The sequence below is a fragment of the Borostomias antarcticus genome (assembly GCF_949987555.1).
Source record: "Borostomias antarcticus genome assembly, chromosome: 34".
Taxonomy (NCBI): Eukaryota; Metazoa; Chordata; class Actinopteri; order Stomiiformes; family Stomiidae; genus Borostomias; species Borostomias antarcticus.
The window spans coordinates 3,336,171-3,403,670 of record NC_140267.1 but is presented as its reverse complement, the minus strand read 5'-3'; the positions used below and the strand labels follow the sequence as shown (position 1 = coordinate 3,403,670).

At 45.1% G+C, this 67,500-nt stretch overlaps 3 protein-coding genes across 3 annotated transcripts in view; 1 reads left to right on the top strand and 2 right to left on the bottom strand.

Moving 5' to 3' along the window:
• pdzd8 (PDZ domain containing 8) overlaps nucleotides 1-8,544 on the bottom strand; it is a gene marked incomplete at its 5' end in the record, with an annotated part of 35,624 nt that extends 27,080 nt beyond the window's left edge. The window contains 2 exons of the mRNA XM_084460835.1: nucleotides 27-152; nucleotides 7,664-8,544. Of these exons, the coding sequence (XP_084316961.1) occupies nucleotides 27-152; nucleotides 7,664-8,544 (1,007 nt within the window). The remainder of the gene's footprint in view (nucleotides 1-26; nucleotides 153-7,663) is intronic.
• A 5,669-nt stretch (nucleotides 8,545-14,213) lies between these two features.
• On the top strand, nucleotides 14,214-21,684 carry edaradd (EDAR-associated death domain; the record flags this gene model as incomplete). The annotated part of the gene is made up of 6 exons (XM_084460830.1): nucleotides 14,214-14,271; nucleotides 19,765-19,823; nucleotides 20,554-20,596; nucleotides 20,707-20,777; nucleotides 21,090-21,138; nucleotides 21,296-21,684. 6 exons carry the CDS (start codon nucleotides 14,214-14,216, stop codon nucleotides 21,682-21,684), a joined length of 669 nt encoding a protein of 222 aa, XP_084316956.1.
• A 17,263-nt stretch (nucleotides 21,685-38,947) lies between these two features.
• On the bottom strand, nucleotides 38,948-52,816 carry exo1 (exonuclease 1). The gene is made up of 14 exons (XM_084460905.1): nucleotides 52,706-52,816; nucleotides 52,077-52,283; nucleotides 51,247-51,366; nucleotides 50,335-50,458; nucleotides 49,795-49,932; nucleotides 48,554-48,766; nucleotides 47,462-47,649; nucleotides 46,593-46,695; nucleotides 46,276-46,504; nucleotides 44,769-45,003; nucleotides 43,745-44,255; nucleotides 43,479-43,568; nucleotides 42,594-42,787; nucleotides 38,948-39,091 (listed from the first exon to the last, which is right to left on the bottom strand). The coding sequence occupies exons 2-14, from the start codon at nucleotides 52,235-52,237 to the stop codon at nucleotides 39,013-39,015; spliced, it is 2,385 nt and encodes a 794-aa protein (XP_084317031.1). The 5' UTR covers nucleotides 52,238-52,283; nucleotides 52,706-52,816; the 3' UTR covers nucleotides 38,948-39,012.
• Nucleotides 52,817-67,500: the final 14,684 nt, after the last annotated feature.

Below are 67,500 nucleotides of genomic sequence, written 5' to 3'. Positions count from 1 at the left end.
CATGACAAAGAGACCTTCTACCGTACCTGCTACATTCAATGAGGGTGACTCTAAGACGGCCCTCCACCAATCTGGCATCCTGCATGGAGAAGTCCAAATCACAGCACGACCCCAGCGGAGGTTGGACTTGGAACGGGAAGAAAGGTTTGTATCTGCAGAGAGGGGAAAAAATAACAAAATACAATGCAATTAGTGTCATTACAGGGCAAGAGGGGAATCTCCTGGAACGACGGCAATTACTGAAATTACAAAATTTGCTAAATGCAAAGTGTATTATTAATTATGAAATGGATTTCTAATTTCAGTATAGGACTGCAAAGGGGGGGATACATACAAATATGCAGCGATGATGACAGAATCAGTCCCAAACACAACACTGCTGTATGAGGAACCAGCACAGACGGACCCAACATGTGACTTCCATTCCCCCACAGAAAAATACAAGTTGATTCAGCAGATAAGCATACAGCTTCAAAACAGTTGGCAAGTTCTGTTTTTCTGCCGTTTGACAAGTTAAGAAGGCCCATCCCACAGGACATCCGGTGCTAACTCTCTAACGTCTCAGATATGAATCTGTGTTAGTCAGTGACCGTCACTAGCATACCTATTCCCTCTCACAAACACATCTTCTGAATTACTTTATATGCATTGTTCAGACACAGGTCAGGTGGATAGGCGAAACACAAATCATAATTAATGTCTCAATGTTTTTATTTTTCACACTTTCACACAGTATAGGAACATACATCTCAAGGGACTTAGCTAAAATGCCAACTTGCGATTACAAAGGAAATTGTAAGGAACAATTGTCTGCAGAGTCATTCCAGAGGTTCCAACTAATGAGTTCAACTAACTAACTAATGTTCTCCCATGTCTTTCACAAAAGTACTTCTTACCGATCAGTTTCATGCCCAGTAATCCCTCATAGACAGGTATACAATGTATTTATTGTTCAGGTTTGATGAGATTAGGCCTACATCCATTATAAATCATATAAACTTAATTTCTATAACATACTGTACCAACGGTTGGCTTCCAATAGACCTACAACCCATAACTTCAAGAATAGTCCAAGTGAAAAGACTGTAAAAGAGATTCCAAGCCATTGAAAGTCTGGGCCATGAGTCCTTTGTCATTGTAAAAGTTCACATTCTGTGACTTCCTGTATCGGGTGTGACTCCCGGCTAAAAGCAGTCCGGCTTGGCTAAGAATGACCCCTAATGAATGGGCCCGATTGGAATAATTATGTACATTGTTCGAGAACACATACCTATGTCTCCAGTATTTCCTAATGCTATATTTATGTTGAAACAAGTGCACAGTAAACATGTCAAGTCCCACCAATGATGCTTCGCCCCTTTGTGTCAATGAGGAAACAAGAAAAGCCAAAAAACACAGACATACTTATGAAGTTACCCTAAACCTTAAAGGAACGATTCACCCATATTAGTTTCATACAGCTGAGGGTGTACTCACATGTACGGCAGTAAAATACACCCACTAAATCACTTTGTCTGGTAGTGTGGTAATTGCCCACTAAATCCCTTTGTCTGGTAGTGTGGTAATTGCCCTTCTTCCTCAAGATGGCGCAGTTCTGTCTGGTCCAGTTTGACTGAATTGTCTGAAGCCATCTGAAAATGTTGAACGCTCATTGAATGAGAGAGTTTAACATGTTTTTGAAAGATTTTTCAAGGTGCCCTCCAACATCCATTGTATGACCAAAACGGTGGTAGAGCAATTATCAGACTTTCTCGAAAGTGCTAGTTTTGTCAACGTTTTAAACTGAACCATTGTATATGATCATAAGTAACCTTAAAACAGGGCTAGACATGCATTTTCGCTTTACTACTCCTTTAAGATGTCAAAAACTTGACACCTACAGTATCAAAAGAGTAATTCTATGAAAGCGAGATCCCATCACGGTAACGCAGGCAAACTATACAAATACTTTTTTGGCCTAGCATCACACAAATAATAGTTTAACGTGCAGAATAGGAGCCACAGAGCACGAATCTAAGCAGTATAGTTTCATATCCTTTAATACAGTACGTGCTTTTTGATCAGGCTCGACATGGGTGTGCCGTAAAGCCTGGATTAGCTCCAGGACCCCCTCCTCTCTCAGAGGTCGGCCATCTGTGCCATTCGGCAAATCCAAACGTCCACTCTGCCCTGTCCTCAAAGGCTGTTCCCCATTACATCACTGCATCACACTCGCCCACACTGGGCCATCCTCACGCACACACACACACACACACACACACACACACACACACACACACACAGACTTGAATGCACGCAAGCATGGAGAGCATGCATGCCATGCGCAGTGACCACACTCACTACACCCCATTTGAAGAAACTCCCATAGACTGGGTGTATTTTACAGTTTGCTTTCCTCCCACTCTTGATTCAAACTGCCTAATATTGGGCATGTCCATGTAAGCCCATGGAAAAGCATCATAATCAAATCAAACTATTTGTATGGCGCATTTCATACACAGAGGCAACAGAATGCACCTTACAGAGAGCAAAGGGGGGGGGGGGGGTTGGACATATATCTTACCCCCGCATTTTCCAGAAGGAAGCAAAAAAAAACAGTTCACCGGAGGGCCGAATAAGTGAGTTGTAAAAATTCTCGATCGAGCAAGCTCCAGGAAAATGTTTAAAGGAGTAGTAAAGGGAAAATGCATGTTTAGCCCTGTTTTAAGGTTACTTATGATCATATGCAATGGTTCAGATCAAAACGTTGACAAAACTAGCACTTTTGAGAAAGTCTGATAATTGCTCTACCACCGTTTCGGTCATACAATGGATGTGGGTGGGCAACGTGAAAAAACATTCAAAAAACATGTTAAACTCTCAATTTCAAAGACAAGAAACTCCCGAGGTGTTAGTTGGCATTCTGACATATAATTCACCATAAAGTAAGATTCTAGTTCATCTGGAAAGGCTTTTTTAAATATTTAGCGTATAACTATTTAGTCGCAGCACATACGTGTGTAAACTTCCGCAAACTAGGTAGCCTAGCAACATAACAATGGCTACCGTAAGTAGTTCCGCTTCCTGAATCCCCTCTGCGGATTGATCTACACATCTACAACGGTCGCGTCAATACAAGTCAATGGATTTCATAAAATGATCAATAAAACCCTACAGGATTCATACTTTGCGGAGAATTTGATGTCAGAACACCAACGGACACCAATTACCCCCTCGGTGAGCTTCTTGTCTTTGAAATCGAGAGTTTAACATGTTTTTGAAAGATTTTTCACGGTACCCACCCACATCCATTGTATGACCAAAACGGTGGTAGAGCAATTATCAGACTTTCTCAAAAGTGCTAGTTTTGTCAACGTTTTGATCTGAACCATTGTATATGATCATAAGTAACCTTAAAACAGGGCTAAACATGCATTTTCCCTTTACTACTCCTTTAAGTCTATTGGCGAAGAACATTTGCAGAGCAATAAACATATTTGGGCGATATTCACAAGAAGATACATGAGAATTCACACTGGAGGATCAACCTTTTAGATCAGTTTGTGGAAAATGGTTGGCCTTGCCATTTACTAGCATACTGTCGGACCCCACTGTCAGGAAGAAAGGTGACCAAAACATGGACCTGACATCAGACCAGTGGAATCTGGCACAGGATGCTGCCACTGTGTCGGAGCCGTTTATATTACCCTCACCCAACTGCCATCACAGGAAGAGAGTGTCACTGTCATCTGTCGTGCCAACGCTGCACAACGTCAAAAGACGTCACCTGACACCACTGGAATCTGAAAGCCCTGCAATCAAGACACTGAAGAGCATCCTAGTCAATCAATCAATCAATCAATCAATCATAGATAAATAGTCACCCTAGTCAACGAGATTGACACCAGATGGAAGCTGTCAAGAGTTGGAGCCAAACAGTGTGTACCTCTTTTCTGTAGCACCTGATCCACATTTCAAACACCTCAAGTTCCTTGATGACAAAAAAAAAAGTATCTTTTGTACACCGAAGTCCTTTTGGCCGGACATTTGTTACCTGACGGATCAGATGGTTTGCTTCGTATAACCATCTGGGAACTCTCCCTCCACGCTAACATCAACCGCTCCTCGCTGTCATAAACCCACCCAGCGTACAGTAGCTGTTTGTATTTCAAATTCCTCAGAACCAACACTGATTGGCAAGATCGTTTTCCGATCAGGCTCAAAATTGTCTCTATCGCGAGTATCCAGACTGATTTGCCAGTAACAATGTGAGCTCGCGAAATAAGGATGGTTTCATGAGGCTAGGATATTTGTATTGCATTGGAAGCATTGGAACTGATGTGTCCAGGCGACAAGACCCATCTCAATTTATCAGGCTTTATTTCATCAATCAATCAATCAAAGCTTTATTTGTACAGCGCATTTCATACCCAGAGGCAACACAATGCACTTTACAGAGAACAAGGGAGGTGGGCAGACATCCCACCCCTACATATTCCAGAGGGAAGCAAAAAAACAGTATCACCCGGGGGCCAGATAAGTGAGCTGTAAACATTCTTCCCTGACCCCTCTCAACAAGGCGATCGAGCAAGCTCCTGGAGTATGTTTGTCTAACGGCTAAGAACATTTATAAAGCAATACATTTACATTAAATTACATTTTCAGAGTAAGAGAGGCTAAAAACATCATAGGAGAGACATGGCAAACACTGGTGTATGTCTGTGTGTGTCATGTCATTTCAATTCACTGCCATTTCAGTGGCATGACTAGCTTCCGTCCTACCATTCCTGAACAGAAACAAGCCAGCCCCGCACATAAGCCAGGCTTGACCTGGCCTGGTTGCTCCCCACTTGACCTCGCTTGATCCAACAGAGTAGGCTACGGGTCAGGAAACCTCACCCCATTGCTAAGGGTTAGCTTATTAGCATAAACCAACCTATCTTCTACTCGCAAACCGTTAAAGTACTCGGAGAAGGCATTCGTATTATACATATTCCCATTAAGTTTGTAGCAAAATTGACAAAACTAACACCGCTTTAAATTGACACCACTAACTCTACTTGTCACTTCCTGCCACCAGTTCTGCTCCGCCCACAAAATACGAAATCTCTGTTTACAAACACCAAATCGGTCTATAGGTCAGATCCTGTCCCAACCCCAACCCTTATTCTAACCCCAACCCACACTAGGGACTGGAAGAAGGACACCAAAACCAACCCGCCGATCTCCACTGCACAAGTAGAGTAGTGGTCAGAGCATTGGACTCCCACCCGGGAGACCGGGGTTCAAGACCCGGTGGGGATGACTTTATGGGACTATACCCCAAACCTCCACATGTTCATCCTTTCACTCCAACCTTTTATCCCTTACCTAAATTCCACAAGTAGAGTAGTCAGAGCATTGGATTGTAGAAATAGTAGAAATAACAATTGTTGAAATTGGTATTCTACCTTCTTGATTTTGCTCTCCAAGTGCACCAGATTGATGAATTTGAATTAAAAATGTACAAAATGTTCTTTTTTCGGAGGTCCACCCCTCATAGTCTCACAAAATCCTGTGGGAAGCACTGAATCGTTTAGGCTCACTCAATTAAAATATGCAATAATGAGGATCAGTGTATATGATGGAATGGTGACATTAGAATGTGCCAGAGGTCACCAGATTTGGACTTTTATGGCCAAGATTTTTCTGCGGTGGGCATACCCCCAGAACCCCTAGCTGGCTACGCCTTATCCTTGTGGAAATGGTAAATGGTAAATGGACTGCACTTATATAGCGCTTTTCCACCTTAGCGGCACTCAAAGCGCTTTACAATGGCCTCTCATTCACCCATTCACACACACATTCACACACCAATGGCGGTAGCTGCCATGCAAGGTGCTAACCTGCTCATTGGGAGCAATTTGGGGTTAGGTGTCTTGCTCAAGGACACTTCGACATGTGAACAGTCGGAGCTGGGATTCGAACCACTGACCCTTCGATCACTGAACGACCCGCTCTACCAACTGAGCTACAGCCGCCCAGGGAAAGCCCTGTGTAGCTATGTGACCCTTCCAAACATGACACCAACAAGCTAGGTCATAGGTCAGTGTCATGTCAATTACATTTGGGGCATGGCTCCTGAGCTAGTAAGTGCTCTCACAGCATTTGTGACAAGCTGACAGTGCATAGAGGCACTAAGGAGAAGGATTCCCTTAGCAAATTTTGTAAGTGATACTTGAAAAATACCTCTTTGATGAAGCTCGCTTAAAATAAAGACTAGTTTAGAGCAGCCATCGCCAACAGGCGGAACGCGGTCCAGATCCGGACCCAGAAGCCGTCCAATCCGGACCGCGTCTATAGCCGGTCATCCTAAACATGCCGTGCGCTAAAATAAGAAAAATAGATGTTGAAAATAGGGCGTTCCATCAAGAATGGACCGAGTTGTATATATTCATTCTCACCGCGGGTAGCTCTAAACCTGTTCGTCTCATATATTTCAAAAGCTACCTTGTTTTTAAATGTAGACCTCATTTTACTCAAGTTGATAGTAGCCTACTTTTTATTTATAATCCCTCCTAGATGTGAAATCCCTCCTAAATGGAAAGTGTCAATGAACAGGTTGAAATATTGTTGTAAGCTGGTGACCATGCAACTGAAGTGAAAAATATTTTAACTTCCATGCGTATTTCACAGTAACATATTTGCTGCTATACAATAATTTGATAGGAATATGCAAGGAAACAAATCTGTGTTGATGGCATAAAAAACGCACGCCACCGGACCCTGGCTTGAGGTCACTTTGTCAAAATGGACCTCTTAGAACTTTACTTGACTACCCAGAGGCTTGGACAAGGTAAACAACGTTTGTTACAGGTCTAGGAGGTTCAATTTCCTTATGTATAATTTGATTATTTCTATTGTACAACATTATGTGTAAAAACTTCACATGACCCATTGAAGTTCACATAGTAGCCAGCGTAGGACCACACAGTGAACCATTGTATGAGCAAACATATAGTGTTGGTGGACTCTATTTACATAAATGAAATATCCACAATCTACATATTTTGCTGTGCATATTCTATAAATAAGATAATCAGGAAAACACAGGCCATAACTGATAAGACTCAGCTTCTCTGACTAGTAGCCTAGTTCATATCACCAAGACATAATAATGTAGGCTAGCCTACTACTAATCTACAAAGTGAAAGTTGAGAACAAAGGAAAAGAAAGAATGCATAAGTTGAATGTAGCCCAACAAAGGCTTTCTTCTTTCGGCTGTTTGCAAATTTGGGAAGCGTACAAATATGATACCCATTTGTGGTCGTTTACTTTCTCGGTGTGACAATGTACCCCTCTGTCTCAGATCTTCTCCTTTCAGAGTTCTGCATACTAAGGATCAACAAATTGCTTATTTTGTGTCAGGTCAGGTCCAAACCCAAGATATGTTGAAAAAGATAGTGCCACATGTTATCTTTGACCCATTTAACCTCAACTCCTCGTTGGTTACTAGGCTATAATTTGAAGGGATCACAGAGATCCACAATAACCTAGGCCTACTAGATCTTTAGATGGTCAAAATAAAGTTAGGCCTCCTCGCTCCATCACTGTACCAACCTATGCAATCTTAAATAGTGATTTTGCGTCTGATATAATGATGAATAACAAACAACCACCACACTTTTAAAATCAAAGTTTTTACCTGATTTTGTAATTTGGCAAGGTGTGTTTCTTCTTGACCACCCGCTTCAACTGGTTCACAATGATGGAGGTGAGCTGGGGAAGGGGTCTCCCCTCAAACTGGGACTTGACCTCGAAGTCGATCAGGGGGTCCTCCAGGAACGAGAATGACCAGTGGGAGAAAGGCATGCGCGTAAACTGCAGCTTCAGCCTCCCCACAACCCGGGTCATCTTCACAAACAGGTAGGCGGACTTCCCAAAAACCAGATCCACGTCAATCGCCAGATGGAAACCTCCATTGTATTCGAGGTCCACCTCGAAGTTGAGGTCCTCTGGCATCCCGTCCTCGTCTAGATTGACCGGCTTTATAAGTTTGGCCGTGTTAAAGACAGGTAGGGAATTACCCAGGGAGATGTCCCTTAAACTGAGTCCCTCCAACAACCGACCGGCCGTCTTGGTCTGGAGCAGCTCCTCAAACTCCACCTTGATCTTCTTGGTCAACCAGTGTCTGACCACTGGGGTGTCTCGCAGCTCCCTGAACAAAAACAAAAAGATAGCATTTAGAAAATTGCAGGTTTCTGGCTTGGAGGTGTGGAGGGGCGCGCTTTGGGAAGGCGGCGGCCCCTGTTGTTTGGGGCCACTGCAGGGGCCAGCCGCTTCCTGTCTCGGAGGAATGCCCTCTTGCTGTTTGGATGCAGCAGATGGTGTGTTGTCTTGTTGCTGCTGGCCTGATTCGTCGTGTTGGTTGTTTAGGTAATCCTTCAATGCGTGATCAGGAACTGCTTTGACATACTGCACTGTCCTGGAAATAGGCTCCGGGCTCCTCCGGTATATCAACAAGAACTGTAATATCAATGTGATGAGTGCTCCGGAAAAGGCGGAGATCAATATTAAGTAGATCATTTCGAGGCAATGCCCTGCCGACGCCACCGATGTTAAAATGTTGTCATGTTCAGAGGTTTAACCGTATTAACAAAGCAAGTTCCACCTGGACGCGCAGAAAGCTGCCATATCATCTGCCCTCCTCTTTCCTGCGCTGCGAGCGTAACAGCTGATTGGGCGAGCGTGCGACGTGCTGTGCGTGATGACGTAATGGGAGTACAGTATCCTATGCATGTCCACAATGCATCCGTGCCACAGAAGCAGAACTAGACCAAGATTATTTGCTTTTGTGGTTCAAAGTCACTTACCATTTTTTAAAGGACGTTTTGCCCTTTTTATTCAAAGTCACTTACCACTGTTTCATGGACGTTTTGCCCTTTTTATTCAATTCAATGTGCAATTTATTCATGTAGCCTATTTTGAAAATGCATTGAAACATGCATTTTCAAAATGCATTCAAAATGCATGTAACAATAGGTAATTCAATATTCAAAGTGGCAATGAAAAAAAAATGTAATGAAAGCTCAGTTACATAGGAATATAGAGAATAATCAGATTAACATAATCAGAGTGTGGCAGGAAGTCTTCAGGTGAAGGAAGTTGCGCCTCATTCCTGAATCCTAGGAACCAGGATTGTACCTCAGGTCTCCCTCTCAATGTTTCACTTGTGGCATGACAACGGTTCAGTACCTCAGTATCCCCTAGAAAACCCTGCTTTCCTCCAGATCCACCACGTTGTTAGATCTAAGAGTTTATCCCTGTACAATGATGTCGAGGTTCCTTATTGTTTGAAAAGGTATTGAACATTTTATTGCACTGCTATACTCTCTCAGCCCAGGTGATAAGCGTCTCACAGAAGTGAGAGATTTTGACACAGAGTATATTGAGGATGATTTAAGAAGGCCATTAAAGTGTTTAGGTCCACATTACATGACATTACATACAGTACATCTGGCGTGCGGAGTGGGAGGCAAACAACCTCCAGACTCCCTGATTTCATCCCGGCCACCGGCCCTTCCCGAATGGACACCAGACCGGAGTGGGTGCGGCTTATTCGCCTCCGGACCGGCGTCAGACGCTTCCACTCATCGATGCACAGATGGGGCTTGGTATCCTGTGTGGCGTGCGAGTGTGGCGCCGAGGAACAAACCGCAGGCCATGTCATCCAGGACTGTCTGACATTCCGGACACCCAACGGAATGCGTGGCCTGACGGTTTTGGATGGAGACCTGGATATATAACCCGGGTGACCCCTCACCTAGGCTCGGCGTGGTAAAAGGATAGCCCCTTGGCCCCAAGCCTGGGGGGAGAGGACAATAACAACTAACCCAAACGACGAAGAAGAAGACATAACGTTTATTATACTAATGATGTAATTTGCGCAGGTAGGGTAGATAGTTGTGCACTATATTGCAACTCTACTTTTTAAAAGCGTTGACTTTCGTCGTCTTTTATCATTGTCCTTATTCAGCTCCGAGTTGTGTTTTGATTTCAATAAAAGACAGCCCCCAATCTCAATCAATCAATCAATCAATCAATCAATCAAAGCTTTATTTGTATAGCGCATTTCATACCCAGAGGCAACACAATGCGCTTTACAGAGAACAAGCGAGGTGGGCATACGACCCACTCTCTACATATTCCAGAGGGAAGCAAAAAAACAGTAATCACCCGGGGTCCAGATAAGTGAGCTGTAAAAATTCTTCCCTGCTCAAGGAGTATGTTTGTTTATCGGCTAAGAACATTTATAAAGCAATACATTACATTAAATTACATTTCAGAGTAAGAGAGGCTAAAAAAGCATCATAGGAGAGACATGGCAAATACTGGTGTGTGTGTATCTCACACAATTCCACACAGTCCAGTGTCCCTTGGTTCTTATGGTTCGAGGGCGTTCCACCCCCCTTCTTCCCCGATCAGACGGGTCTGGACTGGTCGGGTCTCGCCTGCAGCTCTGGTCTTGTGGAATCAAGATAAGCTACGCCGCCTCGGCGCCCAACTCTAACTCTAACCACAACAATTGCTGTTTGGCACAGAATGGACCAGCCCTAAGAATGTCATCTTTATCTCGTAAGTCTATGGAAGAGAGACACCGTTTCTTACAGAAAACTCCAGCCGACAGCTATACTCAGGGTTCAATCATCACAATCAGAAATAGTTCACAGGATCAGATTAAAAGACATTTCTCTGAAAATCAGCCAAATTCATCAAAAGTATAATTTTGCTCTAATCGGGATAAAGCTATAACAGGATGAACTGAGCGCATCGCTAAGGGACAGCTTGCGATGGGTTCAGACCGCCCTTAAAGGAATAGTAAAGGGAAAATGCATGTTTAGCCCTGTTTTAGGGTTACTAGCATTTTCGAGAAAGTTGATAATTGCTCTACCACCATTTTGGTCATCCAATGGATGTGGATGGGCATCTTGGTGTGCTGGGACTACTGCCTCTTGTGGTGCCAACAGAGAATTGCAGGTCAACACAACGGAGGGAGGGAGGGAGGGAGTGATAACCGGACAAATGCTATCCCAGGTGCCCTGGCTTACAGCCACGCACAAAAAAACAACCAACAATTTTCAGTCAAAGCAGAATGTAGCCTAGCTATGCATTTGCTCTCAGTAATAACTTAAGAATCACAGTCTATTCATCCTGCAAAGGTCCTGCCCCTTGTGAGCGTTAGCTACAGTTATTGGAAGTTAAATAAATGTGGGTGGGACACCTTGAAGGTAGGTGTGGGGGTCCTCCCCCAGAAAAAAATTTGCAAGAAGATGCCATTTCCTGCATTCTGGTGCATTTTTACATGTGGTTTGATACCTGTATGTGGCTATAGTAAGAGAAGAAATATGGGTACATTTCATTCAGAGGTTGGTATCATGAAAATATTAAATATTATTATGCGGGACATGCCTTCAGCATCCTAGGGGAAATAAATGTTGCTTCGGGTAATCCAAATGCCTGCTAGCTAGCTGGCTAACGTTAACTAGCAAGCTAACGCGTTAGCACAAGAAAACAAGACTATGTTACTAGGCTAGTCAATCCATATTTCAGTACCTAAAAATGATACTGTGTGTGTGTGTGTGGTGGTGGACATGGGGGGGTAGAAAATTATGTTAAAAGTGGGTGGGTCCAATATTACTAAACTGATACTTTTATAAACTGACACTTTTATGAATCAGACACTTTTATAAATGGAAACTTGTATAAATGGACACTTATATATATATAGTCTATCAATTTTTCATCCTGAAAAGAGATACCTGCCTCCCTGTGAGCCTTGGCTACAGCAGATGGCAGCAAACAGACACTAGTGAATTGGAAGGTGGCCTACAGGTCCCTCCACCTCCACAAGTGCTTTATTTGCCGACGGTCTTTTTATTTTATTGATCAAAAGCGCTTTACAACGGCAGCAGCTGCCATGCAAGGTGCTAGCCTGTGCATTGGGAGCAATTTGGGGTTAAGTGTCTTGCCCAAGGACACTGACATGTGGACAGGAGGAGCCGGGATTCGAACCACCAACCCTACCTCCTCAGCCCCAGCGGCCCAAACAAACACTTTTACACATGTGTATTAAACGTTTTATTTATACAAATCACTCAAACGGAACACACTCAATCAAACGGAACACACTTCCCAGCTGCCTCCTTCTTTACAGCAGCAGCTTTTTAAAGACACACTTTTCCACTTTCACAGAAAAAGCAGGAGATGTCTTAAAACCTGGACAAATAAAACCAAAACAACCTGCATCAAGAGATAACACTAGAAGATAAGTGGAAATTCTTATTTTTGTCTTTGATCTATCCATAACAGTCAAATAACATAAATAATAAATAATAAATAAATAAAATGACAAAGTGCAAAAACAGCAGCATCCAATAGTTTTAGTTGTATCTATCAACTAACAACTATCTATTTATCAGCTACTGTACCTACAGTCTTGTATTAATTTACAAAAAAAATAATCGGTCCCATCGTATCGTTCGCGACTGACCCATCACTAATTGGCTGCAACCTGCCCTCCATCTGTAGGTTGATAACGGCCGCCGGCCTCCAGGTGGCCGCTAGGCTAACTGACCCAGCAAACACGCAACGTCAGGGAGACGTTCAGATCATGTCTTAATAACGTCCGTCGGTCCTGAACCCCGTTTGTACGTCTGCTGGACCCCTCAATATTCAAACGTCTGGCTTGGACCCCTCTTAGACGTCTGTGGACGTGCAGAACAGGTTCAATATCTGAACGTTAAAAAAAACACATTAATTCTGGCTCCTAATTGGATGTCTTTGGACGTCCGAAAAAGACAAAAAAGACATCTAAAAGACGTCTAAAAGACGTGTCTTTGCTCAGTGGTGACCTGGCCCACGGTAAACACCCCCCACCCCCTTTTCTTTCCCGTCCCAGCACGTCCCTGCCTCCGGACCTGCACCCCTCCAGAGCCCTGACGCGCGGGACTTATTGGAAAAGTGGGCGGAGGGTCTCAAGCCCCTCTAGTTATGCTTTTACATGAAAATATGTAGGCTATGATTAGAAAGATTTAAACTTCTAGGCTATATAATAATGAGCAAATCATCGTATGTTATTATTTAATGACAAATAGTTGTAAAAGTTGCTTATTTGTGCTGGGGACATGACACAAACGAACATGTGTAGGCTACTAAATAAAATAAAATAAAAAAATTATTTTTATTATTATTATTTTTTATTATTATTTAATAATAATAATATAATTAAATATTTTAATAATTAAATATTTTAATACAAAGTGGTTAAAACGCAAAATAGTAGGCTATCTTTAAGACCCTATTTGTTATTAATATTTATAACAAAGAAGAACAGAATCTATAATTGAAGACTTTTAGAATAAGCATTTTAAACATTTTACATCAAATAGCCTATGAAGTAGGATATCCTTGGGACATTAATAGGCATGATTGACACCACAATCAAATCTGTAGGCTATTTAATGGAAATCACACTCATAGGCGATCGATTAACTGGTCTGATATTGTAGAGACAGACCGTAGGAGTTGACTAAAATTAAAAAAATATTTAAAAATATTTTATATTAGTATAAATAATAAAAAAATTATTTTATATTTAAAAAATGAAATCACACTCATTAGGCGATCGATTAACTGGTCTGATATTGTAGAAGACAGACCGTAGGAGTTGACTAAAATTAAAAAAATATTTAAAAATATTTTATATTACTATAAATAATAAAAAAAATATTTTATATTTAAAAAATGAAATCACACTCATTAGGCGATCGATTAACTGGTCTGATATTGCAGAAGACAGACCGTAGGAGTTGACTAAAATTAAAAAAAATATTTAAAAATATTTAATATTAGTATAAATAATAAAAACAATATTTTATATTTAAAAAATGAAATCACACTCATTAGGCGATCGATTAACTGGTCTGATATTGCAGCGACAGACCGTAGGACAGACCTAAAATAGATTTCAGAGGAGGTGTGCACAGGACGGGCAGGGACTCGTCTAGTCCTCAACTTTAACCACAGAGAGGGAAGTTCTAAGCAACTGAACTTCTAACTTTTTTCCTCCACCGAGCACACAAACCTACACCCGTTCAACATCCGCTTCTCTACAGTCTCAGGTCCGACGGTCTCAGGTCCGACCGTCTCATCACCGCATAGGCAGCAAGACCGGGTTTTTCATGACTTGTCCTCATATGTGCGACTTTATCGGTGTCCAAATGACTAGTTTGAAGGCGTTTCAGGAGCCATTTGGTAAGTTTGCCACTTTATTATACTGTTTGATCATGTTTTTATCCGGATTGTTTGCTGTTAAAGAAGTGTATTGTCTTAAAGCCGAGGGCCATCAAAAGAAAATCGCAAACTAGATAAATAAAATAGATAAGTCAAAATACATACACATTCAAGTAGATATGTACAGAATATATAGAAGGTCGTGTATCTCTAAATATCTTACCATCAACAGAAATTATTAATTTCTGTATGGAAGCCTACTTGCCTGTACAATGTCTAGGATGTAGGCCTGACGGACAATTCGGTGATAAAAACCCTTGTGGCCCTCTCTTATAACTGGTAGACATAGACAATTCCATGGTAGCCATATGCTTACACTCCCAACATGTTGCCATGTTGAGGCACATGGTCTTTCACTGTGTATCAGTTGTGTCACTGCATTCAATGGTGATTTGTATAAAGGTTTTGTGTGGGAGGTCGGCTATGCAGATTGTGTTTTGAGGTCATCCATATGAATCAATCAATCAAAGCTTTATTTGATTGAATATCCTCTAGTCCCAGGCTTAGAGTGTGTTTAATTTGACTGTCCTACAAAAACACCTGTGCCAAGCAGTGCCTATTCGATTTCGCTGCGTGTAGTGTGGTTTTGGAGTCATACTGAGTCATTGTTGCCTCCTATCTCCTATCTCCTATTCTACATGGAAAGCTGATGATCATAATGCATAAAGCCCATGCACTGTCCTCTCCTGTACTGTAGCTTACTGTTACCTAACCATATCTTGCTGGTTTTACTGGAAGATGCACAAATAATACACCACACACGGCACGCATGCGCACACACAGACAAGATCGGCTACAGAATGTGATTTAGGTGTGGGTGGCTCTGTGGATTGAGTTGGGTATTAAGCACGCCATTCAGCTCACGCCATGTGTGGTAAAAACATGCTTTAGATGCTGCTAAACAAATGCACCGTTGCACAGTCTGTTGCACGGCTTTGAAACTGTAGTTATCCTTTCATTCAAGGTATGGGTGGTCAAAGAAGGAGAAGATCTTGGTTCATCAGTGTGGAATCGTGGCCCTGAGCAATGTATTATGATGTGGTTTCTATCTCATCTCGTGAATTGTATCTCGAACGAGCAGGTACATGCCCCTACATTCCCTGTCAGCGAGAAAACAATACCCAACTGATCTGGCGGCTCCGTCGCCTTCCACTGGATGATTAGATGACTTATATCCGTCGAGATATGTTCGGGCCTGATACGTACTGTAGCCTGTGTCTTGAGAGTTACGTCCGTAAGCGGTGTGAGGTGGAATTATGTGGAGGAAAGCTCCAGAATTATGTGGAGGAAAGCTCCAGAGATCAGCACACTAGTTCCACGCGAGAGGAACACAGGAGGACATTGCTTCTGCACCTTTGTCGAGATACAGGAAACACAACAGAGTAGTGTAGCTCCCACTAGCTGTCTTAAATCTTGTGTAAAGTTACCATAGATAACCCGTGCAATGTTGTAACACGGTTACTGGAAAGCAAAATCATTTCTCCTTCTCACTAATTAAAGATAAGTGCTCTATTCTCAATACTAGCAGTACTAGCCTATTTAATTACACAGCAATAAACATAGTGTTATGCACATAACCCAACGCAACAGTGGAATACAATAAGCTAATTACAGTTGTTGGCATAATTACAGCTTTACTGCACAGATTGAGTGTGAATCAAAATTAATGTAGCACCTAGTGCTTTAGTTAAAAGGAGAAAGAGTATACAAGGAGAGTGTAGGAGTGACATGTTCAATAAATACATCCTGCCAATGAGTCATGTGACAAGAGGCCAAAGGTTACTGTGGTGAAATGTGTTGATATATTTTGAGCTTTGAATGGTTAAGTTAGAAGCCTACAATCAAAATTGCACTGTTACTGTTTAATGATGATATTAAAGAACATTTAACCTATTTTCTTTAAGTGGACAGAGAGAGAGAAAGATGACGTTACCTAGGTAATATTACTATAAAAAAGATTATAACGCTCGTTTCCCTTCACGCCCACCTAAGTGATGAAAACGCGGAGAGTGCATTCCCCACGAGTGACAGTTGACCAGTGGGGACAGGCCCTTAGCCTACATTAGCTAACTAGCTAACGACACAATAAGATAACATCAAAACTCATGAGGGAGAGAGAAAGAGACTTATAGGGCTAGCACTAGCAAAAGGTAATCAATATATCAATATAAAGCGAAAATGAAATTGCTTACTAATGTTAGCCAGTGGCCACATACCTGTAATATGTCTGTGTCTGCCTCAAAAAGATATACTCGACTGACTGACTCTCATGACTATCGAGTGCCTATCGTGCATTGGTTTCGCTCACAGTACGCGCGCTGCAGTAGCTAGGAAAACGAGAGAGTAGGGCATCACCTTGGAGTGACAAATTATTTTCCAGCCTGATGCAATCAAAATCTGTTAGGCCGGGCAGGCACGCAGAAAAACGGCCCTTAGGCGAATAAGGCAGGGTCCCTCGGCCCTGTGAGGTCTATGAGTGCACGTGCCTGCCAGAATGTATCACCAGTGTGCACTACTAAATTCACAATGGGGTTCAATGTCAACTGAAAATTAGTATCTCAAATGCCACACCTGAATTGACAGGTTCTGCCAGTGTGGTAGAGCCGAACCAAGAATAACATGGTTTTAGTTAACCGGATGGTGTACAGATAGTAGGATAAAAGGTTTTTAGTTAATGGTGGTTTACAGATCGCACAGGATTTAAATGGCGTTGGATGAACGATCGGACTCAGTGTAGGGCTTAAGCATGAACCCTGTTGTATCCTATACATCTAAGTGCGTGGTAGAAGGTTGTAAAAGGAGAAACCTTGTAAGGTTTTGGCAGACTAAACCTAAACCCAAATGGCCAAACAGGATCTGTAATCTGAGTCCAGGTGAAGGGTCAGATGAGTTCAAGGTCAAGGTCAACTTTATTTATAAAGCACATTTAAAATCAACCGAAGTTGCACCAAAGTGCTGTAAAATATATAAAATAAACTAAAACAGAAAACTGTATAAAGTGCACATAATCACAGAATAATAAAAGGACAGGACACAAAACAGGACAGGGGATGTAGGCTACCAGGCCTCAAAAGCCAGTGAAAACAAGTGCGTTTTGAGCTGAGACTTAAAGAGCCCTAAGTTCTGTGCGTGTCTAATGTGTGGAGGGAGGCTGTTCCAGAGCTTTGGGCCAGCCACCGCAAAAGCTCGGTCACCCTTGGTCTTACGGGCTGCTCACACGCTTCCGTTTGATGCGTCAACATTGACGGATGCCATTCACTTTCGATGGCTGCAGCCGAATGGCATTCTGGTTCCGTCGTTGTCCCGGTGCGTTGAGTTGCCTGCGTTGCTAGCGTCGAAAGTTGAGCAATGTTCAACTTTCAGATGCGTTGCCGGAGCTGCCGACCAATCAGATGTCTTGACGGAGAAAGACGTCATCGCAAGGCTGGATTTGGTTGTTGTTGCGTGCAGCGGACACGCCTTCCGCCATACGTTGACGGAACGGAAGCGTGTGAGCAGCCTGTTAAGTCTCGATCTAGGGACTGTTAAAAGAGTCTCGGAGGAGGACATCAGGGTTCTAGACGTCGCACGAACTTGAATCAGTTCAGCCAGATAGTGGGGGGCCAAACCATGTAGAGCCTTAAAAATAAACATTACGATTTTAAAATCAATCATGAAGCGAACAGGAAGCCAGTGGAGGGAGGCCAGCACCGGTGTGATGTGGTCCCGCTTCCTGGTTCCAGTCAGGAGGCGCGCAGCAGCATTCTGGACCAATTGCAGGCGCCTCAGTGACCGCTGGTCAAGGCCCACATACAAGGCATTACAGTAGTCCAATCTTGAAGAAATAAAAGCATGGATGACTGTCTCCAGGTCCTTAGGAGAGAGGTACGGTTTCAGTTTGGATAAGAGCCTCGTTTATTTTAATCCACTTATTACATATTATACCTTTAAATCATATAATTATTCATTCGTACACTGCACTGTGTACTTATTTTAATCCACTTATTACATATTATACCTTTAAATCATATAATTATTCATTTGTACACTGCACTGTAACCTTTATTCTTGTATTTTATTTTTCCTGCATTTTGTTTTAAATGTGCTTTCATAATGTGTTTTTTCTTGCATTTCATTTGATATGACCTTTTATAATGTGTATCTTACACTTTGTCTTGATGCTTTTAATGTCTCATGTAATTCACATTTAATTGCCTTGTTGCTGAAATGTGCTATACAAATAAACTTGCCTTGCCTTCCTGTGGTGTCATACCCTTATAAGGGGTTGCAGGGTGGTGTATAATTCAGGTGAATGAGAACCCACTTTCCATTTACGAATCAGTCGTTTTTTGCTTGGGTCCTGGCAACGTGAAGCAGATGCAGGCATGCTTATATATATATACAGCTAAATAAAAGGATTCAGTGTAGTATGATACAGTATATATGCAGCTTCTGACCACTGGGTTTCCTTCACCCTGTTTCTTGTTCTGAGAGACCCTTTGTTCTGCATAGAGTGAAATGTTAAAAGCAAATTCTCAGCTAATGATTGTGGATCTCCAGAGCATCCAGGAGCTACGAGGAGCTTGGCTTCAGAGCGCCCGCACTATTAAGAGATCCTCACTGCACCTGAAGCACAAGCCTCGAAGTGCACAGAATTCAGGGAAGAATTTTTACAGCTCACTTATCTGGCCCCCGGGTGATTACTGTTTTTTTTGCTTCCCTCTGGAATATGTAGAGAGTGGGTCGTATGCCCACCTCCCTTGTTCTCTGTAAAGCGCATTGTGTTGCCTCTGGGTATGAAATGCGCTATACAAATGAAGCTTTGATTGATTGATTGATTGATTGATAGCCAATCACTGATCACAGACGTAGAGAGTGCAGATCTGCATTCTACGACCAAATCGAACAGACTCCCCACCTAATGGCATGGCTAACTTTATATGACCTAGCCATACTCTATCTCTGATCTATCCTACGTGATTGAACTACCTAAAAAGAGTCATGCTGGCATTGACTGATGGAGACCTGTGTGGCATTGCACAGGTATTGTATAGAGTTGAAAAGGGATTGTACTTGTCTTGCAAGCAGGAACACTAGGAGGACAGGTCAACACGCATGAGACAGCGAATGGACAAAGAGACAGGGATCTGAGCTGAGTTTCCCAGAGGCATCGTAGCGCGACATTCATCGTAAGCTATGGCGTTCATCGTAGCGCTACGATGCCTCTGGGAAACTCAGCCCTGGGCTGGAGGAGGTGCAGGTAGGGTAGGGAGACTGAGGAGGGTTCGAGGTGCAGGTGGGGACATAGAACATAGGGGAAAACCAAGAGTCCATGTGGGGAAAACACACAAGTCTGCGGCCATCTTGTGGACGGGTGGGGACAGGGGCAGACGACCCTAACAAATTGCATTTATTTGTACGCATTGAGGTTTTCAGCATTGTAATGTCCCTATTGTATCTGTTGTGTCTTGACAGATAGAATCTCCTCGGAACCAGTGGAAGACATTGATACCAGCAGTTTTATGGCAGAAATGGTGAGGCCCTTAAATGATATCCATCTGACTAAAAGATTGACGTCGGACATATAAGTTAGATGTCTTTCCGTGTCAAATCATGTAGCATGCAGTTCTTCAAAAGTTGCGTACAGTTCTTCAAAAGGACGTGCTTAAGGACTAGTTTAGTATTTATTTAGTTTAGTGTTTATAAGCCCTGTTATAAAGTTATTTACATGACATACAACAGTCCATATCAACATTTTGACAGACTTTGTATTCTTGAGATATTAGTGCTCACTGCTCAAGTCACAGCCAAGTACACAATGGATCTCTATTGGCAAAGAGATCCATTGTGTACTTAGCTGTGACACTGGCACTCATATCACAATGCACAATTTCGTAATAAATTGTATATGGACCATTGTACATGATCGTAAATAACCTTATATAACGGGGTTTGTGATTCTAAATACCAAACTAGTTCTTTAAGGAGGACATGTAAAACCTTCGAGGGGGCCCAGGTAAAGCCATTGAAACATTGCTGAGCACAAGGGGCTGTGATTTCTAGGCCTAGGGACATGTTTCAGCAAGCAGCTCCTCTGGAGCCAAATACACTGGTGTGTAATTTTCCTACTAGGTTACCAGCTCATTGAATGCCTTCCTTTTCATGAGATTTCCATGTGCATTACTGGAATAGAGAATATTGCGTAATGTAGACACCAAAAAAGATATGTTTTTTGTATTTATATCTATATTTGTTCTCTTTTAGTCCTTGGAGTCCAACTATCCAGTTCAAGTCACAGAACCTCAAGGTAGACTACCAGAGATAAACATATCCATTCACAGCATGTGTTTATTTTATATATTTATATATTTTTGTGTTGGAAGAGTATGCCCTCATACGGTTAACTGTCCCCTCCAGATACGGTGACGCTGCAGCTCAGATCCATGCCTCCTGGATACCTCACACCTCCCTCAGACAGGATAAGACAGGTGAACAACGCGGCCTCCTTAAATGTTTTCTCTTTTAAGTTGTGACAACATTGGAATCGGTTCCGACTACTGTTTTAGAACTTAAACCAATCGCATCAGAATTTCTAATATTGTCTGGATACATGTTTTTAGCCTGTTTACGGTAAATAGTTGAAACCACAAGACTGTTACCATGGTGGCAAGTGACTATATTTTCCCAATGGACAAGTACATTCTATGTATACAGTGTGGTGGTTCAGAAAGGTTATCCTGTTTGAGGACTGACAGAATCATATTTAAACACTGATATGATGTATATCCCTTCCCTTGCAGCCAGTGGAAGATGGTGTAGAATGTATCTGCACAGCTTCCATTTCACCAGGTAAATCAATAAAGATCTAACTCCATGTTTAAATAGGCCAAAACAATAACCTTTTACATGTCAAACCTGTAATAGAAGGTTGCTATACCATTTTATGTGCTCATGTACTACATGCAGTATACACAGTCTGAGATGCTTGTAATTCCCCTCGGCACAGACTTCCCCAAGGAATTACAGTTCCTCAACCCCCCCTGTGAGAAGTGCTGCTGCCCCGCCCCGCCTCCTAAGATAAGTGACCTGATGGATGACAAGGACTTGCTGGACGTACTTCGTCTGAAACTGGACCCCAACCACTGCACGGTCAAGAACTGGAAGAACTTTGCCAGCCGCTGGGGGATGAGCTACGACGAGCTGACCATGCTGGAGCACCGGACCCAGGGATCCATGTACCACAGCCCCACACTGGAGTTCCTGCTGCGCTACAACCAGAAAACCGTCACCGAACTCTCCGAACTTTGCCGGCACTACCAACGCATCGACGTGCTGCAGCTCCTCCAGCGCTGGATGAAGATAGACTGGCCGTCACGCTGGCAACAGGCTCATTAAAGCGATTCGCTCCCTTCATGCCTACTTCATGTCCTTGCGTGATTTTGGATCTGTGTATACATTAGTTGGTCAAAACACACGTCGAGACCAGACAGAAAAGTACACTTTTCTTGTTTTTCTCTCCACTTTATTGAATTAGCATTAACAGAGGGACGTAGACCTGCGGTTGTCAGATGTTCATGTAATAATCAGCGGTTTACAGAATCGGGTTATGTTTGTATGGAGATGAAAGATGGACGCCATGTTATGACTCCTGCGGAGTTCAGTAAAGCAGGAGAAAGCCGAGTGGGATGGATTGCAGTGGGATTTTTACCTGTTTGTTTTCATTCTCTCAACCACTAGATTATGTAGTCCTTTCAGAAGTCCTTGAAGCTTTTTTGTAACTTCAAGTGTAGGTGCTCTCTCAAGAAAGGACCGACGCAACACAACTTTAATGTTACTTAACGTTCGGTGAATGTCCAAAGACATGGTACATGACATAACCATGGCTAGGTGGGAAAGAAACAAATAATTGATGTCATGAACCAGTGATGTTCATGAACCAGTGATGTTTTTACTTCATGTTCAATGGAACCAACGTTGATTGAATCAAATCAGAGGGGGTATATAGTTGCATATCATCTTGTTCTCAAAATATCCCAGTACAAATAACGCAGTTGCCACTCTTTGCTTTATAGAACATTGACTTTTGGAATGACAGACAATTTGATGTTACTTTAGTTACTTTAGATATGAAAAAGGTGAATGTTTCGATTTTGTTTTTATAGTATCATTAAAAGATAGATGTTCCCTAACTATTGTATTTTATTCATAGTAAATAATATATGAGCTATTTTAGCATTGAATGCTTTTTTGTATTGAGACCTGGGGCCTCATTTATCATTGTGCATACACCCTTTTTCATTTACACTTGATTTTTGTACTTGCTTTTCTCCGCAAAGAATGTGATGTATCATGCCAAAACTCAATGGGAAATATTGTGAGATATATACACAATATTTCCCATCGAGTTTTGTCATGATACATCACATTATTTGCGAAGAAAAGCAAGTAAAAAAATCAAATGTAAATGAAAAAGGGTGTATGCACAATGATAAATGAAGCCCCTGATATCAGTTATGAACACCCAGAATATGATTACTAATAGTAACGGTACACTCCCATAATAAATATGACATTATTTAGTCTTGAAATGATATGGAGACAAAATTAAGTATTAATAGAATACTTTATTTAACAGAAAGTTAATTAAGTGAATAGTTTAATTACAATACACTGTATACAATACAACATTTGTCATCACATAAGATATAAAGATGATATATTCCACTCAGACTGCATTTAAAGAAAAACACTTCTGAACTGTATCATAGCAAATACTGAGGTTAAAAAAGTACACTTCCAGAAGAGATTTTAACATAATTTAAATATTCGCTTGAGTACACGCATATGTCATGAACATATTGTCCTTCCTGTCTAAACTCAGATGCTGCATAAGAAAGACAATACACAAAGATATGTGAGGTAAATGTACATACAAATATATTATACTACTGTGTTATTTTAAATAGTAAAAAAACAGTGGCGTGCACAGACATTCTGGGGGGTCAGGTGCTCAGTGAAAAATGAGGGCACCTTGCGTGGCGAGATGTGGAGGGGGGGGGCTGACAGATAATTTGTATTTTGATCGTTGCGCGAGTTGTTGAGTGGGGGGGGGGGGCGTGAGACTTGGTTAAGATTGCTACATAATACTAAATATTCAGCTTAAGTATACTGATAGCTACATGCTAACATGCTGTACCAACAACACATTCTACCGAGATTGGTCGTGTGGTGGTCATAATAACGTTAAATCCATTAATTGATTATGACTAGCGTCTAGCTCGTTAAGCAGGTGGGCAGTCGGCTAATTTATGCTCAGCTGTTTGCCGCTGTATGAGACTTACTTCACAACAGAGACAAATAAATGCAAGTTAGTTGCCAAAATTACAACGCATTTTGGGGCATTATTATTACACGCTTTTAATCGAGAATTGATATACAGTAGGCCTACACTATAAAAAATTAAAAAAAACTTTTAAAAGGGCACTTGCCTTGTCCAGAGGGCAAAGGGCATGTGCTCTAGCACCACCTCGTGTCTATCTGTGCACATCCCTGGTAAAAAACAAACAAACCACATCCTCAAGAGGAATTTATCCCTCAAACACAAGACTTTGGGTAACGCTAGACTACAGTGTCACTTGTGTAGTGTAAGGTAAAAGTGCATAGTTCCATTTTACTTACAGTATATGTACTTAAGTTACACACTATAATTACATATTTGTAATGGTAAATACTTGTTACAAATGTTCATGTTTTCACTATAATCACCAAGTTTGTGTTGCATTTAGCTCAGCTGCCTCCAGCTTACTAATAGCAGTAACAAATGTTGGAAACTAGTCGTCTCAAAGTGATACCTACTGTATATAAGATGGACTTAGGTCTAGCAGGGCACATTCTGTACTGCTAGATCATTGGATTATTTTTAACCTCCTGGGCAGCTGTGCATAAAAGCCAGTGATTATAGTTGAACGTTGAACATTTGTAACAAGCGTTGTAGCAAGCATCCACTATTACATATATGTAATTGCATTGTGTAATTACAAACTGTTCCATATTCAAAGTACACTGTAACTATGTGTTGTTGCAGCCTTTTACAGCCCACTGTACTAAGCGCCAATGTAATTACACTGTACAAAGGGCACTGTAATGTAAAGTGTTAACAGACTTGGCAATGGCGGTTTGGAATGGCGAATTGATGTATTTACAAACAAGTTACACTGAAAAAGTTCATAAGACTCTCAAAGTTTGGAACTAGCAGGAATCAGTTATCTGGGTCTTTGATATTTAGACCAAGCATATTTGAGAGGCTTATTGACATCTTATCGTTTTCATCTGATGAGTTTACTACAGGAGGATTCACTTCAGGTGGTGAAACATTACCTGATGCTGTTTTTGCCTTAAAAATTCTTAGTCGCTCCATTACGTCAATACGACCTGAGGCTGTTGTACTCTTCTCTCCCTCTTTTGGTGATACGCATACTTTTGGCAAAGTGACCCCTGTATTCATTTTAATGCCTTCAATATTTGGTGTGTTAGTGTCTGTATTTAAGGTCCTCATGGCGTCTTGTAGGTGTTCTATACTGTTAGTTGGAAGCCTGTGGAATTTGAATATGGGAACCTCCACCTCAACATCTGACAAATCACCTCCTGTTTCATCTTCACTTGCGTTTTCTTCATCTGAGGCAGAATCTTTATCTTTTGTGCCAAAAGGCCACTTAAGGCGCCATCTTCGCTTGCTTTTTGGTGAATCTGGCTTGTCAAGGCTGGCCACAACATTGGGAGCAATTGGGTCAGAATCTGCCTCTCCCTCAACTTTGGGGACAGAAACTTCTAGATCAGGTGTTGTTAAGTCAACACTGGCACCAATCTCAGTTTCTTTCAGTATGTCAGAGGGAGCCTCAATATCGACATTTGGAGCATTGAGATGAACCTCGGGGCCTGTAATGTCAGCTTGGGGCACTCTCAAGTCGATGTCTGGAATATTTGGGATTGAGAAGTCAGGTGAAGTCACATTCACACCAGAGGGATCAGTCTTGAGGTCTAATTTAGGAGCTTCAAGACGATTCTCAAGTGAAGGAGCTAAAACTTTCAGGTCTGGTGCATCAACATGAAGTTTGGGGCCCTCCGCCTCAGGGCTTGAGAGGCCAAACTTTGGAAGCTTATAATGAGGCAGTTTGAATTTGGGGATATCAATGTCTACATCTGGAGCTTTTAGATCTACCTCAGGTTCTTGGATGTTGGCTTCGGGCACACTGATATCTAGTGGTGGTGCCTTCACTTCACCCTCAAGTGTGGGGGCATCAGGGGCTGTGAGATCAGCTGCAGGCAAACTGATGTTAACATCTGAAGGAGATATGTCTCCTTCAAACTTGGGGGTAGAAATGTTTGTTTCAGTTTTTAGCTCAACATCAGGGGCTTTGAGGTCCAATGTGGGCACACTGAGATCTGGAGCAATGATTTCTCCTACAATTTTTGGAGCAGAAAGGTTGGAGTCTGGGACATTAAGGTTGACATCAGGTCCTTTGAGGTCCACTTTGGGAAAATGAATGTCTACATCTGAAGGAGCTTCTGGTATTTTCACATCAACCCCAGGCACTGAAATGTCAACATCTGGTGCTTTAAGATCAGCATTGACATCAAGGTCTGGTCCTTTCACCTTGGGTCCTGACAAGTTGAATTTGGGTAATTTTAATGATGGGAATTTAAGTTTTCCAGAAGGAGCATCAATGTCCAAATCAGGGGCTTTCAAGTCTATTTCAGGTCCTTTGATGTCTGCTTTTGGCAAATTCAGATCTACATTTGGAGCAGTGATGTCCAGTTCTGGGGTTTTCAGCTCTACTTCGGGGGCTTTCACTTCAGCTGTTGGCAAATTGACATCTACATCAGGGACAGAGACATCTGCCTTGAGATCAGCATCCACATCAAGGTCTGGTGCTTTGACTTTTGCCCCCGATAAACCAAATTTCGGCAGTTTTATCTTAGGCAACTTGAATGTTCCAGAGGGAGCATCTAGATCAACACCTGAGGCTTGGAGATCAACATCTGGTCCTTTCAGGTCTGCTTTGGGCAAACTGATATCTACATCTGGTACAGAGATGTCTCCATCAATCTCAGAAAGGTTCAGCTCTGGTGTTTTCACATCAACCCCAGGCACTGAAATGTCAACATCTGGTGCTTTAAGATCAGCATTGACATCAAGGTCTGGTCCTTTCACCTTGGGTCCTGACAAGTTGAATTTGGGTAAATTTAATGATGGGAATTTAAGTTTTCCAGAAGGAGCATCAATGTCCAAATCAGGGGCTTTCAAGTCTATTTCAGGTCCTTTGATGTCTGCTTTTGGCAAATTCAGATCTACATTTGGAGCAGTGATGTCCAGTTCTGGGGTTTTCAGCTCTACTTCAGGGGCTTTCACTTCAGCTGTTGGCAAATTGACATCTACATCAGGGACAGAGACATCTGCCTTGAGATCAGCATCCACATCAAGGTCTACTGCTTTGACTTTTGCCCCCGATAAACCAAATTTCGGCAGTTTTATCTTAGGCAACTTGAATGTTCCAGAGGGAGCATCTAGATCAACACCTGAGGCTTGGAGATCCACATCTGGTCCTTTCAGGTCTGCTTTGGGCAAACTGATATCTACATCTGGTACAGAGATGTCTCCATCAATCTCAGAAAGGTTCAGCTCTGGTGTTTTCACATCAACCCCAGGCACTGAAAGGTCAACATCTGGTGCTTTAAGATCAGCATTGTCATCAAGGTCTGGTCCCTTCACGTTGCGTCCTGACAAGTTGAATTTGGGTAATTTAAATGATGGGAATTTAAGTTTTCCAGAAGGAGCATCAATGTCCAAATCAGGGGCTTTCAAGTCTATTTCAGGTCCTTTGATGTCTGCTTTTGGCAAATTCAGATCTACATTTGGAGCAGTGATGTCCAGTTCTGGGGTTTTCAGCTCTACTTCAGGGGCTTTCACTTCAGCTGTTGGCAAATTGACATCTACATCAGGGACATCAAGGTCTGGTCCCTTCACCTTGGGTCCAGAAAAGTTGAATTTGGGTAATTTGAATGATGGGAATTTAAGTTTTCCAGAAGGAGCATCAATGTCCAAATCAGGGGCTTTCAAGTCTATTTCAGGGGCTTTCACTTCAGCTGTTGGCAAATTGACATCTACATCAGGGACAGAGACATCTGCCTTGAGATCAGCATCCACATCAAGGTCTGGTGCTTTGATCTTTGCCCCAAACGTTGGCAGTTTTATTTTAGGCAACTTGAATTTTCCAGAGGGAGCATCAATGTCAACATCTGGAGCTTGGAGATCCACATCTGGTCCTGTCAGACCTGCTTTGGGCAAACTGATATCTATATCAGGTCCAGAGATTTCACCTTTCACATCAGGAATGGAGATGTCTACCCCTTCAGGGGTCTTCAGGTCAGCATCAATATCAAGGTCTTGTCCTTTCACTCTCGGCCCTGATAAGCCAAATTTTGGAAGTTTGATTTTAGGAAACTTAAATTTTCCTGATGGAGCTTCAACCTGTGGGCCTCGAAGGTCCACTTCAGGGCCATTTAGTTCAGCAGAAGGTAAAACGATGTCTATGTCTGGAGCACTGATGTCTCCTTCAATCTTTGGTGCTGTGAGGTCTGGTGTGTTCAAATCTAGATCAAGACCATCCAGATTTGCTTCCGGCAAATTAACATCTATATCTGGGGTGTTAATATCAGTGTCAATCTCTGGTCCTTTGAGTTTTTTCCCAAATTTAGGCAGTTTGATTTTAGGAAACTTGAATTTTCCAGAGGGAGCTTCAATATCTACATCTGGGGCTTGAAGATCGACATCTGGGGCTTTGATATCAGCATCAGGCAAACTAACATTAAGATCTGGAGCGGCGACGTCTACCTCCATTTTTGGTGCAGAAAGGTTGAGGTCTGGTGCTGTTAGGTCAAGATTGGGCCCTTGGAGATCTAAATCGGGGGTCTTCACATCAGCATTGAGATCAATGTCTGGCCCTTTCACTTTTCCAAATTTGGGCTTCTTCAGGGTGAGCCATTTGAATTTTCCAGAGGGGGGATTAACATCAATATCTGTAGCATTGATGTCAAGGTCCGCTTTTGGTAAGTTCAGATCTACTTCTGGTGTACTTATTTCTCCATCCACCTTTGGGGTGGAGAGACTAAAATCAGGGGCAGATAGGTCCGCATCTAAATCCACGTCTGGTCCTTTAACTTTGGGACTAGATAGTCCGAATTTTGGCCTTTTTAGAGTGAACCATTTCAACTTTCCTGATGGAGCCTCAATGTCCACATCTGGTGTGTTCAAATCTACATTTGGGCCTTTGACATCTGCCTGTGGCAAGCTGAGGTCAAGTCCAGGGGTATCCAGTCCTGCAGAGAGGTCAGGTGTATCAACTTCAACATGTGGGGCTTTTATTTTTGGTCCTGCGAGCCTGAATTTGGGCTTTTTGAGTGTTGGGAATTTTATTTTCCCAGAGGGAGCTTCAATGTCAACATTCGGTGTTTTAACATCAACATCGGGACCGCTGATGTCAACGTCTGGTCCGTCAATCTTTGGGGCAGAGAGATCGACGTCTGGTGTCTCAAGATCTCCCTCAATGTCCACATCAGGTGCCTTGACATTAAGCCCATGTTTTCCCCACTTTTGATGAGGCCATTTGAATTTACCTGAGGGAGCTGGTATGTCAATATCTGGGGCTTCCAGGTCTACCTCAGGACCTTTCAGGTCAGCTTTCAGATCCACATCTGGTCCGTTCAGACCTACATCCATCCCTGGGGCTGAGACATTCAGATCTGGTGTCTGGAAGTCTTGACTGACAGTAGGGGTTTCCAAATCTGCGGATACATCCACACCTCCCTTGGCTTTCAAGTGAGGAAGATGAAAATTGGGCATTTTGAACTTTGGAGCCTTGTACTTCAATCCACTTGTCTTTACTTCTGGTGTCTCAATGTCAAGTGAGGTTTCTGGAGTGCTGAGCCGTGGAGTGGAGACGCTGACATCAGGGCCTCTAAGGGTGCCGTCCAGATCTGCTCCTTTAATTTTAGGTCCAGACATTCCAATGGTGGGCATTGTGAACTTTGAACCCTTCAGGTCCCCTGTTTCCAGACTTATATCTGCAGTTCCCGAAACTGAGGGTGGCTCCAGAGTTGCACTGGGCAATTCTCCATTGATTTGACTCTTCAACCCAGTGCTGCCGCTATCCGTAAACATCTGTACACAATAAAGTAGCAGGTGTTATTAAGTGGTTGTCAGTACAATAATACTCATAGTATGGAGCCACAAACATCATTTATGTACAACTTACATCGCCAAGACTTTTGAGACCACCATCCAATGAGCCAAGGCTGACACTGGATTCCAAGTCCTGCTTCGTGAGAACTTTCATGTTCTCGTCATAAGGCTCGATGATACTGAGTACCTTAACGATGTCCTCTTTGCTAAGGTGGGCCAGGTGTATAGTGGCGGCAACAATCTCATCTCCTAAGAACGAGGACAGAAGATTTGTTGCAAACCAGGTTAATTAATTAATTATCGTGAGTATCATGCTGTAATAATGGCAGTGCTTGATTGTTTTATTGAAGATTGTACCTTCTTTCAGACCACTTCTAGCCGTGATGTTTTGGTCTGTGATTCCTGCAATGACCACTCCTCCTTTTTTGGAGTCCTCAAGAAGTAAGCTTTCAGAGTAACTTCTTTTTCGATATTCCCCGTTCTGGTTGAGGACAAGCATGTCGTGTTAAGGCTAGTAGTAATCATGACTACGTTGAGGTTTTAGATGCTGCAATATGTATTCTATCATCACAGTGTGCTGTTAGGCCTTTACATTCAAATATTGGTAGAGATATAAGGTTTATTTTGTACCTAGAATACCTAGATAGAAGCATATTACTCACCATGCTTTCTTAGGTGTATTTATATCCGCATATCCAGCATATTATGGTAAATGTCCACTCTGTAACCTGTACAATCAGAAAAAAAGGAAGTTGCACACAGTTTGTATTTATTCATGACAGGAGATTTGAACATGTGTTCACCGGGTAATATAAGTTTTCATTTAATATTTGACAATGCTTACACAGCTATACATTTTTACAAATTTGAATCATTAAAGGGGCACAGTCATGCTTGTTTCATTTAATATTATTTGGGTTAAATGCTCAAATTCTGTGTAGGCCTTTTTAAAATTGTGTAGCTGTTTCCCTACACGGAAGATGGAATCGTGGAAATAGTAGGAAAACGTCAAAGAGAAAACATGTCCAATGATGTCACAAGTTTTTCCACAATATCTGTGACTCCATCTTCCGTGGAGGGAAACAGCTACACTGATAGTGATTGTAAAATGGCCTACAGTACATGCATTTGCTCATATACTGCGCTGACAATATTGTGGTGATATATTTTGTGATGATAGATTACAGGAAAACCACATCCTCTGTCAACTCAGCCAAAACTCTCTGTGACTTGGTCACACCCACCCACCCATACCTCCATGACACCCACACACACCCACACATATCTTCATTACACACACACACACACATACACACACACTCACACACACATACCTCCGCTCATGTGGCCACACACACACGCACGCACACACACACACACACACACACACACACACACACACACACACACACACACACACACACACACACAAATACACACAAGTTTACTACTAGATTGAGCTTTGAGTGGCTTCACACTATAGCAGGAAGTTAATGTGGTGCATGGGCGGAGAATACCCAGCGAGGACTGAATTGTCCCCACCACCAACCAATAAAAAGCAAGACTGTAGTAGCTGCTAGCTAATGTTAGCTAACGTTAGCTAACATTACGTTAAATCAGGATGTATTTTCACCTCGCCAAACCTCAGAGACAATGATAATGTTAACGTTAGCTAGCTAGTTAGTGCTACATGTGCATGTAGATTGAAGAAAACGCCTGTGTATCTTCATTCTGTGCATCGACATTTTCAATAGGCTACTGCAAGATCCCATATAATTGGATGTGGCAATTGGCTAAACGTGAGACACAGAACTAGCTAGGCTAAGTTAACCCCATCGAATCCCCATGGGTCTGTAACACTGAGCCCTGTGTGTGTGTGTGTGCGTGTGCGTGCGCGCGTCTATGTGTGTGCTTAGCTAACGTTAGTCCAGATGGCAGCAGCCAAAAGAAAAAAAGTGGACATCAGGAGCTATTTTAAATCACCAAGTCAAAGTGTAAGTCAGCTCAAAGAACATGCTTTCTTAATTGAGTCAACAATAATAAAATAGTAGTAATAATTGCCTGCTCAATGACGCTGTTAGGCCTACATGTGTTTCCTCAACAAGCCATGTATCAATGTGCAGGTGACAGAAGCATAGCCTGGTACGACCCTCCCGTTCTCGCCAGCTCACATTCTGTTACACTAACGCACAACGGTTTGGCCTTCGCCTTCTCCAGAGCGATTATGCCAAAATCCAGACCGAACCGGGCCAATCAGGGACTGCGTTTTAACTGCTGTCCCGCCCCACAGTGGAAAGCAGCCCCTGATTGGTTTGTGTCCCTGCCGCTCGCTAAACAAACATGGCGGCTCCCGAAGCAACGAGTGGTAACGTTAAAGTCGCACTGAAACGGACGTTTGAGATCGTCTAACTTCCGTAGTTTGACGTATTTCCGACACAAACAAGCTATGAGGGCGGGACATAATGTTTAGAGGAACTTGATTGGAACATGCTCGGACTAGACCATCTGCTGGACTGTGCCCTTGCGCGTTCTGTCTGGGGATTGTCATGTTTGTAAAGATAACATGGGGATGTCATGGCATCTGGCTCATGTATGAATGGAGAAAATCACCAACGACCATGGGTAGGATATCACAGTACAGGGAACTACATGTGTTAAGGGCTCTCTTGATTTAGGCACTTGCACGCATTTAGGCACTTGCTTAAAGGAGAATACTCGTTTTTGACAATCTGGACCTTATTTACGGCATATTATAAGTCGTTTGACAAACGACCGTTTCGCGGCAGAAAATAGATTTTTTAGAAGCTGCATTCTCAGTGCCCCGTCCGCCGCCATTACATGGATATACTGGCTCGCGCTGGATTTTACATTTCTTCTACAGGCCTCCGAATTACACCAGAGTGATCTCGGTGAGTCAAACGTCTTATAATATGCTGTAAATAAGGTCCAGGTTGTCAAAAACGAGCATTCTCCTTTAAAGATGATGTACAAGGGATAGAAATGGGCACCTTTCATTTTAAGTAATATTTGACTTGATTCTACCCATTATTAACAGGGCAAATAGCATAAAAATACTGAATTAAATAAGCAACCAAATTAGCTAATGGACTACTCCTCTTTGGAGTGTGACCTCATTGTAGTTTTGATCAAGGTTTCTCCATAACAAGCTCAACCAGGTTAAAGACAAAAACTCTCCGACATGAATTTTGGCTGATTGACACACAGGGTGACAAACACCCACACACACGACGCCTCATCCTTCAGGAATTCCCAGTATGTCCATAGGCAGGATGCTTAGCAGAAAGCCGCTAAAAACCAGTCGGTTCAGATGTAGGGGAGCATACGTGCCATGCCTGACCCCATTGCCATATAGCCACACCTATTACTCGACGAATGTCAAAACACCTGCATCGCTTGCACCTGCGTGTGCAGGGCATGGGCAGTATGACAGAGAGAAGCAACACTGATATCCGAACTGGGACAGTAATTGGGACAGTGTAATATTACCCTCAAAATATGTCTGCAGTAGTGGCAATTAATTCAGTGAAAATCAGTAAACAATGGAATCTACATGATTGTGATTTCAATGGTCTATACCTTAGAGCCCACTAAAGATTTATGATGAATGACAAATACTGGAAAATCCAACATTGTATATTGTTAATTAATTCAGTTTGAGCCTACTCATTTTCTGAATCATCTCATTACATTACATTACATTAGTCATTTAGCAGACGCTTTTATCCAAAGCGACTAACAATAATTGCATTTAACGTAGGAAGAGCCAATGTACTACTACTCACCAGAACTCACAAGTGCATCTTCCCTCTAAAACAAGTGACTAAGAGCATAATCTAGTGCTGAAGGCAAAGTGCAAGAATCGCAATCTAAAGTACAGTGCAATATAATACAGTGCAATATAATATAATACAATAAGTTTCTCCTCCTAAACAGGTAGACATCCAAGACAATCAAAGCTCCACAACGAGATGACAGATATCCTGCCTACAACAGACACTTCACTTATCAAGATGACATCCCAAATCTACTCTCTTACTCGGATATGTTCAACAAATCATACCTATCATCTCACTAATCCCACCAAAAATGAATAAACTCAGGCCATGGCGCACGCACGCACACACACACGCACGCACACATACACACACACACACGCACACACACACACACACAGAAACATGCAATTACATTAGTTGATAGGGAGTAGCCATCTTTCTAAAGCCACCAGAAATAGCTGTTGATAACTGCACTCAAACCAGCTCTGTAAACAACAACAGCTCAACCATCAAACTCAGCGCCTTAACATTTAGCTTTGACGCTCAATATCAAATAAATAACTTCCCCATTCAACAGTGTTGACTTATTTTTTTACCAATAAATTAAGTTCTCATTGTAGAATGACGACTAATGACATTTGCTCCATTTGTGTAGCCTCAGTTCCCAGCTCTATTAAATGTTCCAATGTGGTTTTAAAACATGTATTTCTACACAGGCGCTCAACTGGAGGGTGCGTGGGGGAATCAATCAATTAATCAATATTGTATATTACAAATATATCGCATATCACAGTTTATATTCAAGTTAATATCCAAGTATTCAGGTATATTCAAGCCCAAGCACTTTTAAATGTGTGTGGAGGCGCGTGACGGGACGGACTCACCTGCGCAGCATCCACCCAAGTCCAGCCGGTTCACTGAAGGGAAACGTTCTCTCCTCTGAACTTCAGCTCCTCTGTCAACTTTGTGAGGGCTGTCGGTTATATGCCTTCTTTGACCGCCGCCTGAGCCCGGAGAACTGGTTAGGCAACGCCAGGACTGCCTCCACCTAGTACCAAGCCCTCTCTTCTTACCCCCCCCCAAAGTCTTTCATAGGTAGAGGGACCTGTCATGCACACGTTCAGGGCTGGTGACGGCCGAAACTTACCTAGAGAGAGACAGAGCAAGAAGCAGCGCAATGAGAGAGAGAGAGAGAGAGGGGGGGGGGGGGAAGAGAGAGAGAGAGAGAGAGAGGGGGGGGAGAGAGAGAGAGAGAGAGAGAGAGAGGGGGGGAAGAGAGAGAGAGAGACACCACTCCTTTTAACAGGCTAAACCAGGTTTGCAAAGGGAGACACAGTAACAGTGGCCTAAAATCATCGCAAAACATTTACCCAGCAACACTCACACACATAGACACATGCTGTACACACCTCCATCATCCTCATCGTATCATCATCCTCATCTCATCATCATCACTCACACAAATAGACATACTGTACACACCGTCCTCATCAACATGAATATTATGCTTTGGGGTGTCCAATATGGACACATTGACACTTATGGGGGGTTATTGTTTGCAATGGAAAAGCTCATCATCGTAATTTCTGCATATTCATGTCTGTATGGCTAGTTTATTATTTTTTACCATCTATTTCTCAATCGGATTGTAGTTAAAAGTGACAGTTGTTGAGTATCATGATAACTATGCATACCAAAACCTGGCATGCCAGTGATTCACCCAACCCACACTGGATTAAGGCATCTATGTATCGAAGGAGTGGGGAGTGTTTTCTTGTCTGGATTCTTGTTGGTAAGTGAATGTGATGTCACAGGATGAGATCTGTGACACTAACTCCTACAAGCGCTCAAGCGCTTTAAAATCAACGCGTGCGAATCACAGTGCTCGGACGTCACCTTTGCATTAATGCACGCCAGCAGAAGCCCTTGGTTGTCATAAAATAGCTAGATTTATGCTGAGATCTCACTGAAGTGAAATGTAATAGATCTTAACTCTGGTATTCTAGCCCCCACCCACCCTCCACACACACACACACACACACACACATACATGCCTTTTTGGGCGTGGCCCTGCCCATGGCTTGCCAGTTGCATGTTGATGACCAGGAACCCTTTTGTTAGGGTAACTGATTCAAGATAATCCTGAGGCCTAGTTTCTGTCCTCCCATTCCTGTTGGAACCACGTCTGGAATGAAGATTCCTCTCAATACATTTGTTGCTCAGTATCACAATAGTGCACTCATACTTTCTCTTGATGAGGAAAGGATGATGTATTTTATGGTGAAGTTCACCAATAATACTTGAACATTATAGCCATGTATCCTCCTATTCTATCGTCCATTTCTGAAATTCCACACTCTGTGGAGAAAATAACCAGATGCTGTCATTATAATGAATGAAAATTGCACAGGAGAGGTTGTGCATTTGTTTCTACACGTCTGCAGCCCACCGAGTCCAAATTACTTCGCCTGAAGGGACGGTTCTGGAATCAGAGAGAGGGGGGAGCGAAAAAAAAAGATGGCTTCTTGATTCATGTTTCACTTACTGTCTGAAGTTCAGGTCTCAACACGACGGTCCTCGTGGCTTCTCTTTAATGAAAGCTTATGAAATCATGTCAGTCGAGCAGCTCTATCAAACAAAGAAATACACACTCGGTCCTTCTACAACGGCTTAACCGCCGCACACATTTCAAACTTACATTCGGAAAAAGTGTTGGTTTTGGGCCTAGAAGCTGGCAACGCTTGTACACAACATGACGCTACAACATTCCGCTCATTCTTGGCCTTCGTTCAGCTTCCTAGAAAAATTATTCTATGCGATGCGACTTGTACTACCACTCTGGATAGAGAGCAAGTCCTCCTGTGAAGTTCATCATGGTGGTATGTGGAGAGGTGGGTCCTTTTGATGCCTCAGATGGTAAATGGTAGATGGGGGCGGCGGTATAGCTCAGGAGGTAGAGCGGGTCGTTGGTTCGAATCCCGGCTCCTGACTACCTGTCGAAGTGTCCTTGGGCAAGACACTGAACCCCAAATTGCTCCCAATGAGCAGGCAAGCGCCTTGCATGGCAGCTGCCGCCATTGGTGTGTGAATGGCGCTCCGGGCCAGTGTAACAACTGGATGGGGAGCGCGTTACAAATGCAGTACCTATACCTAAATGGTTAGACATTGTTAGTCTGGCTACTGTGACTCTGAATTGTGGCGTCAGTAGTAACCAGAGAAAGACAAGGAATCCAAAGCAGAAGGCCATCTTTTCTCTGGCTTACCAGCACCATTGGTCACCTGAAGTCACTAACGGTGGCTCAGATCATGCCATTGTATGGTTCTCAGCTTTGAATCTCTGGATATATCTTTTTTTTTATGATTCTGAGTACCTTCATTATGCTCGTTAGTGATTCTGCTTCTATCCTACTGGCTGGTGACATGCACGCATACCTGTAACATTAGCAGTCTCAATACTGGCAGTACTTGATACAGTCCTAGCCAGCATACTTTGAGGGAATGTCGTCGAGCTGCATTCTAACCGGAGTGCCTCTCACATCCTAGTCAAGCTGCCAAGAGCACAAGGATACGATTGGGCTAGACTTCTGTTGCACAACACTTAACAAGGCGTTTGTGCGTGTATGACTATCAAAACCATTTACCAATGTAGAGAAGACAACTTTTTTTATTCACACCCTTGGTAAAGATGAACGAAATAGATCATATTTAAATAAACCCTGTTAGAAAGAGCTTTATTTAATGCTAAAAATGCACTTATTTAATAATAATGCATTGGCATGAACCACAATTGCATGGTTCACCCCCCCCCCCCCCACCCAAATAATAATAATAATAATAATCAAGAATCATAAATATTCACACCCCTGTTATCAGTACTTTGTGGCCATTATAAGAGCAAGCTTTTTTGGGGGAGGGGGGGGGTCAACTATTCCTCCATAGAGAATTGTTCTACTTTCTTCAGACTGTTGGGTTGACATCTGTGGACAGCTTTTTGAGTTCAAGCCACAAATATTCAATTGGATTCAGGTCTGGAGACTGAGATGGCCACTTACGGACATCTTGTGCTCTGCCCTTTCTTGCTTCGGACGTTTGGGATCGTTGTCCTGTTGGAAGGTCCGTGGCCAAGATGTAGCATTCTGGCAGAGGGAACGAGGTTTTTGGACAAATGTCTTGGTACAGTACGTGCTGGAGTGTATTTGAACAAGGGCCACAGGGCCTCTGGATGCAAAACATCCCCAAAGCATTAGATCCACCGCCACCGTAGTCAGGAGGTGCTTTTCAACATTACTTGCATTCTTTGGATGTCAAACATAACGCTGATGTGTACAGTATGTCCAAAAAGCTACATTATTGTTTCATCTGACCACAATAAACAATCCAATTGTAGTTCAGATGAACTTTTGCAAATTCAAAACGCCTTTTTCTGTAAATTGTTTTCAAAAGCGGTTTTGTTCTTGCAACTGTCATAAAGGCCATATCCTGTAGCCGTTGTTGAATGGTAGCTTTGGACACCTTGTAACCCCAAGACGCCAGCTTGTTTTCAAGATCGTGAACTGTGCCCACTGGACTTCTCACTGCCTCTTGAACATCCGTCTCACAACACGGGAGGGGCTTGCATCGTCTACAGGTGACAAAATTTGACAGTTGACAGAAATTCAACTGCCACTCCTCATATTCACACCTGTCACCTCCTGTAACAAATTGGCCACAATTCCACACACCTTCAGTCCAGCCAAATAGGCCTACTAAGTTTTGACCGTCTTGTTTTTGTTCATCTTTATAAAGGGTGTGAATAATTGGGTTACTATATCTGTCAATTTCCGAGCGTCCTGGAACGTCACAACGTGAGGTGACTCGTTGCACAACCCAGCGGTGAGGTAGGAAGAGAGACGCAGATATGTCCGGCATCTTGAGCAGCCGAGCGATTCTGCTATGCAGCCAAGCCGAGGAATGACTGGGCAAGATGCAAGCATCTCTTTAACATACCTGATGTTGACGACAGTAATCTAGTTTTACAGTACGGCCCTGACAGTCGTGTGCTTAAATGCACACGAGAAGGAACCTTAAGATAATTTTGAGTCATTTGACGCAAATATGCGTAACGATTTTCACGTGATTTCAGACCATTAGAAATGCTGTATTTATTTATATATTTACAAAAAAAAGACACTGCATCTGAAACAAAGCATGGATTTATAGACCATATAAGATTGAATGAATAAGTCTATTTCATGATGTACTTTGAATTTTTCATAACGCACAACAATATGAACAGTTACTAAGCTACCTGTGCAAAAGGCACATTCCATGGCTAGTATGCCGTTGTAGGCCATTTTGAGTAAACACCCAAGTATGCATTGTTCATTCTCCAGCCATCTTGAGGACTGACACATACCATCACTGCACTGAGGTTCTCAGTGACAAATAAAAAATCACAAGCTTACGTGTATGTGTATTTTTTGAACATCAAACCTTTTTTTCTATGCCGATCTGACAAAATCCCACAGTAAAAAATGCTTTTATTCAAACCAAATTAATTTAAAACTGTTCATAATGCATCAACATACACAGTATGTTAGTAATGTTAAGCTATGTGAAAAATGTGCCAAAGGCAGCTGTTTTTCTGAGCGCTGGAGATGTAAACATCCGTCTCTGTTTCAGGAGAGGACCAGGACGTCCGTCTCCGTTTCAGGAGAGGACCAGGACGTTGTCCTTCACTGGGGACAGGGGCTCCCCTTCCTTACAGGAAGTCATCTTTGCGTTCTCTCTGCAAAATAGACACGACATACACATGAACAGAGCCCGTTCCCGTGAGGAACATGGAACAGAAATACAATAAAAATCAAGTAAAGCATGATCAGCATATGTAGTATGCTCACATTGTGTTAATCAGAATCAGTTTATTGACATGCTATTTTTCAACGTATTTGCTTTCGGTCGATGTGCATAAAGGGACGAGACGACAGTGCAAAGACAGGACAGCGCAAAGGGCAATTACAAAATGCTAGTGCAAAAAAGAAAAGGATATGCTAAGAAAAAAAAAACTATATACAATAATAGTACTATAACAATATGGATAGTAACAATATACATGAATTAAGCAATAAGACACGAGAGGGAGTGCTTTAATGTGGTTTATTGGCACGGCTGTGGTGCGGCCGCAGGCACGACGCAAACCGGAGTGCCGTGCCAATAAACCGCAGTAAAGCACGACCTCGAGTGTCTTATTGCTTTTATACAACAGCACAGCACTGTCGTTAATTTTATTTTTAATAATGACGGTTTTATAGTGTTCGGTCTCGCTTAAATATGTCGTTTCAGACCGCCGCGATACGACGGCTAGTTCCGACTTTGATCACGATTGCCAGGCGACGCGAGTACGCTACGAGCGACGGCGTAGGAATACGTTTGGTGATTCACCCGGTGCCATTATAGGGTTTTAACGCACTGCTTGGAATGCGTCTTGGCCAATCACAACGCGCGGTCGGAACTAGCTGTTGTATAATAGTAAACAGATATGGGGAAAAGCACTTGTAAATGCAGAAATGTGGAGAAACGACAACTGTCTGACTCATCTATGTCTCGTACGGTGACACATATCCTTGACAGTGACAAGTGACAGTGGTTCACCTGGTTGCAATGTATTACTGTACTGAGCTTGGGTGAAGAAAACAGACATTCCCCTCAGCTTGCCAAGCCCCACCCTGCTCCAACAGTCTCTCTGTTACCTGTTGTGTTCTGTTTTGTTATTGTACGTGGCTGTAAGCCAGCGCACCAAGGATAGCAAATGTCCGGTTGTCCCTCCCTCCCTCCGTCGTGTTGTTGACCTGCAGTTCTATGTGGCTGCCACAAGAGGCAGTGGTCCCAGAACATCAAAACAAAATCACTATGACACCATTTTCCAGATCCTCGGTGGTCTAGTTATGACTACTGCTCAGCAGGCTACACTGTCCCCGACTGGCTCTGACCCGAGGGGGCGGAGTCTCGCTCGCCGCCACGCCATGCACCCCACAACTCAGCCCCTGAGAGGGCTAGAGACACACGGTCTTCACTGGTGGGGGTAGGTGGGTAGCCCAGAGAGGGGTCCACAGCCCCCGACTCAATATGAACCGAGGGGGCGGAGTCTTGCCATCACGCCACTGTCCATGCCACGGACCCCACAAATCAGCCCCTGAGAGGGCTAGAGACGCACTTGTCTTCACCGGTGGGGGCAGGTGGGTAGCCCAGAGAGGGGTCCACAGCCCCCAACCCAATATGACGCGAGTGGGCGGAGTCTTGCCACCACGCCAGAGCCCACAACTCAGCCCTCGAGTGGGCTAGAGACACAGGGTCTACACTGGTGGGGGCAGGTGGGTGGCCCGGACAGGGGTACACTGTCCACGACCAGCTCTAACCCGAGGGGGCGGAGTCTCGCCATCACGCCACTATCCACACCACGGATCTCACAACTCAGCCCCTGAGTGGGCTAGAAACCCACGGTCTTCACCGGTGGGTGCATGGAGATTGCCCAGAGGTCACTGTACTGCGCTCAATCAGCTCTGACCCAAGCGGGCGGAGTCTCGCCACCACGCCACTATCCACGCTATGGACTCCACAACTCAGGCCCTGAGTGGGCTAGAGACACACGGTCTTCACCAGTGGGTGCATGGAGATTGCCCAGAAGTAACTGGACTAACCCTGAACTCCTCGGACCCGAGGGGGTGGAGTCTTGCCACCACGCCATGCTACAGACCAGTCCACAACTCAGCTAAACAAACGCTGTTGTTTACATTTTATACATCCGGTGGACATCCATTCCCCCCTTAATGATACAGACTACTACCACCTAGTGGTGTGAAGTTATCATCTCACACAAGCGCAGATCGGAGGTTCCACTTGGCTACTGGCACAAACAGGGAAACCTGTGTACCCCTACCTCTCCCATGTGATGGATTAGCATTGAAAGCATTGGAACTAATGTGTCCGGGCGACAAGACCCATCGTAATTTATCAGACATTATTTCATATAATTTCAATTCACAGCTATTTCAGTGGCGTGACTAGCTTCCGTCCTACCAGTCCTGAACAGAAACAAGCCAGCCACGCACATAAGCCAGGCTTGACCTGGCCTGGTTTTGTTAGGCCTACCTGTTGGGTTCTGTTGTGTGTGCTTGTTTCTGTCTCCCTCTACTGTTCTCATTCTCCAAAGCCTCAGGACTGCTTCCAGTCATCAGTTCTCAACTGCTTCCAATCAACTGCTTCAATCAACCTGGTTCCTCCTTTCTTATAAATAGTTCTCTTTGTCCTCGGTTCTTTCTGTTTCCTGCCTGAGCTGTGGCAGGGCTCTGATTGGTAGAGCTCTGTTTGGTTTGGTTGCTCATTAGTTTGATGTGAAGCTTCTCTTGTGTGACTCTCTTGTTTGAAGTGATGTTAGTAGGTTAACAGCCTTAGTTATTTTCTGTGATTTAACCCTTTTTATGTTTTTGCACACAGGGGCAGATGACTTTTTTATTTTTTTTTTAAGATATTTTTTAGGGTTTTTCAGCTTTAATGGGATAGGACAGTTGAGAGAGACAGGAAACGTGGGAGAGAGAGAGAGGGGAGGACATGCGGCACAGGACCCGAGCCGGGAATCGAACCCGGGTCCGCTGCGTGAAGGACTAGCCTTCATATGGGGCGCGCCTTACCCGGTGAGCTACCGGGGCGCCCCCACGGGGGCAGATGACTAGTTGAGATACCCTGGGTCTACATCTCCACACACACGTAGGATTACCTGCTGTCTAACACCCCCGTTTAGAGTGAGCACCACCCACTGTACTTTGAGGTGCCCCCCTGTCAAGGGGGGGGTGGGGTTATTATTTTGGATTATGCTTTTTATTCGGCGCCACCGTTAGTCCTCTCCGTTCCCTGCGTTGCTATTTTGTTATTATTCAATTCATTATTGCCTATTTTGGCATTCCTGTTCAGCACTTTGACCAACCATGGTTGTTTTAAATGTTATATACAAATAAAGTTTGACTTCATTATATACACTACCATTGTGTTTTTTTTTGTTTTTTTGGGGGGTAGATAAAAGTAATAATAATAATAATAAAAAATAAAAAATAATAATACAATTTTGGTACAGAGAAAGGTTATACTTTTGAGGCCTGCTACATGATGGCTCCTTATTTCCATTACTAACGTGGACTAAAAAAATATAAATCCCCATTTAGAGTAGTAATGAACCTACAGTCCACAGGAGCTGTGTGTGTTCATTTAAGTGGACAGAACTATAGTAACTCACTTACTTCTTGAAACCAAAGTTTTGCCAGAGGCCACTGATGGTGGCCTGGAGGCTCGGGCTGTTCTCGTTGTTGGAGCTGGGTTTCTTCCTGGGACCTGCGGGTCTCTTCCGAAGACCGCTGGCCCTGGCGGGGGCGGAAGGGCGTATTTTTGTCCCCGTCACCGGGTCACTGGGCCTCATCCTGGGTAGACCTGCCACCTGGGGTGGGAGAGGGAGGGAGAATAATCAAGGGAAGTATCGGTAGCCATCCGAGTATCAGAATTAGAGTAGTAAGTAAGAACTAGGGCTGGGTACCGAGTCGAATTTCAAGAATCGATATGATTCCGATTCACAAGGTTCAGAATCGATTATCACGATTCGATTCGATTCGATTCAATATCGATTCGGTTAGTGTTACTAAAACCTTTTTTTTTTTTTATGCTGTAACCTTAATTACATGACTGCCAAGTTATGCAACACATCAATACTAGGGCTGGGTATCGATACTGATTTCCAAAAATAAATGAATGAATGAATCATTGAATTAATGAATTAACTATTCATTCCTTCATTTAAAAGATTGATTTTGGGATTCATGAATCGATTCTGAATCATTTGATTCAGAATCGATTCAGAATCGATTAATCGATTTTTTAAACCCAGCCCTAGTAAGAACAGTGAAAATATTGACTATTAATGTGTGCGTGTTTGTGTGAAAGCGATTGAGTAAAAGAGAGAAAGTGAGAGTGTGACAGATAGAGTAGGGCACTCTGCTTTCACATATCTTCGAAAAGCACGCCCAGAATATCGGATTGATCTTCATTGAGAGGTGGAAAAAATTGACACTTGTATGACTTCATTTCATGACTGTGACATAAAAACAGGCCTATTCCTCCCTCGGATACCGTACCTTTGGTCTCATGGCGCGGGGTTTCCTGTCGTACGCGTCGGGGGAGCGAGGGAGGTTTTCCCCACAGTCTGCATCCTTCAAATTGATTTCCTAAGAAGACGACGACAAACCTAGTCAACCCGACGGCGCAGCAACGCCCCCAAACCATAACACAACAAACGCTAAGGGAAAAGCACATGATGCACACTCAAAGTCTAGACTAGGGTGCATTCGCCACTGGCGGTGACGCAAACACAGGTCCTACTAGACAGGAAGTGATGACGTACCGGCACGGTAGCTTCCTCCGCGCGCTCGGGCGAGGGGGAAGGGTGCGCGTCGCAGGAAGTGGGCAGAGGTTGCGAGAAGTACGCGCTGTCCTGTGACGACGGCGAGCGCGGGGACGCGTCCTCCTCTGCCTCCGGGACCGGGGGTGCAGGTGACGGGATGTGGGGGGTCTTCGGGGGCCTTTGGCCTGGCTGGCTCCAGGATATAGTCTCCTTCTTGCGTTGGAACTGCCGGAGGGCAGCGAGTCCGGGCGTGGCCGTCGGGGGGTTCCTGGGTCTTTCGGAGGAACCGCCAGACCACCGGAACACCCCCAGGCTTTGAGGTGCAGGCTGGGGGGAGGAGGACGAGGGCGGGCTTGGGGTCCCCACCGAGGGGACGCTGGGGCCATCGCTCTCATCGGATTCCGCCTGCTCGTCGGTATCGCAACTCTCGCTGGGCTGAGACGCCTCCTTCTTTTCCGACGACTCCTGACTCAGACTTGCCGCCTCGCCAGAGCTGCTGCCACAGAAAAACCTAGAGGGGAAATTAGAACAATCCATGATGTCGACAGACTTCCAACCGAAATTCCCACCGTTTACTCCATCCGATAAATCATTTGAGGCAAAGGAGGTTGAACAGAGATGCAAACAAAGTAGCATTTATGTCCGGCGGCAGAAAGATGAAGGTAGTTCTCCTGTATTCTCATAACTCGATATCCTCCTATCCAAATTCATAGATGACTTCTAAAGATAGACAACGAAGAGATTTCTTTATGAAGCATTAGGGCTGAAAATTAACACCTGCCACCGGCCAAATGCGGGTAAAATTTCCAATTGGCGACTAGATTTCGGAAGGCTATCTGAAAAAAAGATATACTTGGCGGGTAGATTTTTTAATCTACAGTCTCCTTGGCAGGTGACTCACCATGAACCAAAAAGTTAATTTTCACCCCTGTGAACCGTGTAAAGGAATCTGTGAAAGGAGCAACGGCAGTTTAGGAATCTCAAAGGAGCAACGGCGGTTTGTGAATATCCGTAACGACGGCACCTGCTGCGAGTTTCCTGCCCGGCGTCTCCGTCTCCCTGATGGTTCCTCTTCTGCAGCAGGGTGGCAAAGCGGTTTCGGGGTCTGGGTCGGGGCGTGTCGGCCATGGCGGCGGCGGGCCCGGCGGCCGTGAGGCTCCGCCTCTCTGCGGGGCTCGGCTCGCGCTCCGCTCGGGGTTTTTTCCGACTGGAGGAGGGAGAGTACTCGAGCAGCACATCCTGGTCTGAAATGCTCGAATCTGTTCGGAGGAAAAAGATACGATACATCCAAGCGCAACATGTATTTACTAGGGGTGCCCAGATCGATCGGCCAGCAATCGGAATCGACGTATATTCAGTAAAAAATATCCCCATAATCCCGATAACGCTCAACTCGTTGTCAAATGTGCATTAACCTAAACAACGTGAATTCGTTAAGCGTTAACCTAAAACATGTCGGCGCTGTGGAGCTACTGCGATGTGTGTGAGACAGATGGAACGCGTCTTCTGCAATGTTTGCCAAGACAAAATAGCCCAAAAAAAGTTCCACACACACACACTCGCAGACATTACACTCTGCACACTCGCTGGATATACGCTGACCACACGACTTGATGTATATTGATTCTTAGCTTCTCCTTTTCCACTAGTATTTTGAACTCGCTGAAAAACGGCATTGCGATAAAACAAATTCGGGTTCGGATACAGATTCGGAACACAACGCACACACGGTCTCTCTCTCACGGTCTCTCTCTCTCGGTCTCTCTCTCTCGGTCTCTCTCTCTCTCGTCCGGCTCTCTCTCTCTCTCTCTCATCCTGCTCTCTCTCTCTCTCTCTCTCTCTCGTCCTGCTCTCTCTCTCTCTCTCGTCCTGCTCTCTCTCTCTCGTCCTGCTCTCTCTCTCCCACACTCTCTCTCTCTCTCGTCCTGCTCTCTCTCTCTCTCTCTCTCGTCCTGCTCTCTCTCTCTCGTCCTGCTCTCTCTCTCTCGTCCTGCTCTCTCTCTCGTCCTGCTCTCTCTCGTCCTGCTCTCTCTCTCTCTCTCTCTCGTCCTGCTCTCTCTCTCTCGTCCTGCTCTCTCTCTCTCGTCCTGCTCTCTCTCTCTCGTCCTGCTCTCTCTCGTCCTGCTCTCTCTCTCTCGTCCTGCTCTCTCTCTCCCACACTCTCTCTCTCTCGTCCTGCTCTCTCTCTCTCTCTCTCTCTCCCACACTCTCTCTCTCTCGTCCTGCTCTCTCTCTCTCTCGTCCTGCTCTCTCTCTCTCTCTCCCACAATCTCTCTCTCGTCCTGCTCTCTCTCTCTCTCTCTCTCCCACACTCTCTCTCTCTCGTCCTGCTCTCTCTCTCTCGTCCTGCTCCCTCTCTCTCGCTCTCTGCTCTCTCTCTCTGCTCTCTCTCTCTCTGCTCTCTCTCTGCTTTCTCTCTGCTCTCTCTCTCTCTCTCTCTCTCTCTCGTCCTGCCCCCAGTGTGTGTGTAGCTCTGTTCTCTCGCATGTGCTACACCTCTCAAACACACAGCTACAACAACTCGACCTCACCTTCTCTGGGCCTCTTCACCTGGGCATTCAAGCGGAGCCCCTGCACACTGATGACTCTCTCCTGCCCCCTGGTGGAGGGGGGCTTCTCCGGGGAGGCTGCAGCAGGCTGGAGGGAGGGGGCGGACGGTCGGCCGCCGGCAGGGCTGTAGCCTCGTCTCCAGATACTGGACTTGCCGGGCGCCTGGGAGGTCGGGTTGTCGTTCCAGCCGCGGCTGCGCGGTTTAATCGGCTGGACAGACAGTTCGTAGACATCTTTAGAACCAGTCATGTAACGGTACGCGCAACATAGCGATGGCTAGATGTGTGATTGCGCTGACCTGTGCGTTTGCCGCGTCTGGGTTGAAGTCATCTATCTGCTCCATCGTGTTGAGGTCCAGGTTTCCGAGGGCCATCTGCAAGCCTTTGCTGTCTCCTACATTACTGGATTCACATCATTGAGAGAACATGCTTAGAAGCTGGCGAATCATCTCCACAAACCCAAGTCAGATTATAACATAGGCTTTATACTTTCGATGTTCATCAAATAAGTAAATATCAAATAAAACACCCCATTGGAAACAAGTGTGTTCCGTCAAATTGAGTCCCCCAATACAGGGTCCAAAATTAACAGCTGCCAAATGCCAAATGTGGGCTGATTTTCTATTTGGTGAGTAAATCTCGGAAGGCTACCTGGCTGCAACACTAGTGGGTAAACTTTTGTAATCAAATTATCGCAAAAAAAAAAAAGTATAAAATAAAATAGCTTGCTTGATGGTTGGGAGGAAACCAAGCATCGGCCTGGGAGGCGAACGAACACGCTAAGCTACCTCAGACGTGTTTCGGCTAGGCTACTTGTCATCTCCTAAAAGGTAGTTAACGGTACGTGGCGATACTTGGACGGCGTGACGCCCATAATAAAAAGGAGCACGAGGAGTTTTGTGAAAAGAGACACGATGATAATTGAGTTTGTCGAAGAGTACGAGGCCGACAGTGAGGCGATGAGTCGCTCCGTCTGTCGGCGGCGTACCGAAGAACAAATGCTTTGCATCGGTACGCCTACGTCTATGAAAATGGAGAACATTCGGAACCAGGAAATGTAGAGATATTTTCATCTACAAGTCCCCTCGGCAGGTGACACAAAAATGTCAAGACACCGCGTCAACAGCACTATGTAGAGCAGAGGTCAGGCATGTCACGGAGAGGTTACCTGCCAGCGTAGCTGAGGGTGGAGGGGTCGACGTGCTCGGGGTAGGGGTTGAGGGGCACGACCCTCCTCCGGACGGGATCGAACACCAGCTGGTAGAGGAAGGTGTTGTTGGCCTTGACGAAGCCCTCGATGTACTCGTCGGGCACTGCCACGTTCATCTTCAGGTATTGGCCGATCTTCCTGATCACCTGGGGGGTGGATGGTCACGCTAGTTAAGAGCTTCATCGTTACCGCTTCCAAATAAACGGCCGACGTTAACCTTTGACCCCTCGCACTTGTGGAGGGCCTTCAAATACGACAGGGCGCCACCGAATCATCTTCGAAAAAGTTGAAGTAAATGGAAAACATCAATGAAAATAATGTTATGAATAATAGTTAATATTGCATCTTTTTATTTTTTTTATTTTAAGTTTGATAGTTTGATAAATTAAGTTTGAATTTGATAAATACAATTTAGGACAAGCATTTGGAGCCCCTGGTGTAGACAATATGGTACAGTAGCTACAGCTACATGTACTAAAAAGCAAGTTTTGTTTTGAAAAAGTGGTTATAACTACCCAATCAGTGTCTACAAGTGTGTTGGAGGTTGATAAGAGCTTGTCCCAATATGAGATTTTTCCGATTCCAATAGTAGTTGGAAAAACTCTCCAATATATTACAGATAAGCAATATAACTGCCATTAAAACAGACAAAACATTCTGACGTTGGAAGATAACTGATAAATCGGTCGATATACAAGAGATTCAAGGCTAGAAAAGTAGTCTACATATTGTTTCATATATCCTTCGTAAATGGTAAATGGACTGCACTTATATAGCGCTTTTCCACCTTAGCGGCACTCAAAGCGCTTTACAATGGCCTCTCATTCACCCATTCACACACACATTCACACACCAATGGCGCTAGCTGCCATGCAAGGTGCTAACCTGCTCACTGGGAGCAATTTGGGGTTAGGTGTCTTGCTCAAGGACACTTCGACATGTGGACGGTCGGAGCCGGGATTCGAACCGCCGACCCTTCGATCACTGAACGACCCGCTCTACCAACTGAGCTACAGCCGCCCCAGACTTCGTAACGTCCCCCTCTCTCACCTTCAGGATGTCGGGGTTGCTGGCCATCCGCAGCAGCTTGCAGGCCTTCCCCAGACCGATCCCGTACAGCGAGGCCAGGTAGTCGCAGCCGGACAGGATGCACATGTAGCGGAACTTCTCTTCGGTGAAGACGTCGCCCAGCGAGCGACAGCGCCCCAGGTGGTCCTGGTCGATCTCCAGCCCGTTGCCCTGCTTGTCCATCTTCAGGATGACCTGAGAGAGAAAAGAATGACCAGAGTACATATATATACTTGAAGAACGCGACTGAAAATCCAGGATTCCCCAAGTGATCTCCTATGATGCTTTTAGCCTCTCTTACTCTGAAATGTAATTTAATGTAATGTATTGCTTTATAAATGTTCTTAGCCGGTAGACAAACATACTCCAGGAGCTTGCTCGATCGCCTTGTTGAGAGGGGTCAGGGAAGAATTTTTACAGCTCACTTATCTGGCCCCCGGGTGATACTGTTTTTTTGCTTCCCTCTGGAATATGTAGAGAGTGGGTCGTATGCCCACCTCCCTTGTTCTCTGTAAAGCGCATTGTGTTGCCTCTGGGTATGAAATGCGCTATACAAATAAAGCTTTGATTGATTGATTGATTGATCTCATGTGTTGATTTACTTTTAGTGGAGTCTGCACAGCATTTGCAGCTCTACATTAAGTCCACAAAAGAGACAGTGTGAAAAACAGGCCTGCTGAGTCATCTAGGTGCAAAATCTCCCCTTGCTCTGCCAGCTGTGAACGTTGGCTTCAGAAAATCTTGTCTTATTGGCAAATTGCATATTTCATGGTCATTGTATGCCCAGATTGGCTTCCAGTCGGTAAACGTCTACTTTTCCACACAGAATCGTTGCCATCATTTTAAACGACCATTTAATGTGCCAGACCGCCGCCTGATCGAAGATTAGAAGCAATTGCACCTGATCCACTAAATGCAATTCAGTCAATTAAATCACCAGGGAAATCAATTTCTTTGCTGCGTCATTAAATTGACCTTAACGCCAGTGGCAGATGTAACCCATGTTAAGGGCTCGCCCAGGGCGGCGTTCGAACCCACGCTCGACATGCTCTCCCGCTTGTGAGGCGGACATGCTGCCGGTTGCGCCAATACGGATGTCCCCCTCGGACGGGCTCAGGACTCCTTTGAGGAATGAGTCTCACCAGCTACTCTGCCGTCCGCTCAGTTACACAGGCAGCTATCGGAGCGTGAGCATCTTCATTAAAGCCTTATTCCCAAGGTACCTTTTTGCAGCCGAACGCCAGCAGGTCAGAGTCCTCGGTGATGACGGCCTGGGCGATGCCAGCCTTGTTCAGGAAGGCCAGTTGGGCGTCGGCCTCGTACGGAGCCACGACGCAGTCCACCCCTCTGGTGCGCGCCGCCTGCACGAGAACAACACACAACACATCAATCTGGAGCTAAACCAAATTAACATCGAGTCAAGTGATACATAACTTAGTTTAGAGTATTTTTTTTCAACAAATCCTGCATAAAAAGAATAAACCAGTATTTAAACTGTTAATATTAAGATTGATGGTTCATCTTCTACAGGTGAACCCTCCAAATTAAAGGATATGATAGGATAGGATATAAACAGAAATATTTTAACCTGTACTAGTCAGATACATGCCAGGGAAGCCAGGAATAGGGCTAAACATGAAATTCAGTGTCCACATCCTTTAAGAATAATCTGTGCACAGGATAGTTTTCAGTGCGGTTATACGCGTGTGCACATGATTTACCTTAATGACATCATGATTTACCTTAATGACATCATGATTTACCTTAATGACATCATGGGCCATGGAGGGTGTGACGGTGACGCTGCGGGTGAAACAGTCCCTGGCCTCGGATATCCTTCCCTCACGGAGAAGCTGCTTCCCTTTCTGGAGGTTGGCCTGTCGACGCCTGGAGGGAAATACAGCACCATACAAAAACTATCACATTTCCCTCAATTACAAATACAAAACTGAAAATAATTGATTTCTTAAGTATTCACCTGCCTCAGAGTTGATACTGATCTTAACTGTGCTCTGGGGGATATTCAATGCCTTGGAAATATTTTTATTTTATATCCTTGACCTGATTGGTGATTTTCAAGAACCTTGTCCCAGTTCTGTCTGGAATGTTCCTTGGTCTTCGTGGTGTAGTCTTAGTTTGGGAATAAACTAACCAAATGTGGGATCACCCAAGAACTGGTGTATTTATTCTGAATGTGAAATACTTCAATGCACTTAGGTAGACTCCATTCATCTATGTGACTTCTAAAGAAAATGTATTCGCTTATTTAGGTGCGTCATAGCAACGAGAGTAAATACTTCAATCAATTATTTACTTTTTTCCCCCCATTTCTAATTGATTTAAAAAAAAATCTATTTTTCACTTTGACAGAGTATTTTGTGTTAATCAGTGACATAAAACTAAATGAAATCCATTTTGATTCCATGTTGTAACACAATGAAATGTTCAAGGGGGGTGAACAGGCAAGTTGGTCAGTTTTTTTTATGTTTTTTATTATTATTATTATTTTTAGAAAACGTCCTTTCTTTGTTAGTGTTCAGAGCGAAGTAGGCCAACATTTATGAGCATTAATAGTCATAGCATAGCTTTAGAAGCATGACGTAGCACGAGACATCAAATTAATATCAAATACAAAACCTGTCAGCCAGACATCCAACCTTGTTGACCACACTTACTGTCTACGAGCTTTATCCACTTCCTGTTTCGATGGAAGATTACATCCATCAAACACCAAGATGGGCTTCACACCGAAAGACAACAGCATGTCCACAAACTTCATACAGTAGGACACATACCTAGGGAGGAAAGACGGTGTATTTGCATATGAATATCAATCAATCAATCAATGCTTTATTTATATAGCGCATTTCATACCCAGAGGCAACACAATGCTCTTTACAGAGAACAAGGGAGGTGGGCAGACGACCCACTCTCTACATATTCCAGAGGGAAGCAAAAAAAACTATCACCCAGGGGCCAGATAAGTGAGCTGTAAAAATTCTTCCCTGACCCCTCTCAACAAGGCGATGGAGCTCCTGGAGTATGTTTGTCTACCGGCTAAGAACATTTATAGAGCAATAAATAACATTAAATTACATTTTCAGAGTAAGAGAGGCTACTAACATCATAGGAGAGACATGGCAAACATTGGTGTATGTCTGTGTGTGCATAAATGTGCCTGGGCCCAGATAGAGGCAGGGTCAGGGGTAGGATCGGGGTAGGAAAAGGATACGGCCCCGGGTTAGGGTGAGGGGAAGGGGATCTGAGCCCAGGACTGGTGTATGTCAGTGTGTGTGTGAATGATCCTGGGTCCAGGTAGAGGCAGGGGTCAGGGGTAGGATCGGGTTAGGAAGAGGGTACGGACCCGGGTTAGGGTGAGGGGAAGGGGATCTGAGCCCAGGACTGGTGTCTGTCAGTGTGTGTGTGAGTGTGCCTGGGTCCAGGAATGAAGATGATGATGATCAATAATAACATAGCATAACATATCAAACAATCTGAGTCTTACTGGTCAGTGGGTTCCCCCTTGGCCAGTTTCTCCGCACAGGAGAAGGCCCCCTTGTGGAGCCAGCAGTAGGTGTCCACGGCCACGGCCTGTCCCCGGTACTTCCCCACGCTGACGGGCTCAGAGGCGTCTTTGAGGAACTGGAGCAGTCCAGATATCCCCATGATGACTATAGCATCAGTAAGCCAGCTGCTAGGCTAGAAAGTGGATCTGTGAAATGTAACGTGAACGTTAATTTAACTGTGATTCATAAAGACGTTACGCTAGAAACGTTACGCTAGAAACGTTACGCTAGAGACGTTACGCTAGAAACGTTACGCTAGAAACGTTACGCTAGAGACGTTACGCTAGAAACGTTACGCTAGAAACGTTATGCTAGCTGGAAAGTCTAACTAGTCGACTAGCTACGTTATTAACGTTCACTTTTCAAAATGCTACGTTAACTAACGTTAAATTAACAAGCTAACTGACAACACATCTAATGACTAACGTTATTTTAATGTCTTATCTTATGTTTTCTGCTTCTAGCGATTTGAACGTTAGCATATTGCTAGCTAATGCTAGCTAGCTACCTTACTGTTGAATTTAGATGGTATTGATCTAGAACCTTCCATGAAACTTCAAAAACCAACCGTTGTTGTCGACCAGGCAACGTATCCTGACATCAATATGAATATAAAACAACAAATTTGTCTAACTTATGAACATTAGGTTAGATATCCGCATACAACCTGCCCCCCGAGTCCCAAAGCAATTTTGCTTTTAGCGGTAAAAAGCACTAGTTCACAATGAGCTGTTCCTATTGGTCAGTCTCGCAGTATAGCCAATCACAGTCTGTTCAGTATAGCCAATCACAGCATGCGAGGCGGGCCGTTTGGTCCACCAACGGGGAGGCGTCATGTTGGTGTGTCATGAGAAGCAGGCATACGTCACTCCTGGGCGGATGCATAGACATTATGGGAGTGGTTTTTAGACCCTGCACCCTAATAAAGGGAACTACATTCAGCTGTGAGGGGACTACAAAACGTAGTGCACTCGGTGACTGAGTAGATCTATCTATCTAGAGAGAGAGAGAGCAAGAGAGATAGATAGATAGATAGATAGATAGATAGATGGATGGATGGATGGATGGATGGATGGATGGATGGATGGATGGATGGATGGATGGATGGATAGATAGATAGATAGATAGATAGATAGATAGATAGATAGATAGATAGATAGATAGATGGATGGATGGATGGATGGATGGATGGATGGATGGATGGATGGATAGATAGATGGATGGATGGATGGATGGATGGATGGATGGATGGATAGATAGATAGATAGATAGATAGATAGATAGATAGATAGATAGATAGATAGATAGATAGATAGATGGATGGATGGATGGATGCCCAATTTTCAGATGATGTATAAATACAGTATAATTGAATGCCTGGGCCATATTGTCATTTGGATATTTCCACTTAGGACATAGATAACTACTGTATCTGATATAGGCAATCCTCATAAGCTGTAACAAGGAAGATACTAACGATGCCTCTACCGCTGCAAAGTGCTGTTGACGCGAAACCATGGTAACCTACACCCTAATCAAGGGAACTACAATCAGCTGTGAGGGGACTACAAAATGGAGTGCACTCAATGGTGACTGAAAAACCACCACCACGTCTTGTTCATACAAGCCCATATTTAAGGAAAGGGCGTCGAGCGTAGCCGTGTGATTATAAGCTGACAGTGTTGTTGTGGACCAAGACGCATCTCTTCTTTTGCAGAGATGCCTGTTTTCGTTTTGCACACCAATGTGGCCCGGAAAGACGTCCCAGAAGAACTTTATTCAGAGGTTAGAGTGGAACTGGCCAAAGCCATGGCCCTACCAGAAAAGGTGGGTTCCCAAATATTGGCAGATTACTGTATTATTTTATTTTTTAGGCCTGTGTATTGTATAGTGTTATTTGTTACAACACAATACATAGAGCATTTTGTTTGTACGCTGAAAAGAGCATTTTGTTTAGCCCGATATCACACTAATTGTCAATTCATTCAAGAATCAAGAGTCAACTCGGTGGAGTTCAAAGTTCAAAGGTCTCCTTCACCTTGTGCTCTGTAGTTTTTTTGCATCAACATCATCGCAGACCAGACTATGACCTTTGGGGGGTCGTCAGGCCCCTGTGCCCACTGCGACCTCCGTACCATAGGAGGATTCGTCGAGGAGCAGAACGTGAAGTACTCCCAAATCCTGTGTGGACTGCTTGAGAAACACCTTCACATTCCCCCAAACAGGTATGCTCTCTCTCCTGTCAACTTGTATGTGACACTTGCTCCTGCCAAAAGTAAACTGAATGTAACAACATGCTTGACCAAGTAGCGTAGGCACAATTTCCAGCCTAGTCCAGGGCCTCTCTCTCTCTCACACACACACACACACACACACTTAACTACCCCAAAACTTGTATGTGACACTTGCTCCTGCCAAAAGTAAACGGAATGTAACAACATGCTTGAAGTAGCGTGTTCCTCTCTCTCTCTCTCTCTCTCTCTCTCTCTCTCTCTCTCTCACGCACACACATACACACACACACTCATTCTCTTCTCCATCTCTGTTCCAGGATGTATGTGGACTTCTTTGACATGAGTTCTGCAAATGTGGGCTGGGACAACACAGTCTTCAGCATGATTTTAAAAGCCGATACCTACGGCCAAGGAGGATATCTCTGCACATTACTGTGATCATGTGACCTTCACTTGACTGTCTGGATGGGATGTTTGATGTTTCAATAAAGTGCCTAATCTTCATGCTCATGTTTTAAACTTCGCTTAAAATCATACAAGTCTATGAAATAAATTAATTGCACCTACTGCAGTTTTACATAACAGTCTCTTCAAAAAAGGCTTTAGTTTGAGACCCCGAGTTAGAACAAAACACAAGTGTTTTTTTTTCATATCACATATGTCTCCCATTAATGAAATGGATTGTTGTGGACTTTTATTTTGAGGCAAATTTTTTTAATTTTTTTATTTTTATTTTTTTAAATAATTTTTATTTTATTTTTTATTTTTTGGGGGGGTGGTTCTTTAGACCTACCCCAATCTCTGAAAAAGAGCCAAATTAGGCCAGTCCGAATAGAGCAGATGTGACTAAATGCCCATAACTTGAGAATGCTCACTCTTATCTTCATCTGATTTCCTGGGGTATGAACCAAGTGTCTTCTCTACTTCATCATAACGAGTCAGAATGTAATTTACCTATACAAATACTGAAATATACTACTCTAAACATAGCTTTAATTTAGGCGGAAATTGTACTTTTGTGGTGATAGGAAAGGAGGACTGGATTACTCTTCTCTGATTTATCAAAAAAACAATTTCCTATCAAATATGCGCTTACTGAATTGCCTAGGATGCTATTGAACAACAACCAGTGATTGTATGGAGATACACTATATGGACAAAAGTTACACTTACAGGAGCTTTAATGACATCCCATTCTAAATTCATAGGCATTAATATGGAGTTGGTCCCCCCTTTATGGACCTGGAACAGTTTGGGGAAGGCCCTTTTATGTTCCAGCATGACTGTGCCCCAGAGCCCAAAGCAAGGTCCATAAAGGCATTGTTGGTTGAGGTTGGTGTGGAAGAACTTGACTGGCCCGCACAGAGCCCTGACCTCAACCCCATCAAACACCTTTGGGATGAACTAGAACGGACATTGTGAGTCAGGCCCACTCGTCCAACATCAGTGTCTGACATCAGTGGGTTGATTTTGGTGTCCTTCTTGGTTTTGGTGTGCTGGTACTACTGCCTCTTGTGGTGCCAACAGAGAAATGCAGGCCAACATTGTCCGGAGCAACAGAGTAAGGCAAGAGGGAGGGAGGGAGGGAGTGATAACCGGACAAACGCTACTGTATACTAGGTGCGCTGGCTTCCAGCCACGCACAAAAGAGCCCGCTGCGTTAGAGATGTTCGATAGGCCAGTATGTAGCACACTGTGTAGGGATCTGAGACTGGAGAGATCAGCCAGTACCGGCTTGATACCGATGCCGTGGATCGGATCGGGACATCCCTAGATATAGTAAATAAATAAAAAATCATGCATAACTTCTTGTATAGCCTGGTTGTATAGGCTATTGAAATAATAATGTATCATCTATGCGGAAAGAAGAGATGCACCGTGGGTACTACTGTAAACACGGCTCCTCTGCGGCTCCACTCAAGATTATACTGCATCTTATTATAAGCATTTCATATAGCCTAGTGAAAGGGGTAAGTATACTGCGTTATCACTCTGTTGCACGGTGGACCGCACCATAAGCTGGCTCTATGTCTATTCTGCGTTTCATCGTGGAAACGACACCCGAAATTGTTTCATAATTTGCCCTTGGTCGATAGGTGCAGCTGTCATTATTATAATGTGTCTCATTCGAAATCCATCTCGGCCATCTATTTGCACCCGTGTCGCATAGCGGTTACATGGTAGCTTGCAAACTGTAGCCTGCGTTCGTTGCGTGTGTGTGTGTGTGTGTGTGTGTGTGTGTGTGTGTGCGTGCGTGTGCGTGTGTGTGTGTGTGTGTGTGTTGATAAGAGAGGATACAAGTGATTTTTTGTTAACATGCAGGCAAAAAGTTAACTACCCTATAATCTTCAAAACTTGGATGTGACACTTGCTTCTGCCAAAAGTAAACTGAATGTAACAACATGCTTGAGCAAGTAGCGTGTTCCTCTCTCTCTCTCCTCTAACACCCTGTCTCTCTACCTCTCTCTCTCTCTCTCCTCTAACACCCTGTCTCTCTCTCTCCTCTCTAACACCCTCTCTCTCTCCTCCTCTCTCTCTCTCTCCTCTAACACCCTGTCTCTCCACCTCTCTCTCTCTCTCCTCTAACACCGTGTCTCTCTACCTCTCTCTCTCTCTCTCTCCTCTAACACCCTGTCTCTCCACCTCTCTCTCTCTCTCCTCTAACACCCTGTCTCTCTACCTCTCTCTCTCTCTCCTCTAAAACCCTGTCTCTCTACCTCTCTCTCTCTCCTCTAACACCCTGTCTCTCTACCTCTCTCTCTCTCTACCTCTCTCTCTCTCCTCTAACACCCTGTCTCTCTACCTCTCTCTCTCTCTCTCTACCTCTCTCTCTCTCCTCTAACACCCTGTCTCTCTACCTCTCTCTCTCTCTCTCTACCTCTCTCTCTCTCCTCTAACACCCTGTCTCTCTCTCTCTCTCTCTCTCTCTCTCTCCTCTAACACCGTGTCTCTCTACCCCTCTCTCTCTCTCCTCTAACACCCTGTCCCTCCACCTCTCTCTCTCTCTCTCTCTCTCTCTCTCTCTCTCTCCTCTAACACCCTGTCTCTCTACCTCTCTCTCTCTCTCTCCTCTAACACCCTGTCTCTCCACCTCTCTCTCTCTCTCTCTCTCTCCTCGAACACCCTGTCTCTCTACCTCTCTCTCTCTCCTCTAACACCCTGTCTCTCCACCTCTCTCTCTCTCCTCTAACACCCTGTCTCTCTACCTCTCTCTCTCTCTCCTCTAACACCCTGTCTCTCCACCTCTCTCTCTCTCCTCTAACACCCTGTCTCTCTCTCTCTCTCTCTCTCCTCTAACACCCTGTCTCTCTCTCTCTCTCTCTCTCTCTAACACCCTGTCTCTCTACCTCTCTCTCTCTTGTCCTCCACCCCCTGCTGAGTGACTGGAATGATTCATGCAGATGCTGATTGGCTGATATGAGCAGTGGTGTGTGGCCAGTGAGACCAGGGGCTCCTGACAAAGTTTTAAATTCTGTGGTTGTGAAATACAGTATGTCAGGTACAGTATGTACAGGTCCCTGGACTCCATATTACAGAAGGCTTTATCATATGAAACATGTGGTCTTGGAGGCAAGGTTTCTGGGCTGAATGTTGAAGTATTATATAGAATTTCCTTGAGATATCAAATATAGTTAGATATTGACAGAAATCAAATTCCCGTTTCTGGGGAGACTTTGTATTGTGTTGTATTGTGCTTTTTTTCCCCCTACTTCAGAATATACCTCATCAGCACCAAGACCTGGATGTCACTGAGAATAAAGGCCAATTTATACTTCGTCGTAAAACACTTTTGAAAGTGTCAACAGACAGAAATGACGTCACTGATGACACTTTTTTGTGTCGGACAGGAGTGTCTTGCACTTTCTAACTTTCTAATGTCGCAGACATTTTTTTTTTTTATGTTTTTTTTTCTGTCGACAGACAGTTGTCGACTGAGTATAAATTAAGCTTTAGAACCCCCTTCCCGCCAACCCCTGGCAGTGTAAGGCACTTGGTTAAGCATGCAAACCATTGATAGGGGGGGCACATAAAAAAATAAACTAGAAATAGAGCACAGACCTCCGCCCGTGAAGCATTTTGTGGCTCTGCACGTGCGCACGTGCTATGCTATGCTATCTCTCTGCACAGCTGGCTGATTGGTTGCTTGGTTGGTTGGTTGGTTGGTTGGCTGGCTGATTGGCTGCTTGGTTGGTTGGTTGGTTGGTTGGCTGGCTGATTGGCTGCTTGGTTGGCTGGTTGGTTGGTTGGCTGGCTGATTGGCTGCTTGGTTGGCTGCTTGGTTGGCTGGTTGGTTGGTTGGCTGGCTGATTGGCTGCTTGGTTGGCTGCTTGGTTGGTTGGTTGGTTGGCTGATTGGTTGCTTGGTTAGCTGGTTGGTTGGCTGGCTTTCATGGTTCTGGGGCAGACTGGCGGAGTCTGATGTTTCATCATCTGTTGCTTGTACAGTAGATGGCGGTGATGGTGGTTTCGTTCTCTCTCTGACCGACACCCTGTATGGTTACTCTTCAAACTTCAGTCCTAAGAAAGACGTCTTCCCAATAAAATAGGCTACACAAGCCACACACATTGTCAGCTCAATGTGACAACTCATAGAAAGTGCTGGAAGGGTTCTAAGACTGTAGGACTATAGACTAAAGGAACAGACGGTCTGTCGCCCGGTGAGAGTGTGTGGAGGTGGTTCCCTAGATTTGATCCTCTTTGCATGTCCTTAGAAGGACAAAGGACTGTTACCCCCCCCCCCCCCCCCACCCCACCCCCCAGCCACAACTCTAATTAGCCCCCTTCTTCTACAACCTCTCCCCCTTACTGTCTCCTCTGACCTTGTTGGCTCCCAGGCGTTGTAATCTGCTCTGTCCTCCACCATCTGTTAGGGCTAATAGACGCTACTTAACACCACTCGCCATTGGGCCAGTGGGGGTAAGGCCCACTAGATTGGCTGATTCGATTGGTTGGGTTGTCTTCCTGTGGAGGGGGGGGTGAAGCAGAATGATTGGCTGGAGGTGACAGACAGAGGACACATCTGCCCGTGAAAGGAGGAGGAGGAGAAGGTGGAAGAAACAGGTGGAGGAGGACAAGGTAGCTACTGTAAGCCTAGTACCCAGTGTAGAGGACCCTGTAGGCTATAGCAGACAGCTAGCTACTGTGAACTAGCTTGTATAGCAGACAGCTAGCTACTGTGAACTAGCTTGTATAGCAGAGAGCTAGATACTCTGAACAAGCCAGCTAGCTACTCTGGGTGAGGGGGTTGTTAGGGTTAAGGTTATTAGGGTGAGGGTTATTAGGGTGAGGGTTGTTAGGGTTAGGGTTATTAGGGTTAGGGTTATTAGGGTTATTAGGGTTAGGGTTATTAGGGTGAGGGTTATTAGGGTGAGGGTTATTAGGGTGAGGGTTATTAGGGTGAGGGTTATTAGGGTGAGGGTTGTTAAGGTGAGGGTTGTTAGGGTGAGGGTTATTAGGGTGAGGGTTGTTAGGGTGAGGGTTATTAGGGTGAGGGTTATTAGGGTGAGGGTTGTTAGGGTGAGGGTTGTTAGGGTGAGGGTTGTTAGGGTGAGGGTTATTAGGGTGAGGGTTGTTAGGGTGAGGGTTGTTAGGGTGAGGGTTGTTAGGGTGAGGGTTGTTAGGGTGAGGGTTATTAGGGTGAGGGTTGTTAGGGTGAGGGTTGTTAGGGTGAGGGTTGTTAGGGTTAGGGTTGTTAGGGTGAGGGTTGTTAGGGTGAGTGTTATTAGGGTGAGGGCTATTAGGGTTAGCGTTATTAGGGCTAGGGCTGTTAGGGTTACGGATGCTGTTAGCAAGAAGAGGAGTGAATTTGGAGGTAAGGCAAAACGCACGGTGTCGGAGTGGAACTGTGTGTGTGTGTGTGTGTGTGTGTGTGTGTGTGTGTGTGTTTACATTATGTGTCTGTGTGCGCCCGTGGATTGAGCAGCAGTGACGGAAGGGGGGGGGGAATCCTATTAGCAAGAGTACAGAAAAGGTAGGCCTAACTGCCCTGCTTAGCAGGCTGCTGGTTACGCTCCATTTTGAGCGTGTGGACGACGTGTTTGTATCTACATTTAAGAGACGCAGGAGACGCCGGGATTGAGGGTATGGAACACATGTTGATCCTCGTGTGTGTGTGTGTGTGTGTGTGTGTGTGTTCAGTAGGTTGAAGTCCACTCTGCTCTGTGTGTTACTACAGTATAGGACATGTGAGTAAATGTGAAGGGTTTCTTTGCATCCTTGTTCCAATAGGGATTATTTCTAGGTCACTCTTCATAAAAGGAAACTAGGAAACTAGCCTAAGTTTGACTAATGTGTCGCACTCTCTCTCTCTCTCTTACTGTCACTCCGTGTTTAGAAATTGACTATCTCATCAGTTGTAGCCTATATGCACTTTTTGAGTTTTTGTTATGCATTATTGAGAATGTACAAGCACCCTGCTAAATTCATCTGAGGATCTTCTGCCAATACCTCATTCCCGTGACAGAAACAAGAGATTGATCCAGCCCGTCTGATTATTGTGGTAAAATCATGGATTGAACCTGACGATTTAAAAAAAGCTTCATGTTGTTATTCTATGGATGTACATCACTTTCTACTAGCCCAGCTAAACTGGTCACTGTATTTATATGTGTAAAGAAAGTGTGGACCTTCAGTTATACACTGTATTTACATGCACAAAGTATATACCTTCAATTATACACTGTATTTACGTGCATAAAAAGAGTATGTACATTCTGTTATACACTTACATGCATAAAAGGAGTAGATACATTCAGTTATACACTGTATTTACATGCATAAAAAGAGTATATACATTCAGTTATACACTTATATGCATAAAAAGAGTATATACATTCAGTTATACACTTACATGCATAAAGAGAGTATATACATTCAGTTATACAGTACACTTACATGCATAAAGAGAGTATACATTCAGTTATACACTTACATGCATAAAGAGAGTATCGGAAGAAGCATGATCATCGCTCAAAGGTGTGATAACATTTTTGAAAATCCATTTACAACAGAATATTATTCTCTTGAATCTCTTGGGACTTTTTGGTACTGGATGTCTTCCTTGCCCCTAGTTCCTAACCTTTAAAAGTCATCAGTGACAAGCGTTCTTACCTGTGGTCCTCTGTTCCTCTTATTAAAGTTTATATCTAGGGCTGGGTTTAAAAAATCGATTCATCGATTCTGAATCAAATGATTCAGAATCGATTCATGAATTCCAAAATCGATCTTTTATTTAATGAATGAATGAATAAATGAAGGTATGAATAGTTCATTCATTCATTCAATGATTCATTCATTCATTCATTCATTCATTCATTTTTGGAAATCAGTATCGATACCCAGCCCTAGTATTGATGTGTTGCATAACTTGACAGTCATGTAATTAAGGTTACAGCAAAAAAAAAAAACAGGTTTTAGTAACACTAACCGAATCGATATGGAATCGAATCGAATCAAATCGAATCGAATCGTGATAATCGATTCTGAACCTTGTGAATCGGAATCGAATCGATTCTTGAAATTCGACTCGATACCCAGCCCTATTTATATCTATCTAGCTATTTGCTTTCCCGCCTGCTTTCTTCTCGTTGACCTCTTCTAACCCTAACCCTAACCCTAACCCTCCTAACAGAACAAAGAGAAGATGAGCGACGGACTGCGGAGACGGGAGCGTCCAATCAGACTCCAGCTCATCAACCCTCGCCGAACGCGGCCATCCTGCTGCATTGTGGGATAGCGGACGCCATGTCCGCCGGGAAAACAGATGAAACGCAGTCAAGCTGAGCCGTCCGTCGCCACCATGTCCGAGTCGGGTAAGATCCTCCACCTGTATGTGGAAGTGAGATCGGTTCCCGAACAGCAAAGCAAGGAGCTGGGGAATGTGGAGGGCTTAGAACCCCTGCTGCTCCAGGGCGTGGACGTTCTTCCACGGGCCCAGCTGACCTCCAGGCAGCCCGGCTCCGCCACGCCCCCAGGGGGGGTGACTAAAGGAGGAGGAGGGGACAGCAGCCAAAGCCTCCCCGCCTCCAAGTCCTCCTCCAGGCACTCGGTCAGTTTCCAGCTCCGCCCTAGGGACGACACGGGGCCTCCCGCTCTGCGCTGCAGACCCAGTCTGCCCCACGAGAGATCCAGCCTGCCCCACCATGACAAACCCAGCCTGCCCCACGAGAGATCCAACCTGCCCCACCATGACAAACCCAACCTGCCCCACGAAAGAACCAGCCTGCCCCACGAAAGACCCAACCTGCCCCACGAAAGACCCAACCTGCCCCACGAGAGACCCAGCCTGCCCCACGAGAGATCCAGCCTGCCCCACCATGACCGATCCAACCTACCCCACCATGACCGATCCAACCTACCCCACCATGACCGATCCAACCTGCCCCACCATGACAAACCCAGCCCGCCCCACCATGACAAACCCAGCCCGCCCCACCATGACAAACCCAGCCTGCCCCACCATGACAGACCAAGCATGCCCCACCATGACAGATCCAACCTGCCCCACCATGACAGATCCAACCTGCCCCATGACCGGATCACCCAGCTGCTCCAGACCCTCCAGCAGCAGGGGCCCGGCGTAGGGTGCGGGACTTTGGTCCGGGCATCTTCATCGGACATTGAGCACAGGGGGAGGGTGCCCTTATCCCCCGCCTCCTCGGGCAGAACCTCCGCCCCCCCCACCCCCAGGAGTGGGCGCAGGTCCTGTGATGGGGGCCGGCGCTCAGTGGTGACCTTCAGCTACATAGACAAAGCTAGCGTGGTGGACGCCACCCGCGGTCCTGCGTGCCAAAGCCGTCCGGAGAAGCTCTTTTACGGAGCCACGGAGGGGCGGCCCCCGCTCGAACGCCTCCTCCGCAAGAGGCTCAGTGACCCGGTGCGGTCAGACAGATGGCCCTCGGATATCTCCGGCCCCGGGGTCTCCTGCCAGACCTCAGGCAGGTCCCCCGTCGGCTCCCCGTCCCTCCAGAGGACCACCCTGGACCCCGTAGCCCGTGTGACCTACACTGACCGCGCCCTGGACTCGGAGTGCGGCTCCCCGGAGCCGAGGCGCAGGCCGACGGCCCTTAGTCCGGACCGGACCTTGGACAGCAGCCCCCATCTGCCACGGCGGTGTCAATCGCCCCGACGCCAGGTCCTCGATGTCCCTTGCGGTGCCAATGCCGGCCTTCCGCCCCCAAACGACGACCCCCTGGAACCGGACAGGAACGGCCTCGCCGGGGGCCTGGCCTCGGACCGACCGCCCGTCCACCCCTTCCGCTGCGTGTCCCCGACGCCCAGCGTCCGCTCCCTCTCGCCCCAGAGGCCCTGGCTCGGGGACGAGAGCCCCCGCTTGTCCGCAAGGTTCCGCCCGCCCTTACCCGCGGGTCGCCCCACGGACATCCAGCATGAGATAGCGGCGAGTACGATCACCAGCTGGCACGCTGGCGACCACCAGAGGACTAGCCGCGATGCTAACGATAGCCCCCATCGAACCTATAGGACTAGCCGCGATGCTAACGACGGTGCCCGACAAGCCACCAGCAGCACTCTGACGATTAGCCACGTTGCTAACGATAGCCTCGACCCCTTGGGGACTAGCCACAAGGCTAGCGTTAGCCCGCGCTTGTCCAGCAAGGGGAACCATAAACAGACGGGTTCCACCGGTCGGCCGGATGGAGGGACGAGCCCCAGCAGACGAAGCGTCTCGCCGGCGTCCAGTCCCGAGCTCGCGCGGAAGTTAGCGGAGGAGGCTACGTTGCTGTTCATCCTCCTGGAGGCCAGGAGGTCCCCGTCGCCTACCCCGTCCCAGGCCGACTCGACCCGGTCGGAGAGCCCCCGACCAGGGGGTGTCCTCCTCGCCCGGGAGTCCCAGCCGCACCCCGCCCTCCACGGGCAAGGCCCCGCCCCGGCCCGGCTGTCTCTGGAAACTGACTCCCGGGGTCACGGCTGGACGGACGGGGACCCCCTCCCAGAGTGGAGGACTGGTTCCCACTCGTCCAGACCAGGCCCGGTCTCACCCCAGAGAGGAGGAGGCGTCTCCCCCCCGGCCTCACTGGCGACGGCCTCCCACTCTTCGGCTCTTGACCCTCAGGCGCGGCGCGGCGAGCTGCTGGCCGTGGACGACCCCGCCCTGCACTGCCACCAGCCCCCACAGTTCCCCGTCCAGAGGGGCCCCCCAGGGCCGGACAGGAGACAGAATAACAGTCCACGCTTCCACAGGGGGGCCCCGGAGAGCCCGGCTCCGCGGAGGAGGGACGGCTCCGGCAGTGAGGAGAACAGAGTGTGCGTGGTGTCGCCTAAAGATGGATCGGAGGGGCCTCTTCAGGGGCCCCAGGGGGGCCTCTTGGGGCTGAACGGAGGGAGGGAGCCCAGGGCGGATACCCAGGACCACAGCGGGGCGCTGGCCTCCTCCCAGAGCTCCAGCGGGGTGACGGGGAGCCTGGGGGAGAGCAGCCGACCGGAGAGGGACCGTCTCTCCCCAGAGACCTCCAGCCAGTCCAGCCAGAAGAGCAGTGACACTGGAAACACTGGCTCTGGGATGCAGGTGAGTGTTTGAGGTGTTTGTGTGTGTGTGTGTGTGTGTGTGTGTGTGTGTGTGTGTGTGTGTGTGTGTGTGTGTGTGCGTGTGCGTGTTTTGTAGTCACCTAGAAATGAATGTTTTCAAGTGTCGAATTCTGTGTCTGTAATAGAGAGACTAGCTACAGTAGACAGACTTGTTGAGGCCCTTCTTCTCTGCGTCCGTCGTAGTCGGACAGCGGCTCCTCTGCTCCGGACCCCTCCTCGCGCTCCCAGAGGATCGCCCGCGCCAAGTGGGACTTCCTGTTCGGTACCCCCACAGACGACAGCCAAGGAACTAAAGGTGGGCCCTCCTTCCTGACTAATCCAGGCCACTCTACCGTACTCTGTCCTTCAGTTCACTAGCATACACATAAGGGATAACCAACGAGTAGGTGTGCGTTATACAGTTTTATACAACGGTTCTGGTTCTTGATTCTGATTGGCTGGAAGCCGTGTTAAAATACTTTGTAACACACACCTGGGACCGCATATCATTCCATTTTTCAGTATTAATGTGCCCTGCTAGACCTAGGTCCATCTCATATACAGTAGGTATCACTTTGAGACGACTAGTTTCCAACATTTGTTACTGCTATTAGTAAGCTGGAGGCAGCTGAGCTAAATGCAACACAAACTTGGTGATTATAGTGAAAACATGAACATTTGTAACAAGTATTTACCGTTACAAATATGTAATTATAGTGTGTAACTTAAGTACATATACTGTAAATACAGTTATAAGGGGCGAAGAACCACCCAACTTCAAGAACCACACAACCACTCTATCGTTCTCTGTCCCTTAGTTCAGACACCTGTCAGCCTCCAGTCGTAAACAAGTGGTTAGCTTCACAATACTCCGGTAATCCAATTACGTGTTTTGCGTAAGAGCCACCTACAACTTGAGATCAGGGCTGGACCTATTAAACTCTCACAGGCTCTAACACACACACACTTCCGGTCTAAATCTTAATAGATTAATAGCTTAGTAGAGTCATTATCCAGGATCTCGACGTCAGCATCGTAGACAGATTGAACCAGAATTTGGATATCGGCCGGTACCGATCCGATATCAACGGTCTTATTTCTTGAATTATTATTTATCTTTATAATTTGTTAAATATAATTAGTGAAATATAAGGTTGGGATGAGAGCTCCTGTCTGCTCTGTGCTCCTGTTACTGTTGTTAATGCGATATCTTGGGAACACATTGACGGAATTTCTTCCCCTTTGGTACAAATGTTCAATGGCACTCAAGGATGAACTGTTTAGAACGTGGGGGTCAAAGGTCAAAGGTCAAGGGGTCACTGTGACCTCACAAAAGGCATTTTTGGCCTAGTGAACACGATATCTCAGGAATGGCTTGACAGGATGTGTTCATATTTGGCCGAAATGTCCACTTGGACTGAATGATGAACTGATTAGATTTTGGTGGTCAAAGTTAGAGTTAGCATTAGCTAGCTAGCATTTAGCGTTAGGGTTAGGCCGATACCCGATCTAAATATCCGATCGGTGCATCCCTACTTCCAACAAGCTGATTTGGATATGTCTCTTCTTGCTTCAGGTATCACAGACCCCTCCACAGCGCCCCCTAGTGGCACCTCAAGCAAGTCGCCCACGCCCACCCTTCCCTCCTCCCTCCCCCTGACGCCCACCATCTGCTGGCGGGGGCAGGACAGTGACGGCCAGAAGCTCTTCTTTCACAAGGTCCAGCAGGTGGAGGTGGAGCTTATAACCGCGCCCCCGGCCGCGGCGGTCGGCCCGTCGCACAAAACGGGCGTCATCCGGAGGACCGTCAAGTACTCGGAGACGGACCTGGACGCCGTGCCGCTACGCTGTTACCGGGAGACGGACCTGGACGAGCTGATGCTGGCCGAGGGGCGGCCCGAGGAGGAGGAGGAGGAGGCGGGGTCGGAGGAGGAGGCGGAGGTGGACTCCGCCTTCGGGAGTAACCGCAGCGTCCTGGGCACCTCGGCCTCCAGCTGCAGCCCCGTGGAGGCCCCCCCGGGCCCCGGTACGGACGGAGGAGAGGGGGAGCTGGAGGACGGGGGGGTGGTGAGCTGGGCCAGCGTGAGGATGCTGGGGGATAAGATGAGGCAGCATGCCGACCAGGAACAGGACGAGGTGTATGGTCTGCTGCTGAAGGGGTGAGAGACTACTGCTACTACTGCTACTGCTACTACTTCTACTGTACTACTACTACTACTACTACCACTACTACTACTACTACTACTACTACCACTACTACTACTACTATTACTACTACTACTACTACTACTACTACTACTACTACTACTACTACTACTACTACTACTACCACTACTACTACTACTACTACTACTACTACTACTACTACTACTACTACTACCACTACTACTACTACTATTACTACTACTACTACTACTACTACTACTACTACTACTACTACTACTACTACTACCACTACTACTACTACTACCACTACTACTACTACTATTACTACTACTACTACTACTACTACTACCACTACTACTACTACTACCACTACTACTACTACTACCACTACTACTACTACTATTACTACTACTACTACTACTACTACTACTACTACTACT

Coding starts and splice junctions, on each gene's coding strand:
- exo1 (XM_084460905.1), bottom strand. CDS start 52,237: ATGGGGATATCTGGACTGCTCCAGTTCCTCAAAGACGCCTCTGAGCCC. Junction 42,788..43,478: donor CCCGCGCCATGAGACCAAAG/GTACGGTATCCG, acceptor CTCCCACCCCAG/GTGGCAGGTCTACCCAGGAT. Junction 39,092..42,593: donor CAAAACTTTGGTTTCAAGAA/GTAAGTGAGTTA, acceptor TCTATTTTGCAG/AGAGAACGCAAAGATGACTT.